A 72,089-nucleotide genomic window follows, 5' to 3' on the forward strand; every position below is an offset into this window, starting at 1 on the left:
GATTCACCAACACAGATGTCCAGAATACTGTGGAATTTTGCGATGAAAACAGACGACTTAATAGCTGGCCACCATGCTGTCCCAAAATGTCCGCTACAATCCGTGACATCACGCGCTGACGTCATCATACCGAGACGTTTTCAGCAGGATATTTTGCGCGAAATTTAAAATTGAACTTTAGTAAGCTAACCCGGCCATATTGGCATGTGTTGCAATGTTAAGATTTCATCATTGATATATAAACTATCAGACTGCGTGGTCGGTTGTAGTGGGTTTCAGTAGGCCTTTAAATACCTGGGTTCTTATGTTATGCAGGTTTATTTCATACATACGCCATACGTAACAAATCTTTGCGAGTTACGACACATCAGCATCATCGCGAGCATCTCTCTCCTGATGCGGCGTAAATTAAGAGCGGTTGTCTGACAACCCCTTCGCCCCGATGCGGAGATGACAACGCATGAATCAGGCGCCGTAAATCCCCCCCGCGGAGGTTCCGTTTAGGTGTCGCCGCAATCCACCCCGGCGGTCGACATCAGTCCTGTCTGGAAGCACATTCGGATCCTGTTGTTTGTCATGTTTTTTTCCCCCCCGTGAATGTTATTTAGATGCCTTTAATTCATGTCGTCTGAAAGTTAGCCAAGTGTTTTAGCATTTTTCACCCCCCACCCCCGCCTTCCCGCTTTCAAGGGCTGGCTTGTTAAGATTGCCACAGTCTGTCAGACATGCCTCCCTCTGCCGCTCATGATGAATGTGAAAGTGTGAAACCAATTTTCGAGCCTCTTCTTGCATCCTTACTGCCTTTATTTTTTATTTTTTATTTGAAACCCCCCGCCGTTTAGCTTCTCACCGCCGCATTCACGACACACGCCCACCACTGATGTGCCGAGCGTTCACGCCGGATCTGCGGTGCTCGAGATCGCCGGGCGATCAGAACTTGAGCCAATTAACAAAGCATACTTTATCAGGCTGCAAAACAGACCGCTAAGGGTGATGCACAACGTCGGCGAGAGTAGACATGCTAACCCTTTCTTCCGATTTTTCCGGCATATTAGTATGCACGGTACAATTATGGTGCGGCTTGATTAAGGAACACAAACAATGTACAAATATGAGCCTTTTTAAGAAACAGTACAAGCATTTGGCGTTTATGAGCTGTATGGACGAAGACGACTGCTAAATAGCACAATGTAAATGGTTAATGGTAAATGGGTTATACTTGTATAGCACTTTTCTACCTTCAAGGCACTCAAAGCGCTTTGACACTATTTCCACATTCACACATTCACACACTGATGGCGGGAGCTGCCATGCAAGGTCCAAACTACGACCCATCAGGAGCAAGGGTGAAGTGTCTTGCTCAAGGACACAACGGACGTGACGAGGTTGGTAGAAGGTGGGGATCGAACCAGGAACCCTCAGGTTGCGAGCACGGCCACTCTCCCAACCCGCGCGACGACGTCCCCGTAAATGTCTCATTTATTCCTAATTCATTATTATTTAATGAGCACCAGTGTGTCTGATATCCATCCATCCATCCATCCATTTTCTTCCGCTTATCCGAGGTCGGGTCGCGGGGGCAGCAGCCTAAGCAGAAAAGCCCAGACTTCCCTCTACCCAGGCACTTCATTCAGCTCCTCCCGGGGGATCCCGAGGTGTTCCCAGGCCAGCCGGGAGACAAAGTCTTCCCAACGTGTCCTGGGTCTTCCCCTTGGCCTCCTGCCGGTCGGACGTGCCCCAAACCTCCCTAGGGAGGCGTTCGGGTGGCATCCTGACCAGATGCCCGAACCACCTCATCTGGCTCCTCTCGATGTGGAGGAGCAGCGGCTTTACTCTGAGTTCCTCCCGGATGACAGAGCTTCTCACCCTATCTCTAAGGGAGAGCCCCGCCACCCGGCGGAGGAAACTCATTTCGGCCGCTTGTACCCGAGATCTTGTCCTTTCGTGACCATAGGTGAGGATGGGAATGTAGATCGACCGGTAAATTGAGAGCTTTGCCTTCCGGCTCAGCTCCTTCTTCACCACAACGGATTGATACAGCGTCCGCATTACTGAAGACGCCGCACCGATCCCCCTGTCGATCTCACGATCCACTCTTCCCCCACTCGTGAGCAAGACTCGTAGGTATTTGAACTCCTCCACTTAGGGCAACATCTCCTCCCCAACCCGGAGATGGCCTTCCACCCTTTCCCGGGCGAGAACCATGGACTCGGACTTGGAGGTGCTGATTCTCATCCCAGTCGCTTCACACTCAGCTGCAAACTGGTCCAGTGAGAGCTGAAGATCCTGGCCAGTTGAAGCCATCAGGACCACATTATCTGCAAAAAGCAGAGACCTAATCCTGCACCCACCAAACCGGATCCCCTCAACGCCCTGACTGCGCCTAGAAATTCTGTCCATAAAAGTTATGAACAGAATCGGTGACAAAGGGCAGCCTTGGCGGAGTCCAACCCTCACTGGAAACGAGTCCGACTTACTGCCGGCAATGCGGACCAAGCTCTAACATTGATAATACAGGGAGCAGACCGCCACAATCAGATACCCCATACTCTCTGAGCACTCTCCACAGGACTTCCCGGGGGACACGGTCGAATGCCTTCTCCAAGTCCACAAAGCACATGTAGACTGGTTGGGCAAACTCCCATGCACCCTGCAGAGAGTATAGAGCTGGTCTACCGTTCCACGAACAGGACAAATACCACACTGTTCCTCCTGGATCCGAGGTTCGACTATCCGGCGTAGCCTCCTCTCCAGTACACCTGAATAGACCTTACCGGGAAGGCTGAGGAGTGTGATCCCACGATAGTTGGAACACACCCTCCGGTTCCCCTTCTTAAAGAGAGGAACCACCACCCCGGTCTGCCAATCCAGAGGTACCGCCCCCGATCTCCACGCGATGTTGCAGAGTCTTGTCAACCAAGACAAGCCTACAGCATCCAGAGCCTTAAGGAACTCCAGGCGGATCTCATCCACCCCCGGGGCCTTGCCACCGAGGAGCTTTTTAACTACCTCGACAACCTCAGCCCCAGAAATAGGAGAGCCCACCACAGATTCCCCAGGCACTGCTTCCTCATAGGAAGATGTGTTGGTGGGATAGAGGAGGTCTTCGAAGTATTCCCTCCACCGATCCACAACAGCCGCAATAGAGGTCAACAGAACACCATCCTCACCATTCACGGTGTTGACAGTGCACTGCTTCCCCCCCCCCTGAGGCGGCGGATGGTGGACCAGAATCGCTTCGATCCCGAGTCTGATATCCTTTTTCGTAAATGTGTTTATTTTTTTGGTATGAAATAATTATAACTACCGTATTTTCCGGACTACAAGGTGCACTTAAAATCCTTTTTTTCCCCCTCAAAACTTGACAGTGCGCCTTATAAGCCGGTGCGCCTAATGTAAGGAATACGTTTGGCTGAGCATACCCACCTTGAAGCTATTTTATTTGGTACATGGTGTAATGATAAGTGTGACCAGTAGATGGCAGTCAAACATAAGAGATACATGTAGACTGCGCTATGATGAGTCTCAAGTATACAACACCAACATTTTAAATGTTCCATTGAACATTACACACGGCACTCAAAAACCTATCAAAATGTTTTAGTACGACTTTGGTAAGCTATGAAGCTGCACCGCTTGATGGATTGTCGGCACATTAGGCATACGAGTATTATTATGGTGTGTGTATATGGTAAGAGTGTCCTGGGCATGATGTTAAAGTACATCCGGCAGTGGAGGCTCTTCTATGGGGTCTTGGGGCACTACTAGGTTAACCCCTTTACTACTGTTACCCCAGGTGGCCCTTGGCAAAGGCCTAGTACCTGACTGCCCCCTAGCCAGGCATACGGCGAAGACCTCAACGGCGGAGCAGGCGGAAGACGGTAGATTTAAGAACTACCACAACGGCTGCGATGGCAGAAGAAGGCTGCAGCAGAATAAGGGTCCCCAGTTGTCTTGGACTCCATGCCACTGGACCCTGACCCGACTCTGTCAAGGATCGTGTGATGACTGTCTGTGCACCAGTCTCCACACGTAAAACAAAGTCACACACAGGCATCCTCCATAAAGGGATACACCCCTACCAGGAGGATCGTCATACTCGTTCGAGTGACCGCCGATGATGATGATAAGGTAAGAAATTTTATATGCCGTTTTGTTTCGCAATATTATGCAAAAGCAACTTTTCTTGCCTTCTGGTACCTGCTGATGTGTATTTGGGATCTGCATAAATCCTGAAAAATTGCGCACGTCTGCCTTTGTCGTCCGTGGCAGCACCATAGTCGATAATCTTCTTCTTTTTCTCTATCTTCTTGTTATGTGACATTCATCCTCCACTGTTGCCATTTCTAATATAAAGTAGTGCAAAGTTCTTACTTATATCTGTCAGTAAACTCGCCATGAAAGCGCTAAAACATACCGGTGTAGTGAGTTTACATTATTCACCCAAGGGAACTTTAGTTATTAGAAAGGACGGTCGACGATTTTTCACATTTGCGATGTGGTTGTTTCCGGATGAGGAGATGTTGCTCCGTTATTGGTTTAAGTAAAGTCTGAATGTCATTAAAACAGTTAGCTCCATCTTTTGACACTTCTTCCACGCCCGTCCTTGCGCGCTACACCGCTACAACAAAGATGACGGGGAGAAGACGCTGCCGAAGGTGAGCCACATAAATAAGACCGCCCACCAAATGGCGCATCCTGAAGCGACTGTCAGAAAGTGACTTGAAGATGATCTGTAAAACATAATCTATGCAACATTTTGACCAAAGAGCCACCATTACATGTTATGTAGATCACAAGGAAGTGTTTTACTTAGAAAAAAAATTAAAAAATATGACTCCTTTAATGCGCCCTATAATCCGGTGCGTCTAATATATGAAAAAAGACTGAAAATAAACCATTCATCGGCAGTGCGCTTTATAATCTGGTGCGCCCTATGGTCCGAATTATACGGTATGTTTGGTATTATCGTCCTGGATTCAATTATACTACAATTCAATACTACAGTGTCTGATATCAGCTATCTTGAATTAATTCATTTAGCATTATTTCAAGAGTACCACCCTGACTGATATCATTCATCCTGAGTTCTTTAATTTACTATTTAATGAATAAGACCTTGTCTGATACGATTTGTTCCTGAATTGGTTCATTTGTTATTTTTTATTGAATAACACCATGTCTGATATATTCATACTCAATGAACTACATTCGTATTTAATGAATACCACCCTGAATTCATACATTTGTTATGTTTTAATGAATATCACCGGGTCTGATAATATTCATCCTGAATTCATTAACTTTATATCGAGTGAAGACCGCAGTGCCTGATATCTTTTACCTTGGAATATTTTATTTTGTTAATGAATACCACAGTGTCTGATATCATTCTTTCCAAATTAATTATTTTTTTTCATTGTTTCATGTAGACCACCATGTCTGATCTTTCATCTTGAATTCATTCAGTCATCATTAGCTCATGAATACCACCATGTTTGATATCATTTATCCAGAAATCATTCATGTAGCACAGTCCCTGTATTATTTAATCTAGATAAATTAATTGTTTTACTTGATGAATACCACAGTGTCTGATATCAGCTATCCTGAATTCATTATATTTTCATTATTTCATGAATACCACACGATCTGATATCATTCATCATCCTGAAATAATTAATTTATCAATTCATGAATATCCCCATGTCTGACATCATTCATCATTATTTCATTATGCCACCATGTCTGATATCATTCAACTCGAATTCATTTATTTAGTATTTAATGAATACCATAGTGTCTGGTATCAGCTACCGTATTTTTTCCGTTATTTCATGATTACCACCATCTCTGATTTTTTTCATGCAGAATGCATTAATTTATTTAATGTATACCACAGTGCCTGATATCATTTATTTTGAATTAATTCACGGTCTGATATCATTTGTCATCCTGAAAAAAAATAATTTATCAATTCATAAATACCACCATGTCTGGTATCATTCATCATTATTTCATGAATGTCTGATATCATTCATCGTTAATCCAATCCTTTCCTATTCAATGGATACCACAGTGCCAATATAATTTATAGTTTATAATGGATACATTAATTTCTTATTTAGTGAATATCACAGCGTCTGATGTCATATGTCCTGAATTAATTATTTTATCATCGTTTCATGAATACCACCGTGCCGGATATCATTTATGCTGTATTCATTCATTTGGTGTGAAATGAGTACTACAGTGCCTGATATTGTTTGTCCGAGATTATTAATGTATTATTTAATGAATATCACAGTGTCTGATATCAGCTATCCTAAACTCATCATAATTTCATGAATATCACAACGCTTTATATAATTTATCTTGGATTCATTCATTTCTTATTTAATGAATACCACAGTGTCTGATATCAGCTATCCTAAACTCATTATTCATCATTATGTCATTAACATCACAACTCTTGATATCTTGGATTCATTCCTTTCTTATTTCATCAATACCACCATGTCTGATATCGTTCATCTTGAACTCATCCTTGTGTCATTATTTAATGACTGTCTGTCTGATATAATTAAATAATTATTATTTTCTGTCAATCAATCCATTGAAGTTTACTTACATACTATGTAAGTAAACTTCAAATAACAAATGTATGAATTCAGGGTGGTATTCATTAAATACAAATGCAGTTCATTGAGTATGAATATATCAGACATGGTGTTATTCAATGAAAAATAACAAATGAACCCATTTAGGAACAATCACAAGTGTCTCAAAGGGCTGCAAAAGCCACAACGACATCCTCGGCTCAGATCCCACATCAGGGCAAGAAAAAACTCAACCCAATGGGATACAATGAGAAAACCTTGGAGGGGTCCGCAGATGTGGGGACCCCCCACTTGGTGACCGGTGCAATGGATGATGAATGGATATGGTTAATAATGTGAGAGTCCAGTCCATAGTGGGGCCAGCAGGGGATTATCGTGAATGTAGACAAGTCATCAACTGATGCAAAGAGGACTGGTCCACCCTGGAAGCTAATCCGTGGCTACATGATAACCTCTCCACAGAGGAGAAAAGAGAGACGGTAGATCAACTGGTCTAAAAAGGGGGTCTATTTAAAGGCTAGAGTATACAAATGAGTTTTAATATGGGACTTAAATGCTTCTACTGAGGTAGCATCTCTAACCATTACAGGGAGGACATTCCAGAGGACTGGAGCCCAAATAGAAAACACTCTAAATCCTGCAGACTTTTTTGGGGGGCTCTAGGAATCACTAATAAGATAGGATGGAGATAGCTCGTTTAGTATTTTATACGTAAACTTTAAAGTCACATCTTAAGTGCACAGGAAGTCAGTGCAGGTGAGCCAGTATAGGTGTATATATATATATAGATATATATGTACGTATATAGGTATATACAGTATAGGTGTAATATGATCAAACTTTCTTGTTCTTGTCGAAAGTCCAGCAACTGCATTTTGTACCAACTGAAATATTTTAATGCTAGACATAGGGAGGCCGGAAAATAACACGTTACAGTAATCGAGACGTAACGAACAAATGAATAATGATCTCAGCGTCGGTGGTGGACAAAATTGGACACATTTTAGCGATATTACGGCGATGAAAGAAGGCCGTTTTAGAAACACTCTTATTGTGTGACTCAAACGAGAGAGTTGGGTCGAAGACAATACCCAGGTTCTTTACCGAGTCGCTTTGTATAATTGTTTTGTTGTCAAATGTTAAGGTGGCATTATTAAATAAGTGCAGGTGATAATCAACATTTCCATTTTCTTACCGTTATGATGCAAACAGCTGCTGGACATCCATTGTTTGATTTCATTTATGTATACCACCATGTCTGATATCATGAATGTATTATTATTTCCTGAATACTACATTGACTGATATCATTTAACCTACAAATCCTATCTATTTATTCACTGAATTCAAATCAGTTGTATGTTCTATATTCCGTGTTAAAGGGGAACATTATCACCAGACCTATGTAAGCGTCAATATATACCTTGATGTTGCAGAAAAAAGACCATATATTTTTTTAACCGATTTCCGAACTCTAAATGGGTGAATTTTGGCGAATTAAACGCCTTTCTATTATTCGCTCTCGGAGCGATGACGTCACAACATGATCCTGTAGTTGTTTTTTTCTGTTTCTTTTTCACCACAGTATCTACAAACTCTATCGAACTCTATTTCTGTGATTGTTTTTTGATTTGCGGCAGCTATTTTACACAAAGTTGCAGCAAAAGTTGCAAGGTTTTAAAGCCGAATTGTTGGTATTTTTATGACCTTTTAGCAATATTTTAAGTGTTCCTTATACAGTACAGTCAACGTAAGAAAGCGCAGGAATTGGAAACATTCGGAAAACGAATACCCTATTGTAGTGTTTTTCAACCTTTTCTGAGCAAAGGCACAATTTTTTTCATTGAAAAAATCCCGGAGCCACACAACCACTAAAAATCATTACAAAATAAAACTCAGCAGCCTATATTGGCAATTAAAAAGTCGTTCTTGCAATTGTTGGAAATGACTTTAAACCATAACCAACCATGCATCACTATAGCTCTTGTCTCAAAGTAGGTGTACTGTCATGACCCGTCACATCACCCGTGACTTATTTGGAGGTTTTTGGTGTTTTCCTGTGTCGTGTTTTAGTTCTTGTCTTGCGCTCATATTTTGGTGGCTTTTCCTGTTTTGTTGGTATTTTCCTGTAACAGTTTCAAGTCTTCCTTGAACACTATTCCCCGCACCTGCTTTTTTTTTTTCGCAATCAAGACCATTTAAATTGTGGGGACGCTATCCTTCTTTGTGTGAACATTGTTGATTGTCATGTACGGATTTACTTTGTGGACGCCGTCTGCTTCACACGCCCGTAAGTCTTTGCTGTCGTCCAGCATTCAGTTTTTGTTTACTTTGCAGCCATTTCAGTTTTAGTTTAGTTTTGCATAGCCTTCGCTAAGCTTCATTGCCTTTTCTTAGCGGCACTCTCCTTTTGTTTATTTTTGGTATAAGCGATAGATACCTTTTTACCTGCACACTGCCTCCCGCTTATTGTGATCACGACAACAAACCATGTTCCCGACATCTACAAAGCAATTAGATACCTGCTGCCACCTATGGCAGAATATTACACGGTTACTCTGCCGAACTCTAGACAACACCGACACTCAAAAACAGCACATTATTAGCGGATTTTATTCACTGGTTTGCAAAAAAAAATGTTTTTAGCCCAATTAGGTGAAATTACATAATCACACCAGACGGTATTTCACGGCACACCAGTGTGCCGCGGCACAGTGGTTGAAAAACACTGCCCTATTGATGTTTTACTCATTTTATACCACACAGATTTAAAACATATTAATCAGAGATGTCCGATAATATCGGACTGCCAATATTATCGGCCGATAAATGCTTTAAAATGTAATATCGGAAATTATCGGTATCGGTTTCAAAAAGTAAAATGTATGACTTTTTAAAACGCCGCTGTACGGAGTGGTACACGGACGTAGGGAGAAGTACAGAGCAGTTGCGTCTCCAAGTCATACTTGCCAACCCTCCCGATTTTCCCAGGAGACTCCCGAACTTCAGTGCCCCTCCCGAAAATCTCCCGGGGCAACCATTCTCCCGAATTTGTCCCGATTTCCACCTGGACAACAATATTAAGTGCCGGCCCAATCACGTAATGTATACGGCTTATCACACACACAAGTGAATGCAAAGCATACTTTGCCAACAGCCATACAGGTCACACTGAGGGTGGCCGTATACACAACTTTAACACTGTTACAAATACGCGCCACACTGTGAACCCACACCAAACAAGAATGGCAAACACATTTCGGGAGATCATCCGCACTGTAACACAACATAAACACAACAGAACAAATACCCAGAACCCCTTGCAGCACTAACACCCCCCGCTACACCCTATCCCCATAACCACGCCCATCTTAACCTCCTCATGCTCTCTCAGGGAGAGCATGTCCCAAATTCCAAGCTGCTGTTTTGAGGCATGTTAAAAAAAATAATGCACTTTGTGACTTCAATAATAAATATGGCAGTGCCATGTTGGCATTTTTTTCCATAACTTGAGTTGATTTATTTTGGAAAACCTTGTTACATCCAGTGGGGCATCACAACAAAATTAGGCATAATAATGTGTTAATTCCACGACTGTATATATCGGTATCGGTTGATATCGGTAATTAAGAGTTGGACAATATCGGAATATTGGATATCGGCAAAAAAGCCATTATCGAACATCTCTAGTATTAATATTTAATCTCCAAATTAAAAAAAAAAAAAGTCCTATGTGAACAAGTTCAACATGGTGAGTGAACATGTAATGGAGAAGAAGTAGGTTTAAATGAGATGAGCTTCTTCGGACTCCTTTTCAGACATATTTGAATTGCATACGTGTAAACATGTGATACTGCAAAGTTTAAAATAAAACAATTAGGATTATCATATCATATTTTGGCTGGGAATGATTTGTCGGGCCTTCATCTCATGGAGCTCCATTGTTCAGTCTTGCCGCGGGCAGGCGGCCTAATGAGCGGGCTAATAAACGAGGAGCACTTCCTGTTGTGACATCTGCTCGCTGTTTGTTGTCTAAAGGTTGTGAACGAGCTGGCACGGGGCAAGCGACCCGGCATCCCCCCCCCCCTGCTCCCCTACCCTCCGCAAGCTGCTTATCAGCGCGGGATGCGACTGGACCCGGCCTCCCTAAAGAGCCCCCCGGTCTGTATTGACAATTTGCTAATCAAATTACGGGCTGGCTTATGATGAGCCGAGCATCTGGTCTTTGTAATAACACTCATTATTAAGCTCTCGTGCAATTAGCGCATGGCTTGAGCACCTGCACTGCATTTGAATGATACATTATGAACATTTACAGCTTTTTTGCCTACTTAAATACGGTATCCATGCAGCTAGATGATTAGTTTTTTCAACAAAACAAACAAAATGAAACGTTACGATGGGAATGAATTATCAGTGATAGATGTGGAGAAAGGGTAAGGTTATACACATACAAGATTTGCTTCTGCCATCTAAAACAGTGGTTCTTAACCTTGTTGGAGGTACCGAACCCCACCAGTTTCATATGCGCATTCACCGAACCCTTCTTTAGTGAAAAATATATATATATATATTTTTTTCAAATCCTTTTTTAAATTTTTTTTAAATATATATATTTTTTAATATATATATATATATTTTATTTTTTTTAATTTTTTTTTTATTATTATTATTTATTTTTTTTGTCCTGTCCAGCTTCTCAGGCAAATCATATAGCTGTCTTTCAAATCCAAGACAAATGTATGTTTTTTTTTACTGGTGCAGAAAATGAACCATGCATGAACATCACCTTGTTCAAAGAACAAAACCAACACAGTGCATAAACTCAGAACAAATTACACACCTGCAAATCAGTCTGACTTCTGCTGTTGCCTTTGAGAGACCAGTTTACATATGCGTGGCTTCACCTTGGCAAGTGCCACTCATGTCATTTTCACAGGAAAGTCTGTTCCTTTTCTTCGTTTTTATGTCCAGCATCCTCGAAAAGGATTGCTCGCAAAGACTGGGGGTATCCGTAATACGCCGAAAGGGAGAAGTTTTTATTTACACGATGAGTCGGGTGTGTCTTAACCTCCGCCCAACCCCTGAGGCCAACTCACCAAACCCCTAGGGTTCGATCGAACCCAGGTTAAAAACCACTGATCTAAAACAATAATTGACTGTAATATTCTTTCCTACGTGTTTGTAGTATGCCAGTTAGCTTGTTCTTATACGTTTTATGCCTTCTCCTATTCAGACATGTAGATTTATTCAAATGTAACCGGTTGATGTTCCTTAAATCAATTTGTTAAAGGTCTACTGAAATGTGATTTTCTTATTTAAACGGGGATAGCAGGTCCATTCTATGTGTCATACTTGATCGTTTCGCGATATTGCCATATTTTTGCTGAAAGGATTTAGTAGAGAACATCGACGATAAAGTTCGCATCTTTTGGTCGCTGATAAAAAAAGCCTTGCCTGTACCGGAAGTAGCAGACGATATGCGCGTGACGTCACAGGTTGTGGAGCTCCTCACATCTGCACATTGTTTACAATCATGGCCACCAGCAGCGAGAGCGATTCGGACCGAGAAAGCGACAATTTTCCCTTTAATTTGAGCGAGGATGAAAGATTCGTGAATGAGGAAAGTGAGAGTGAAAGACTAGAGGGCAGTGGGAGCGATTCAGATAGGGAAGATGCTGTGAGAGGCGGGTGGGACCTGATATTCAGCTGAGAATGACTAAAACAGTAAAAAACACAAGACACATATATACTCTATTAGCCACAACACAACCAGGCTTATATTTAATATGCCACAAATTAATCCCGCATAACAAACACCTCCCCCCTCCCGTCCATATAACCCGCCAATACAACTCAAACACCTGCACAACACACTCAATCCCACAGCCCAAAGTATCGTTCACCTCCCCAAAGTTCATACAGCGCATATATTTCCCCAAAGTTACGTGCGTGACATGCACATAGCGGCACGCAGGTATGGGCAAGCGATCAAATGTTTGGAAGCCGCAGCTGCATGCGTACTCACGGTACCGTGTCTGCGTATCCAACTCAAAGTCCTCCTGTTAAGAGTCTCCGTTGTCCCAGTTCTCCACAGGCCAATGGTAAAGCTTGACTGTCATCTTTCGGGACTGTAAACAATGAAACACCGGCTGTGTTATCCGGCACAACAGGACACCGCTTCCCACCTACAGCTTTCTTCTTTGCTGTCTCCATTGTTCATTGCACAAATTGCAAAAGATTCACCAACACAGATGTCCAGAATACTGTGGAATTTTGCGATGAAAACAGACAACTTAATAGCTGGCCACCAAGCTGTCCCAAAATGTCCTCTACAATCCGTGACGTCATGCGTAGACGTCGTCATACAGAGACATTTTCAGCAGGATATTTTGCGCAAAATATAAAATTGCACTTTAGTAAGCTAACCCGGCCGTATTGGCATGTGTTGCAATGTTAAGATTTCATCATTGATATATAAACTATCAGACTGCGTGGTCGGTAGTAGTGGGTTTCAGTAGGCCTTTAAGCGCATCTGAAACAAATAAACCACATTGTACCGTGTCGTGGTTTTAGGATGATTACCAAAGTAACTTGCGCAATGCAACATGTCTGAAAAGGAGGAGGAAGAAACAGAGCTTATTTGGTCTTACACCTCAACAATTACTGATAGTTTGTCCACTTCCTAAATGTTGCTACGCTCTTATCAGGAGACACAATACTAGAGAATAACAATGCAGTGGTAAAAGAAGAAAACGTCCAATAGAAGTGTTCAGTTTCAGTTTCAGTTTATTTGGAACATGCATACGACACAATGTAATGTAATCACATATTTCCAGTTGTTTCATTACAGCACGTCCGAAAAAGGAGCAGGATAAAGCAGAGCTTATTCAATCCTACCCCTTTTCATACCATAGCAATTTTATCCCATTTCCTTGTTCTCTGTTTGTAACAGAACAGTGAATAAATAATGTATCATAAGTAAGTAAACCAATATTAAATACATAAATAATAATCTAAAAAAAAAAAAAAAAAGGTTCAATATGTTTATAATTGTTCTTCTTTGTTCTTTGTGAACATTTGTAGTTTGAACAGTCTCTTAAACTGAATCATTTTGGTGATTAGTTTGATTGATTTACTTAATCCATTGCACAATTTAACTCCACGTTTTAAGTGTTGTACGCGCATACACATGTTTTAAATTCGATTTTCCTCTAAGGTTATATTCCTCCTCTTCTGTTGAGAAGTATTGTTGTACATTCTTAGGTTATAGTTTGCTTTGTACATCATTTTAGATCTTTGCAAATGCACCAAATCGTTGAATTTGAATAATTTTGATACAATACATATATGGTTGTTCTCTATGTATGTTCTCTATATCCAACATTATGTAGTATTCTAACTGATCTTTTTTGTAACACGGTTAGTGAATGAAGCGCACATTTGTAGTTGTTTCCCCATATTTCTACACAATAACTCAGATATGGTAACACTAGTGAGCAGTAGAGAATATAAAGTGATTTTTGGTTCCAGAACATGTTTCTTGCTACTTTATGTTGTATATTTTTTACATGAGGTTTACAGTTCATTTTATCATCTATTATTACACCCAAAAATGTGTTTTCTTTTACCCTTTCAATGTCTACTCCGTCTATTTGTATTTGTGTTTGACCTTCTCTTCTACTGTTACCAAATAGCATTATTTTAGTTTTACTGAGATTCAACAATAGTCTGTTTTTGTCAAACCATCTTTTTAATTTGTTAATTTCTTCTGTTATTATTTCTATTAGCTTCTGTGTGTTCTCTCCTGAACAAAAGGCAGTTGTATCATCTGCAAATAATATTAACTGTAAGTCCTTTGTAACATTAAAAATGTAATTTTTAAGAGATTGAACAATTTTGGTCCCAGTATTGATCCCTGATGTACGCCACAAAATACTTTCAGCTCTGTGGAAGTGTGTTCGCCTATCTTCACGTATTGCTTCCTGTTGGTTAATTAGCTTCTTACACAGTTCGAGACCAACCCTCTGATTGTCATGTTCTGTGGTTTGGATTATGTTTTGTTGTTTTCTGGTTGTTTAAGACTCTTAGTTCATGTTTACGTTCCCTTGTTTGGTCACCATGGTTACCCATTAGTTTCACCTGTTGCACATTTGGACTCACGCACCTGTTGGGAATCATGTTATGACTATTTAAGCTTGCAGTTGCAACATTACTTCTAACACCCATGCTATCTGATGTTACTTCTGCTACTCATGCCTGTTCCATAGTTATGCTTCATGCCATGCCACGTATGTTTTTGTTCATTTAATGACAATAGTTTTGCCCAAGTGCTAGTTTTGTTTCATAGTCAAGTTTTATCTCCGCCTAGTGCGCGCGTTTTGTTTGTTCCTTTGTTAGTGTTAAAATAAATCATGTCCTTACCTTAGCGCCATGTTCGATCCAATTTCTTTGCATCTCGGGAAAACAAACCCCGTCGTGACACTGATTCCATACCGTTCTAATTTGTTTATTACGATGCTGTGATTGATTGTGTCAAATGCTTATATTAAACCCATAAATAAGCAAATGTTTTGCTATCTATTGCATTGGTAATCTCTTCCGTTATTGCGATTAATGCCATTGATGTTCAGATGTTGGCTCTGTATCCGTATTGGTTCTCTATGAGTGTTTAATTTTTGTTTATGAATGTATCTAATCTGTTGTTAAACAGTTTTTCAATAATTTTAGAAAATTGTACCAGTAGAGAAACAGGTCTGTAGTTTCTAAACTGGTGTTTGTCAGGTATAAAAGAAAGGGCATCTCTATCCTCCTTCAAAACCGCAATACAAGTACACCTTCAGGCAACATCAACCCTAAACTAACACCCTCCCCGGATTGTTATTAATAATCAAATGTAAACAATGAAATGCAGATATTTTTCTTATACCTTCTGATCTCTCTCTCTCTCTCTCTATGTCCACTACTTGATGTACATATCCTACCAAGTCAGACCTACACTGTTTCAATATCTATTTCTCTGTTCTCAATTGTTGATGACTGATGATAACAACCAAACCTAACACCCCGAATTGTAAATAATGTAAATAATTCAATGTATACACCCTGATGATTATCTTATGTGATGACTGTATTATAATGATAGTATATATGATAGTATATATCTGTATCATGAATCAATTTAAGTGGACCCCGACTTAAACAAGTTGTTAACTTATTCGGGTGTTACAATTTAGTGGTCAATTGTACGGAATATGTACTGTACTGTGCAACCTACTAATAAAAGTCTCAATCAAAACCAGTCTTATAAAATGGTACACTTTTGCTATTTTCATTTTATCTGGGAATTTGCCCGTTTGTAATGATAGGTTGATGATATATGTCAAAGGTTCTGAAATCGCTTCAATAATTTTTTTTTATGGTTTCCGTATCCATTTCTTTACAATCATTTGAGGTCTTGGTTTACATTTTCTTCATAATATTGATTATTTCCTCTTTTCCCCACCTTCGAGGAACATCGAGGAGGGATTTCTGTCTATAGTGTCATTCAAGTCATCAACTGACTCTGGATCTGGAGTCTTTTCCTCCAGATTTGATCCAATATTTACAAAGTACTTACTGAAGCTTTCAACTACTTCGTTCATATTGTCATTTTTTACATTTCCATCTGAAAAGTATTTAGGATAGTCCTTCTTAGCACCATTTTTAATAATGCAGTTTAAGATTCCCCATGTTGCTCTCTTATTGTTTTTGTTCCGGTCCAATAATTGACTGTAATATTCTTTCCTACGTGTTCGTAGTATGCCAGTTAGCTTGTTCTTATACTTTTTATACTTGTTTTCTGCCTCTCTAGATCTTTGTGTTATAAATGTTCAATATAAAAAGGACAGATTTCACTACACCTAGTGTGTGTGTGACAATCATTGGTACTTTAACTTTATAATATATTAATCTTGTTGCAACCATTTTTCAGTCCTTTTGTCATCTATGGTTAATTGTTTTTCTTTTGCTTCTTACTAAGTTGTTTCAATGGACAATGTTTGTCATAAAGCATCTCAAAAGTATTATAAAGAAAGCTGTCATACTTTGTTCTGTGCATATTCTTCGAAATCTCTTTTTGTCATCAATGTTCCTCCCCTTGTCGTTTCCGTCATAGATTATGAAAACTGGCAGATGATCACTGATGTCTGATATTAGCAGGCCACTTGTGGTATTATTATCAAAATCATTAGTAAAAATATCATCAATAAGGTTGGCACTGTGTCCTGAGATTCTGCTTGGCCCTGTGATTTTAGGATATAAACTTAGGCTATACATTGTGTCAATATGGACTTTTGTTTGTTTGGGTTCAATAGGTTGAAGTCTTTACATAAGAAAGTAATTTTTTGACTGATTTCAGTAAAAATTGCCTTCATCCGGTTCTCAAACGTATCAATGTTTGACTTAGGTGATGTATATATACAAACCCCGTTTCCATATGAGTTGGGAAATTGTGTTAGATGTAAATATAAACGGAATACATTGATTTGCAAATCCTTTTCAACCCATATTCAATTGAATGCACTACAAAGACAAGATATTTGATGTTCAAACTCTTAAACTTAATTTATTTTTTTGCAAATAATAATTAACTTAGAATTTTATGGCTGCAACACGTGCCAAAGTAGTTGGGAAAGGGCATGTTCACCACCGTGTTACATGGCCTTTCCTTTCAACAACACTCAGTAAACGTTTGGGAACTGAGGAGACACATTTTTTAAGCTTCTCAAGTGGAATTATTTCCCATTCTTGCTTGATGTACAGCTTAAGTTGTTCAACAGTCCGGGGGTCTCCGTTGTGGTATTTTAGGCTTCATAATGTGCCACACATTTTCAATGGGAGACAGGTCTGGACTACAGGCAGGCCAGTCTAGTATCCGCACTCTTTTACTATGAAGCCACGTTGATGTAACACGTGGCTTGGCATTGTCTTGCTGAAATAAGCAGGGGCGTCCATGGTAACGTTGCTTGGATGGCTCCAAAACCTGTATGTACTTTTCAGCATTAATGGCGCCTTCACAGATGTGTAAGTTACCCATGTCTTGGGCACCAATACACCCCCATGCCATCACAGATGCTGGCTTTTCAACTTTGCGTCTATAACAATCCGGATGGTTCTTTTCCTCTTTGGTCCGGAGGACACGACGTCCACAGTTTCCAAAAACAATTTGAAATGTGGACTCGTCAGACCACAGAACACTTTTACACTTTGTATCAGTCCATCTTAGATGAGCTTGGGCCCAGCGAAGCCGACGGCGTTTCTGGGTGTTGTTGATAAATGGTTTTTGCCTTGCATAGGAGAGTTTTAACATGCACTTACAGATGTAGCGACCAACTGTAGTTACTGACAGTGGGTTTCTGAAGTGTTTCTGAGCCCATGTGGTGATATCCTTTACACACTGATGTCGCTTGTTGATGCAGTACAGCCTGAGGGATCGAAGGTCACGGGCTTAGCTGCTTACGTGCAGTGATTTCTCCAGATTCTCTGAACCCTTTGATGATATTACGGACCGTAGATGGTGAAATCCCTAAATTCCTTGCAATAGCTGTTTGAGAAAGGTTTTTCTTAAACTGTTCAACAATCTGCTCACACGTTTGTTGACAAAGTGGTGACCCTCGCCCCATCCTTGTTTGTGAATGACTGAGCATTTCATGGAATCTACTTTTATACCCAATCATGGCACCCACCTGTTCCCAATTAGCCTGCACACCTGTGGGATGTTCCAAATAAGTGTTTGATGAGCATTCCTCAACTTTATCAGTATTTATTGCCACCTTTCCCAACTTCTTTGTCACGTGTTGCTGGCATCAAATTCTAAAGTTAATGATTATTTGCACAAAAAAAAAAATGTTTATCAGTTTGAACATCAAATATGTTGTCTTTGTAGCATATTCAACTGAATATGGGTTGAAAATGATTCGCAAATCATTGTATTGCGTTTATATTTACATCTAACACAATTTCCCAACTCATACGGAAACGGGGTTTGTATATATACAACTGATCAGTACGTTTTTGCTTTTTTCATTACATATTTCAATGATTGTACATTCTAACATCTTATCAATAGATAATGACTGTCATGTCTGTGTGATCATGTTTTGTTTTAGTCATGTTTGGTTTTGTTTTTGGACTTTTTGTGCACTTTTGTTTTGTTTTGTCACCATAGCAACCATTAGTTTTCACCTGTCACGTCACGCACCTGTTTCACGTTTTGAGTCACGCACCTGCTTTCACTAATTATGTCCATAGTATTTAAGTTCATTGTTTTCAGTTTGTCGTGCTGGTGACATCCCGCATTTATGCTTCTGCACACTCTCCACACCCTTATGACCCTTGCTGCTCTTTTTTCATGCCGGTTGTATGCCAAGTAAGTTTTTGTTTATTAAGCCACAGTTAGTGTTTTTTGTTGTTCATAGTTTCTGCCTTTGTGCAAGTATTTGTTTTCATAGCCAAGTCGTTTCTCCGCCACTGTGCGCGCTTTTTGTTTGTACTTTTTTTGTAGTTATAGTGTTTAAATAAATCATGTATTCACCTTCACGCCACATCTGGTCCAATTCACTTGCACCTCGGGAGAACAAACCAAGCCATGGTCCCAGTCGTGACAATGACATGCTTTTTACCACTTTGTAGTAGTGTTGTCCCGATACCAATATTTTGGTACCGGTACCAAAATATTTCGGTATTTAAAAAAATAAAGGGGACCACAAAAAATGTCGTTATTGGCTTTATTTTAACAAAAAATCGTACAGTAAATTAAAAATTTTTTTTTTTATTGCAAGTTTGTCTTGCAATAGTCTTTTATTAGTACGTAAGCAAACAAAGGCTCCTAATTTTAGTCTGCTGACATATGCAGTAACATATTGTGTCATTTATCATGCTATTATAAATTGTCGGGATTGGTTGAATTTTTGAAATCCTGGAGGTAATAAATAAGAGTAGGATACAACTTAATCCATGACTTGTAGGATAAATGATATCATTGCAAACACCATATGCTTATACTGTTTCTCAGACGAGCTCATCGCTGGCACACAAACGTCAGTCTAATTTCATCAACCTGACTGCTCCACTCCAGTCGACGGGCAGCGCCTCCGAACAAGAAACACGATGTTCCCGTCGAGCAAACAAGCTCTTAGCACGCGTGTTCTTGGAAAACAGATTATTTGTGTTCATTAGCATGATGCCGAGGCCACGGACATCACTTAAAGCGCAACGTAAACACAAATCAGAGGACAAAGGGTGCGTTGACCTCCTTCCCAGCGTGCGCTAATGCTTGTTTTTTTTCAAACTGCAAACATCTCATCCCGAGGTTGTGATGCTGCATCACTAATTACCTCCAATTGAAGTGAAGATTAAGGGTAATTACATGGCGCTCCCATGTAGCATCGGCAGCAAACAGGCGACTTGGAGATGGGATTAGCAAAGTATGGCAAGAAAGCTGCTTAGTGCCTTGCCCGACGTCAGGTCTAGCACCAGGGAAATGTGTGTGTGTGTGTGTGTGTGTGTGTGTGTGTGTGTGCTGCCTTTAGCGCTGCTGTGATTTATGTCAAATAAGTAGACCACACAGTAAACACTGGAGGTCTTTGTTTCTGTGACAATACAGCAAGGGACTGCTTTTTAGGGCTGTGAATCTTTGGGCACCACACGATTCTATTCGACTCAATTATTGGGGGTGAAGATTCGATTCAGAGTCGATTCTCGATTCAAAACTATTCGAGCTTGAAAAGTACCGTATTCTTCGGGCTATAAGGCGCACTTAAAATCCTTTCATTTTCTCAAAACTCCATCCATCCATCTTCTTCCGCTTATCCGAGGTCGGGTCGCTGGGGCAGCAGCCTAAGCAGGGAAGCCCAGACTTCCCTCTCCCCAGCCACTTCGTCCAGCTCCTCCCGGGGGATCCCGAGGCGTTCCCAGGCCAGCCGGGAGACATAGTCTTCCCAACGTGTCCTGGGTCTTCCCCGTGGCCTCCTACCGGTCGGACGTGCCCTAAACACCTCCCGAGGGAGGCGATCGGGTGGCATCCTGACCAGATGCCCGAACCACCTCATCTGGCTCCCCTCGATGTGGAGGAGCAGCGGCTTTACTTTGAGCTCCCCCCGGATGACAGAGTTTCTCACCCTATCTCTAAGGGAGAGCCCCGCCACCCGGCGGAGGAAACTAATTTCGGCCGCTTGTACCCGTGATCTTGTCCTTTCGGTCATAACCCAAAGCTCATGACCATAGGTGAGGATGGGAACGTAGATTGACCGGTAAATTGAGAGCTTTGCCTTCCGGCTCAGCTCCTTCTTCACCACAACGGATCGATACAGCGTCCGCATTACTGAAGACGCCGCACCGATCCGCCTGTCGATCTCACGATCCACTCTTCCCCCACTCGTGAACAAGACTCCGAGGTACTTGAACTCCTCCACTTGGGGCAGGGTCTCCTCCCCAACCCGAAGATGGCATTCCACCCTTTTCCGGGCGAGAACCATGGACTTGGACTTGGAGGTGCTGATTCTCATCCCAGTCGCTTCACACTCGGCTGTGAACCGATCCAGCGAGAGCTGAAGAAAACTCCACAGTGCGCAAAATGTACGGAAAAATGTTGCTTACCAACCTCGAAGCTATTTTATTTGGTACATGGTGTAATGATAAGTGTGGCCAGTAGATGGCAGTCACACATAAGAGTTGCGATATGACTCAAGTAAACAACACCAACATTTTATTTGTTCCATTGAAAATATAGAACATTACAAACGGCGCTCAAAGATCTATCAAAAATGTTTTAGTACGACTTTTGTAAGCTATGATGGATTGTACTGTGCTTCAACATACGAGTATTATTATGGTGTGTGTATAAGGTAAGACATTACCTGGCGTTTTGTTTTGCAATATTATGCAAAAGCAACTTTTCTTACCTTCTGGTACCTGCTGATCTGTATTTGGGATCTGCATAAGTCCTGAAAATTTGCGCGTGTCCGCCTTTGTAGTCCATGGCAACACCGTAGTCGATAAGCTTCTTCTTTTTCTCTATCTTCTTGTTATGGGACATTCATCCTCCTCTGTTGCCATTTCTAATATAAAGTAGTGTAAAGTTCTTACTTATATCTGTCAGTAAACTCGCCATGAAAGCTCTAAAACATACCGGTGTAGTGAGTTTATATTATTCACCCAAGGAACTTTAGTTATTAGAGAGAGTTTTTCAAGGGACTCATTTCCGGTGGATGAGGAGATGCTGCTCCGTTATTGATTGAAGTAAAGTCTGAACGTCATTAAAACAAATAGCTCCATCTTTTGACACTTCTTCCACTCCCTTCCTTGCACGCTACACCGCTACAACAAAGATGACAGGAAGAAGACGCTGCTGAAGGTGAGCCACGTAAATAAGCCCACCCACAAAACGGCGCATCCGGAAGCGACTGTCAGAAAGCGACTGTCATGAAGCGTGTTATGGTTAGTAAGGGGATGTGACGGCAACAGACACCAGAAGGCAGTATGTACAATAATTTATTATATATATATAATCAATATATATATAATAATGCAAAACAATACTAACAAATAAGCTACCCTAAGGAAATGGAGTGTGTCAAACTCAAGTGTGTGTGTGTGTGTGAGAGGCTATGTGTGTAGTTAGCTGAAGTGTGTTTTACCAAGTGTTGATGAGCGAAGGAACAAGGTAGTCCATGGGGCGAGAGAGAGGCGTCAGAGTCTAGGGGCAAGAGAGGAGTCAAGGAATGAGGGAGGCAGTCAAGATCCAGGGCAACGGAAGGAAAACACTGCAAACTAAGTTCCCGCACGGATCCCTGGGTCCACTGGTCCTTTAAGCAGCTCGCCCTCATCAATCCCAGGTGTGCGGATTGCCAATTGTCTGCTGGCTTGTAGCTGCGTGGGCGTTCTGCTCTCGGCCCGAGCAGGAGCGTGTCCGAGCGCGCTGTCAGTGGATCCTCCAAGGGAGAAGCAGACTGTACGTGCGCCGAAACAGGGCGTCCACCTTTGTAGTCTGTGCGTACACTGTAGTCGATAAGCTTCTTCTTTTTCTCTATCTTCTTGTTATGTGACATTCATCCTCCACTGTTGCCATTTCCAATATAAAGCAATGTAAAGTTCTTACTTATATCCGTCAGTAAACTCGCCATGAAAGCGCTAAAACATACCGGTGTAGTGAGTTTACATTATTCACCCAAGGAACTTTAGTTATTAGAGAGTTCCGGTTGGATGTTTTTTCACAGGACACATTTCCGGCGTTGTTATTGCACTAGTGAGCCACGGATGAGAAGATGCTGCTCTGTTATTGATTGAAGTAAAATCTGAATGTCATTAAAACAGTTAGCTCCATTTTATGACACTTCTTCCACACCCGTCCTTGCACGCTACACCGCTACAACAAAGATGACGGGGAGAAGACGCTGCCGAAGGTGAGCCACGTAAATAAGACCGCCCACAAAACGATGCATCCTGAAGCGACTGTCAGAAAGCTGCTTGAAGATGATCTGTAAAACATAATCTATGCAACATTTTGACTAAATAACTACCATTACATGTTATGTAGACCTCAAGGGAGTGTTTACAATTTAGAAAAAAAAAGTATATATATAATCCGCTGGGCCTTTTGTATGAAAATAGATCTGAATCGACCCGCTCATCGGCAGTGCGCCCTATGGTCCGGAAAATACGGTAATACTCTTTCATAACATTGGGTGCCAGTTCTATTATTAACTACATTCCTCCATAAAATAAGAAAAATAGCTCCAATTAATTTATATATTACTTAAAAAAAAAAACTGGTTTTGATTAATAAAATGTTTCCCAAACATTTAATAAAGTCAAATACAAATAAGGCAACAAGAGAAGTATCCAACACTTCTCTTTTATAAAGTAAATCTGTTCAGCAGATTTGATCATCTACATCATGGGTGTCAAACTCTGGCCCGCGGGCCAAATTTGGCCCGCCGTGTAATTTCACTTGGCCCTTGAGGCGATATCAAATTAACACTAAAGCTGGCCCGCCGATCCTCCCGGGAGTCTTCCTGCCTGCCAGCCAGCCAAACGAGTGCTGGCCCAGTCACATAACATGTGCGGCTTCTGCACGCACACACATTAGAATGCAACACATACTTCATCAACAGCGATACAGGTTACGTAACCCTGTTAGAAATATACGCCACACTGTGAATCCACACCAAACCAGAACCCTTTGCAGCACTAACTCTTCCAGGACGCTACAAGGTGTGTGTGTGTGGGAGGAGGTTTGGTGGTAGCGGGGGCGTATTTTGTAGCGTCCCGGAAGAGTTAGTGCTGCAAAGGATTCTGGGTATTTGTTCTGTTGTGTTTATGTTGTGTTACGGTGCGGATGTTCTCCCGAAATGTGTTTGTCATTCTTGTTTGGTGTGGGTTCACAGTGTGGCGTATATTTCTAACAGTGTTAAGGTTTTTTATACTGGCACCCTCAGTGTAACCTGTATCGCTGTTGATGAAGTATGCGTTGCATTCGCTCGTGTGTGCGTACAGAAGCCGCACATATCTTGTGACTGGGTCTGAACGATGTTAGAATGGATGAAAAGCGGACGTGACGATAGCTCGTAGAGTATGTTAAAGGTTAATTTGTTCAACCTTGGCCCGCGGCTTTGTTCAGTTTTAAATTTTGGCCCTCTCTGTATTTGAGTTTGACACCCCTGATCTACATCAACTATATGATTTGCCTGAGTGGCTGGACAGGACCGATTATTATTATTATTTTTTTTTTTTTATCGATTTTTGATCTTTTTAAATCGATTAAGAATCTTTACAAATAGGAATCGCAATTCATTCGAAAATTAAAAAAATGTTGACACCCCTACTGCTTTTAGTTGTCTCCTCTCTCTCCTCCTTCTAGCTCCTTTTAGCTCCTTCCCCTTTAAGTACCCTTCTTTCATGCTTTTGAACCCAATTCGGAGGATGCCAAAAAGTATTTACCACCAAGGCTGTCCCGGTTTAACGCCACCCAAAAGTGTTAATGCCGTGTGCCATCTGTGACGCCCCCCTATGGGTTGTAGCCAAAACGACATGCTCGGACACGTTTGATACAAATATGGTCAAAGGCTTATGGACATAGATGTTTTCAAACAGTCCTTCTCAAACATGCCTATGGATGTTCTCATTCATCCATGTTGTTGTGTTCTCAGGGCATTCAGTCCATCGCGACTGGACTGTGTGGTTTGTCTAAGAAGACCTTTCAACTCTCATCCAAGTAAGTTCATGCTCGTTGACTTAGATTGGTTAGATCTAGTCTTAGATTTAGATTGGTCATATCTAGTTATAGACTTAGATTGGTCTGATCTAGTTTTAGACTTAGATTGGTCTGATCTAGTCATAGACTTAAATTGTTCAGATCTACTGTTAGACTCAAATTGGTCAGATATAGTCTTCGACTCAAATTGGTCAGATCTAGTATAGTGGCTGGTGCCAATACCTCAGTAAGCTTTATCAGTTCATGCTCATAGACTTAGATTGGTCAGATCTAATCTTAGACTCAGGTTGGTCAGATCTAGTCTTAGACTTAGATTGGTCTGATCTAGTTTTAGACTTAGATTGGTCTGATCTAGTCTTAGACTTAAATTGGTCTGATCTACTCTTCGACTCAGATTGGTCAGATATAGTCTTAGACTCAAATTGGTCAGATCTAGTATAGTGGCTGGTGCCAATACCTCAGTAGGCTTTATCAGTTCATGCTCATAGACTTAGATTGGTCATATCTAATCTTAGACTCAGGTTGGTCAGATCTAGTCTTAGACTCAGGTTGGTCAGATCTAGTCATAGACTTAGATTGGTCAGATCTAGTCTTAAACCCAGATTGGTCAGATGTAGTATAGTGGCTGGTGCCAATACCTCAGTAGGCTTCATTAGTTCATGCTCATAGACTTAGATTGGTCAGATCTAATCTTAGATTTAATTGGTCAGATCTAGTCTTAGACTCAGGTTGGTCAGATTTAGTCTTAGACTCAGATTGGTCAGATCTAGTCTTAGACTTAGATTGGTCAGATCTGGTCTTAAACCCAGATTGGTCAGATCTAGTATAGTGGCTGGTGCCAATTCCTCAGTAGGCTTCATTAGTTCATGCTCATAGATTTAGATTGGTCAGATCTAGTCTTAGATTTAGATTGGTCAGATCTAGTCTTAGACTAAGGTTGGTCAGATCTAGTCTTAGACTGAGACTGATCAGATCTAGTCTTAGACTTAGATTGGTCAGATCTAGTTTTAAACCCAGATTGGTCAGATCTAGTATAGTGGCTGGTGCCAATACCTCAGTAGGCTTCATTAGTTCATGCTCATAGATTTAGATTGGTCAGATTTAGTCTTAGACTCAGAATGGTCAGTTATAGTATAGCGGCTGGTGCCAATACCTCAGTAAGCGTCATTAGTTCATGCTCATAGACTTAGATTGGTCAGATCTTGTCTTGGATTTAATTGGTCAGATCTAGTCTTAGACTCAGGTTGGTCAGATCTAGTCTTAGACTCAGATTGGTCAGATCTAGCCTTAGACTTAGATTGGTCAGATCTGGTCTTAAACCCAGATTGATCAGATCTAGTATAGTGGATGGTGCCAATACTTCAGTAGGCTTCATTAGTTCATGCTCATATACTTACATTGCTCAGATCTAGTCTTAGACTCAAAATGGTCAGATCTAGTATAGCGGCTGGTACCAATACTTCAGTAGGCTTTATCAGTTCATGCTCATAGACTTAGATTGGTCAGATCTAATCTTAGATTTAATTGGTCAGATCTAGTCTTAGACTCAGGTTGGTCAGATTTAGTCTTAGACTCAGATTGGTCAGATCTAGTATTAGACTTAGATTGGTCAGATCTGGTCTTAAACCCAGATTGGTCAGATCTAGTATAGTGGCTTGTGCCAATACCTCAGTAAGCTTCATTAGTTCATGCTCATAGATTTAGATTGGACAGATATAGTCTTAGACTCAGAATGGTCAGTTCTAGTATAGCGGCTGGTGCCAATACCTCAGTAGGCTTCATTAGTTCATGCTCATAGACTTAGATTGGTCAGATATAGTCTTGGATTTAGATTGGTCAGATCTAGTCTTGGACTCAGATTGGTCAGATCTAATCTTAGACTTAGATTGGTCAGATCTAGTCTTAGATTTAGATTGGTCAGATCTAGTCTTGGACTCATATTGGTCAGATCTAATTTTAGACTTAGATTGGTCAGATCTAGTCTTAGACTCAGAATGGTCAGTTCTAGTATAGCGGCTGGTGCCAATACCTCAGTAGGCTTCATTAGTTCATGCTCATAGACTTAGATTGTTCAGATCTAGTCTTGGATTTAGATTGGTCAGATTTAATCTTGGACTTAGATTGTTCAGATCTAGTCTTAGATTTAGATTGGTCAGATTTAATCTTGGACTTAGATTGTTCAGATCTAGTCTTAGATTTAGATTGGTCAGATCTAGTCTTAGATTTAGATTGGTCAGATCTAGTCTTGGACTCAGATTGGTCAGATCTAGTCTTAGATTTAAATTGGTCAGATCTAGTCTTGGATTTAAATTGGTCAGATCTAGTCTTGGATTTAAATTGGTCAGATCTAGTCTTGGACTCAGATTGGTCAGATCTAGTCTTAGACTTAGATTGCTCAGATCTAGTCTTAGACTCAGATTGGTCGGATCTAGTCTTAGACTCAGATTGGTCGGATCTAGTATAGCGGCTGGTGTCAATACCTCAGTAGGCTTCATCAGGTCATGCTCATAGACTTAGATTAGTCAAATCTAGTTTTAGACTTAGATTGGCCGGATTTTGTCTTAGACTTAGATTGGTCAGATCTAGTCTTAGATTTAGATTGGTCAGATCCAGTCTTACACTTAGATTGGTCAGATTTAGTCTTAGACTCAGATTGATCAGATCTAGTCTTAGATTTAGATTGGTCAGATCTAGTCTTAGATTTAAATTGATCGGATCTAGTTTTAGACATAGATTGGTCGGATCTAGTCTTAGACTTAGATTGGTCGGATCTAGTCTTAGACTTAGACTGGTCGTATCTAGTCTTAGACTCAGATTGGTCGGATCTAGTCTTAGACTCAGATTGATCAGATCTAGTCTTAGATTTAGATTGGTCAGATCTAGTCTTGGATTTAGATTGGTCGGATGTAGTCTTAGACTTACATTGGTCAGATCTAGTCTTAGACTTAGATTGGTCAGATCTAGTCTTAGACTTAGATTGGTCAGATCTAGTCTTAGACTTAGATTGGTCAGATCTAGTCTAGCGGCTGGTCTTAAAAAAAACAACCAGCAATGTCACGACGTGACTACGGCATGCCATCATTCCAGTTTAAAAAAAAAAAAAGGGCACCCTGTACTTTTCAAACACAGTATTGTACCGTTTTTGATTCATTCGTACCACAATACTATACTAGTATACCGTACAATCCTAGTTCTAACTTATATCTGTCAATAAACTCGCTATGGAAGCGCTAAAAACTAGAGGTACAACAAAGATGTCAAAGTGGAGGCACGTAAATAACACCGCCCATAAAACTCGAGACGCTCCAAAAGCGGCTTGAAGATGGTCTGTAAATAATGTAGACCACATAAAAGTGTTTTTACATGTAGAAAACTAATTCTAATATAACACCTTTACGCGCCGGATATGAAAATAGACCTGAATAGATCATTGACAGCGCGCCTTATTGTCTGGTGCGCCCTACGTCCCCAAAAAATATGGTAGTTAGCTTGATAGAGAGGTATAGTTTTCATATTTCATTTTAAATGTCTACAGTCGTGGTCAAAAGTTTACATACACTCGTAAAGAACATAATGTCATGGCTTTCCAATAAATTCTCTCTTTTTTTTTGATAGAGTGATTGGAGCACATACTTGTTGGTCACAACAAAACATTCATGAAGTGTGGTTCTTTTATGAATTTATTATGGGTCTACTGAAAATGTGAGCAAATCTGCTGGGTCAAAAGTATACATACAGCAATGTTAATATTTGCTTACATGTCCCTTGGCAAGTTTCACTGCAATAAGGCGCTTTTGGTAGCCATCCACAAGCTTCTGGTTGAATTTTTGACCACTCCTCTTGACAAAATTGGTGCAGTTCAGCTAAATGTGTTGGTTTTCTGACATGGACTTGTTTCTTCAGCATTGTCCACACGTTTAAGTCAGGACTTTGGGAAGGCCATTGTAAAACCTTCATTCTAGCCTGATTTAGCCATTCCTTTACCACTTTTGACGTGTGTTTGGGGTCATTGTCCTGTTGGAACACCCAACTGCGCCCAAGACCCAACCTCCGGGCTGATGATTTTAGGTTGTCCTGAAGAATTTGGAGGTAATCCTCCTTTTTCATTGTCCCATTTAAAGCACCAGTTCCATTCGCAGCAAAACAGGCCCAGAGCATAATACTACCACCACCATGCTTCACGGTAGGCATGGTGTTCCTGGGTTTAAAGGCCTCACCTTTTCTCCTCCAAACATATTGCTGGGTATTGTGGCCTGTTTCATCTGACATCACATGAACAAAGATAAGACATTCTGGAGGAAAGTTCTCACTACATCACAAAAAAATAAGAGTTGTCGAAATTATTGGGAACTCAAGACAGCCATGACATTATGTTCTTTGCAAGTGTATGACAGTAAATTCTTGCACAGCATGTGTTTAAAGATGTGGTATCGCCAAAGTGATCGTTGGAATGAGGGATAGAAGTGCAAAGTGCTGTGTTCAGGTGACCCTGACTGGGGGCGGCGTATATTCCCACCGTGTTTGTCCTGGCCGTGTAACACTACTCAGTGAGGAGTGGAGCATCGATTTTCTGTGTTCTGAGCTATTTCTGCACCATCAACAGGTCTCAGAGGCAAACTGATTCTGTCTCGCTTTCAACAAAAAAAACAAACCCAACAACCCCAAACCGCCGACCACTGTCTGCCGCGTGCGTGGCGAGCGGATTGCGTTTGCGTTTGCGTTTCCCGACGATGCCACGAACACGCCCGAAAAACATGACTTCGTTACCTCCCTCAGGGGGGAAAGCGCCGGGTCGTCATCACCAGACAAAGTAAGAATAAAACCAAATAAGAAACAACATCCTCCCATCCAGGGTGACGAGATGGCCGTTATCATGAGGCGAATGTAATTATTCCAAACCCCCGCTATGCTTCGAGAAATAATCTCCATTGATTCTTGCCGCAGTGTAGGTAATTAAATTCCATATTGACACTCTAGCCTCAAACAATTTACTTTTCTAATTTACTTGTTCAGTTTGATTTTGTCTTCTTTTTATTTTCACGCCTTCAGGAAAAAAAAACGCATTAGCATGGGCCGCTTTTATAGCTGCGAATTATGGCAGTTAAATGTCGGCTAATCACATTAAAAGTCACATTTCGGTCGCCACTGATTCACTTGCGAGCACAGACGGGATGAAGATGCCTCACTTTAATGGGATTTTAAGGGCGTCCCGATCTGATATTGGGTATCTAACCGAATCGTCTAAAACAGGGGTGTCAAACATACGGCCCGAGGGCCGGATCAGGCCCGCAAACAGGTTTTATCCGGCCCGCGGGATGAGTTTGCTAAGTATAAAAATGAACCTGAAATTTTTGAATGAAAGAAACAGCTGTTCTAAATGTGTCCACTAGATGTCGCAATAGCAATTATTTGTATCTTTGGAGATGATGCTACATATGTACAAAATAAACCACATGATGTTAGTACATCAGGCGAGAAAAATGATCAAAATACATAAATAACATACAGATTATTACATTTAAAAAAGCTGTTTATTTAAAAAGCATGTATAGATTTTTTTTCCACGAAACATGGTTTTATTGTAGTTATTAATATTACTATTACTATTGTTATTACTGGTGTTATTACTATTATTATTATTACAATTATTATTATTATTATTATTATTATCATCTTTGGTTGTTTTTATTATTTGTGTTTTATTCGTCTGCGATGAGGTGGCGACTTGTCCAGGGTGTACCCCGCCTTCCGCCCGATTGTAGCTGAGATAGGCTCCAGCGCCCCCCGCGACCCCAAAGGGAATAAGCGGTAGAAAATGGATGGAGGGATGTTTTATTCGTAGCATTATTATTATTGTTATTGATATATTATCTATTTGATTTATATTTGATTGATTAAAAGGCTTCATATGTTATTCTTTAAAATGGTGTTTTATGTATTTTTTCATTTATTTAGTTAGTATTGCTTTGAATGAAAACAAATTTATCTGAGACTTTTTATTTTATTACTTATTAGTATTAACTATTGTTTATTATTAATTAATACATCATTAATATTATTACCAGTGTTATTATTATTATCATTATTATCATCATCGTTTTATTATTAATAATGTTGTGATCATCATTTTTAATAATATTATTACCTTTTTATTAAAAAATACTAATCATATGTATGTATTATTCATGTACTATCTATTAGGTTTTTTTTAAATTAAATAATATCTTCCAGGATCAAACTGTTGCATCATAAAAGCTTCTTATTTATTTATTTATTGATTTTAATTGTTACGTTCCAAGTCATTTACAAAAAGTTTATTGTATTTCAGTCAAGTTTTTTACAATAGCTAAATATGCTATGCTATAGGCTACCTGGAGCTTGCAGCTACACAGCAGCCAAGCACACAATAACACACAAGCTAGACGTCCTTAATCGAACAATATTGCAGTTTAAAGCAGCGCATTTCGAAACATAAACAAGTATCAAATAAATATAGTTGTATACAACTATATTTATGTTAAAATGTATCTAGTAACAAATGTGTCTGCATCACTGAACTTACTGTGTCATGAGCTTAACTTAATGAATTGCTGTGGCCATGAGTTGTCACCAAAAACATTTAACACCCCACTTCAACTTAGAGACAGCACAAGTCAATTCCAGACTGTTAATAAGTAGGTTTGTGTTTTCATGCCAACCCTTGTTCTCTGTTTGACTCATTTCACTCAATCAAGGCTTTTCTAACATTCCACCCTACTAAACAACAAGTCTCCTGCTGATACGGTATGGGATCAATATCTGTATCTGCCAGTACTCAAGAGTCCAACATCGGTATCGTAGTTAAAAAGTTTTATCGGGATTCTCCTAGTTGGATTGGTCAGCAACCCACGGCCATGGAGCTTTTTTAAAAATGTATGGAAAGGGAAAAAAAATGGGGTGAAATCTGGTTTCTGTAAAAGGACAACCATGACACAAACCTTCCTCATTGTTAGAAATCCCACTTTTTAATGTTTGTGTTTATGCTTCACTGATGAGAGTATTTGGCGAGCGGTGTTTTGTCCTACAAATTTCAGCGGCCCTTGAACTCACCGTTGTGTGGACTGTGACTCAACAGTTTGTTTACATCTATAACTTTCTCTGACGCTGCCACAGAAATACTTCTTTTATGCCACTCCTTCTTTGTCTCATTTTGTCCACCAAACGTTTTATGCTGTGCTTGAATGCACAAAGGTGACCTTTGTGGATGTTATTGACTTGTTAGAGTGCTAATCAGGCATATTTGGTCACTGCACGACTGCAAGCTAATCAATGCTAACATGCTATTAAGGATAGCTGTATGTACATATTGCATCATTATACCTTGCGTGTAGGTATATTGGAGCTCATTTAAATTCCTTTACTTATGTCCTCTGTGTATTTAATATATATTTACATGTCTCATGACACATGTTTGTGTGCCATGTTGTTCCAGACCACAGCAAACATAACCCAGCTTGCATAGATTGTTATAAATCAATTAAAATAAGACAGCCTGCCATTTCCTTTAACTTGGACACACACATCTACACCTTTGGCCATTCTAAGACAGTCATTTCCAGGAGTTATCTCACCCTCTGAGAAATTGTACTAATGTTTCCCAATGTTGGAAAACTGTGTCGAATAAATATTACATTTCAACATTTCTGTCAACAAAGATTTGCGTCAGCCTGCGACACATAGTTATTTTGATAGTAGGCTAATAGTTGCTCATATAGACACTTACATCATGTGTTGTCTTCATTATAACACTTATATACACTATATTGCCAACAGTATCTGGCCACCCATCCAAATGATCAGAATCTGGTGTCCTAATCACTTGGCCCGGCCACAGGTGTATAAAATCAAGCACTTAGGCGTGGAGACTGTTTCTAAAAACATTTGTGAAAGAATGGGCCGCTTTCAGTGATTTCAAGCGTGAAACTGTCATAGGATGCCACCTGTGCAACAAATCCAGTCGTGAAATTTCCTCGCTCCTAAATATCCCAAAGTCAACTGTCTGCTTTATTATAAGAAAATGGAAGAGTTTGGGAACAACAGCAACTCAGCCACCAAGTGGTAGGCCACGTAAACTGACAGAGAGGGGTCTGCGGATGCCGAAGCGCATAGTGCAAACACTTTCTGCACAGTCAGCTGCTACAACCTTCCATTTAGCCCACGTACAGTACGCAGAGAGCTCCATGGAATGGGTTTCCATGGCCGAGCAGCTGCATCTAAGCCATGTATCACCAAGTCCAATGCAAAGCGTCGGATGCAGTGGTCGCCACTGGACTCTAGAGCAGTGGAGACGCGTTCTCTGGAGTGATGAATCACGCTTTTCCATCTGGCAATCTGATGGACGAGTCTGGGTTTAGAGGTAGCCAGGAGAACGGTACATTTCGGAATGCATTGTGCTGAGTGTAAAATTTGGTGGAGGAGGAATTATGGTGTGGGGTTGTTTTTCAGGAGTTGGGCTTGGCCCCTTAGTTCCAGCGAAAGGAACTTTGAATGCTCCAGGATACCAAAACATTTTGGACAATTCCATGCTCCCAACCTTGTGGGAACAGTTTGGAGCGGGCCACTTCCTCTTCCAACATGACTGTGCACCAGTGCACAGAGCAAGGTTCATAAAGACATGGGTGACAGAGTCTGGTGTGGATGAACTTGACTGGCCTGCACAGAGTCCTGACCTGAACCCGATAGAACACCTTTGGGATGAATTAGAACAGAGACTGAGAGCCAGGCCTTCTCGACCAACATCAGTTTGTGACCTCACCAATGCGCTTAAAAAATTCCTATAAACACACTCCGCAACCTTGTGGACAGCCTTCCCAGAAGAGTTGAAGCTGTAATAGCTGCAAAAGGTGGACCCACATCATATTGAACCCTATGAGTAAAGAATAATTTTTTGCGGCTCCAGACCGATAACTCTTTTGTATTTGTGGTCCAATATGGCTCTTTCAACATTTTGGGTTGCCGACCCCTGGCCTAAACAATATCATCAGTATCTGACAAACCTCTTCTCAAGCTACAATACCATAGAAGTGGATCTAGGTTAGAGTGGTCAGTGTGTTAACACAGTTGTATCATCCCTGACATGCTATCATAAAGATGATTGTTGTACAGGTTTGTACATACAAAGTTTCAATATCCACTCACCAGAAAAAAAACAACTATAATTTCTGAAAGCCCGACGTTGTTCCAAGTGAGATTGTCGCGGCGGTCGCCAAGCAACACCACCCCCAGCCATAACCATCACTTTACCCTCGCATCCCACCTACCGTGTAAACGCCACATTCCGAGAAGTGGCACCCTGCGTGCGCGTCCGCGACGCAAGGAGCTCTTCTTATAGGTCGAGTGAAGCAGTTTGAAATATGCGTTTGTGGAACACACAATTAGGTACATCAGAATACTTTTTTACGTCACTACAAATGACTTAAATGGTGGTGTGTTTTTGTCCAACCCTTGTCAGAAGCTCAAAGGCTTTTGGACGATGGACTCATAAAGATGCCGGTCAGGTTTCTATTTTTTTTCTTCTAATTTTAACATTTTAAAAAGCTTTTTATTAAAAAAATATATATATATTACATCTTTTTCCTAGTTTATTATTATGATTATTATCATTATTATTAGTATTGATAATAATAATTGTACTATTATTATTATGGCCTTGGTTGTTTTTATTATAAGCAATATTATTTATTATTATTAGTATTATTATCATGGTGTATGATCTATTTTGTTTTATTTTATTTATGTATTTAATAGAAATAATCTGTTGCAGGGACAAACTATCACCATTATAAAATATTTGTATTTTATGCTTTTAAATTGTTTTGTATTGTTTAATTTTTCAGTATTATTTAATATTATTAATATTATTCAATATACGTTTGAATAAAAAGCACATGGCTGCGACCCCAAGAGGGACAAGCGGTAGTAAATGGATGGCTGGATAGGTCTGAGACGATGAGACGCTATATTATATTACTTTTATTTGTATTAAAATTAGCATTTGTATCATTAGTATTACTATTAATATTATTAGTAGTAGTATTATTAATATTTTTATTATCATTATTAGCATCATTACCACAATTTTATGACCAATGTTGTTATCATTATTATTAGTACATTTTTGTTATAATTATTATAAAAATTGTGATCATCATTAATATGATTGTTATTATTAAATTTTTTGTATAATTTCTAATTGTATATATTTATTATTCATGTAGTGTCTGCTAGTTTTAATTCATTCTTATTTTGTGAAAATAATCCATTCCAGAGTCAAACAGTCACATCAAAAAAGCTTATTATTTATTTGTTTCAATAGTTAAGTTCCATGTATATCTGAGTGATTTAATTTATATATATGAACAATTTGAAAAAAGAAAAATTATATATATATTATAAACTATATATATATATATATATATATATATATATATATATATATATATATATATATATATATATATATATATATATATATATACACACACACACACTATAAACTATATATATATATATATATCCATCCATCCATCTTCTTCTGCTTACCTGAAGGTCGGGTCGCGGGGGCAGCAGCCTAAGCAGGGAAGCCCAGACTTCCCTCTCCCCAGCCACTTCGTCCAGCTCCTCCCGGGGGACACCGAGGCGTTCCCAGGCCAGCCGGGAGACATAGTCTTCCCAACGTGTCCTGGGTCTTCCCCGTGGCCTCCTACCGGTCGGACGTGCCCTAAACACCTCCCTAGGGAGGCGTTCGGGTGGCATCCTGACCAGATGCCCGAACCACCTCATCTGGCTCCTCTCGATGTGGAGGAGCAGCGGTTTTACTTTGAGCTCCTAGGGTGAGAAGCTCTGCCATCCGGGGATGGCAGAGCTTCTCACCCTATCTCTAAGGGAGAGCCCCGCTACCCGGCGGAGGAAACTCATTTCGGCCGCTTGTACCCGTGATCTTGTCCTTTCGGTCATAACCCAAAGCTCATGACCATAGGTGAGGATGGGAACGTAGATCGACCGGTAAATTGAGAGCTTTGCCTTCCGGCTCAGCTCCTTCTTCACCACAACGGACCGATACAGCGTCCGCATTACTGAAGACGCCGCACCGATCCGCCTGTCGATCTCACGATCCACTCTTCCCTCACTCGTGAACAAGACTCCGAGGTACTTGAACTCCTCCACTTGGGGCAAGATCTCCTCCCCAACCCGGAGATGGCACTCCACCCTTTTCCGGGCGAGAACCATGGACTCGGACTTGGAGGTGCTGATTCTCATCCCAGTCGCTTCACACTCAGCTGCGAACCGATCGAGTGAGAGCTGAAGATCCTGGCCAGATGAAGCTATCAGGACCACATCATCTGCAAAAAGCAGAGACCTAATCCTGAAGCCACCAAACCAGATCCCCTCAACGCCTTGACTGCACCTAGAAATTCTGTCCATAAAAGTTATGAACAGAATCGGTGACAAAGGGCAGCCTTGGTGGAGTCCAACCCTCACTGGAAACGTGTCCGACTTACTACCGGCAATGCGGACCAAGCTCTGGCACTGATCGTACAGGGAGCGGACTGCCACAATCAGACAGTCCGATACCCCATACTCTCTGAGCACTCCCCACAGGACTTCCCGAGGGACACGGTCGAATGCCTTCTCCAAGTCCACAAAACACATGTAGACTGGTTGGGCAAACTCCCATGCACCCTCAAGGACCCTGCCGAGAGTATAGAGCTGGTCCACAGTTCCACGACCAGGACGAAAACCACACTGTTCCTCCTGAATCCGAGGTTCGACTATCCGGCGTAGCCTCCTCTCCAGTACACCTGAATAGACCTTACCGGGAAGGCTGAGGAGTGTGATCCCACGATAGTTAGAACACACCCTCCGGTTCCCCTTCTTAAAGAGAGGAACCACCGCCCCGGTCTGCCAATCCAGTGGTACCGCCCCCGAAGTCCACGGGATGCTGCAGAGTCTTGTCAACCAAGACAGCCCCACAGCATCCAGAGCCTTAAGGAACTCCGGGCGGATCTCATCTACCCCCGGGGCCTTGCCACCGAGGAGGGGCGGTATATATATATATATATATATATATATATATATATATATATATATATATATATACCGTCGATAGTGTGTGTGTATACTGTATTTTCCGGACTATAGGGCGCACTGGATCATAAGGCGCGCTGCTGATGAATGGTCTATTATTGTTGATCTTTTTCCATATATAAGGATTATAAGGTGCATTAAAGGAGTCATATTTATTTATTTTATTTTTTTCTAAATGTAAAATACTTCCTTGTGGTCTACATAACATGTAATGGTGGTTCTTTGGTCAAAATGTTGCATAGATTATGTTTTACAGATCATCTTCAAGTCGCTTTCTGACAGTCGCTTCTGGATGCGCCGTTTTGAGGGCGGGCTTATTTACGTGGCTCACCTGCGACAGCGTCTTCTCCCCGTCATCTTTGTTGTTGCGGTGTATCGTGCAAGGACGGGAGTAGAAAAAGTGTCAAAAGATGGAGCTATTTGTTTTATTGACGTTCAGACTTTACTTCAATCAATAACAGAGCAGCATCTCCTCATCCACCGGAAATGAGTCCCGTGAAAAACTCTCTCTAATAACTAAAGTTCCTTGGGTGAATAATATAAACTCACTACACCGGTATGTTTTAGCGCTTTCATGGCGAGTTTACTGACAGATATAAGTAAGAACTTTACGCTACTTTATATTAGAAATGGCAACAGAGGAGGATGAATGTCCCATAACAAGAAGATAGAGAAAAAGAAGAAGCTTATAGACTACGGTGTTGCAATGGACTACAAAGGCGGACGCGCGCACATTTTCAGGATTTATGCAGATCCCAAATACAGATCAGCAGGTACCAGAAGGTAAGAAAAGTTGCTTTTGGATAATATTGCAAAACAAAACGCCAAATAATATGTCTTACCTTATACACACACCATAATAAGGGCGGTGCGGCTTTATAGCTTACCAAAGTCGTACTAAAATATTTTGATAGATTTTTGAGCGCTGTGTGTAATGTTCTATATTTTAAATGGAACATATAAAATCTTGGTGTTGTTCACTTGAGTGATATTGCCATCATAGTGCAGCCTACACGTTTCTTTTATGTTTGACTGCCATCTACTGGTCGCACTTATCATTACAACATGTACCAAATAAAATTGATTCGAGGTCGGTAAGCAAAACTATAATTATTCCTTACATTAGACGCACCCGGCGCACTGTCGAGTTTTGAGGAAAATAAAAATATTGTAAGTGCGCCTTATAGTCAAATACTAGATGGATGGACTGCACACTGTATCGGCGTGTTCATTAAGATACTTCCATTGCGGTGCACATTATCATGGCACACAGCCTGCAGGCGGACATATTTCTCTGAAGGGTTTTTTGCATATTGAATCAAACCCAGCGTAACCAAGCCGGCTACAACTTAATGGAAAACGTTGCTCCTCCTCCTGGGCAAAACGTCTTCATTTTAGCACATCACAGCGTCTGTTGAGGAAATAAGCAGGCCAGCGATGCTCATTTGAACAGAAACGCAGAAGCACTGGGCGGTGGTGTTTGTTGGTGTGCGTGTTGCCATGGCGATAATGCCGCAGCAGGATAGTGGAGGCCTTCTTGGGACAAACAGACTTTGTTCTACTTTGTCAAACTCTTGTTATCTAACGCGGCTGCCTTTCAGTGGCACGGAGAGAAACGAGCGAGACACGCACGGTCCACCCTGGGATTCTCTTTAATGTTGTTACATGCAAGGCCACTTTGCTGCAACTGCAACACTCTCTCCACGACAACATAAACATCCCAAATTCTCATTCTTGGCATGTATTATAGTCGGTTTATGAGAACATAAATATTTATTGAATTGTAGCCAATTGAGGTGAATTCTGATTAAGGGAAAGTCATGTAGAATTATGGTAAAAGAGACAGGTGGTGTTAATGTTGATATTTATTTATTTGGAAATGCATGCAGTTACTGTTTATACTTTACATATCACCACTTTGTCAACAAATACGTGAGCAAATTGTTTAAGAACAACATTTCTCAACCAGCTTTTGCAAGGAATTTAGGGATTTCACCATCTACGGTCGGTAATATCATCAAACAGTTCGGAGAATCCGGAGAAATCACTGCACGTAAGCGGTGATATTACGGACCTTCGATCCCTCAGGCGGTACGGCGTCAAAAAGCGACATCAGTGTGTAAAGGATATCACCACATGGGCTCAGGAACACTTCGGAAAACCACTGTCAGTAACTACAGTTGGTCGCTACGTCTGTAAGAGCAAGTTACAACTCTACTATGCAAAAAGCGAAAGCGATTTATCAACAACACCCAGCAACGCCGCCGGCTTCGCTGGACCCGAGCTTATCTAAGATGGACTGATGCAAAGTGGAAAAGTGTTATGTGGTCCACATTTCAAATTGTTTTTGGAAACTGTGGACGTCGTGTCCTCCGGACCATAGAGAAAAAGAACCATTCGGACTGTTATAGGCACAAAGTTGAAAAGCCAGCATCTGTGATGGTATGGGGGTGTATTAGTGCCCAAGACATGGGTAACTTACACATCTGTGAAGACACCATTAATGCTGAAAGGTACATACAGGTTTTGGAGCAACATATGTTGCCATCCAAGCAACGTTACCATGGACGCCCCTGATTATTTCAGCAAGACAATGCCAAGCCACATGTTACAACAGCGTGGCTTCATAGTTGTCATGTCTGTGTAATCATGTTTTGTTTTAGTCATGTCATGTTTTGTTTTGTTTAGTTATTGGACTCTTTAGTTTCTGGCTTTTCACTCCCTTGTCTTGTTTCCATAGTTACCCATTAGTTTCACCTGTTCCACGTTTGGACTCATTGTGCACTCTTGTTTGTCACCATAGCAACCCATTAATTTTCACCTGCCCTCACGACTCACGCACCTGTCTTTAATCATGTCACTATTATTTAAGCTTCCAGTTGCCAGGCTGTCTGTCTGGCGACATCATACCCCTGTCACACTCTGTTTACCTCTGCGTACTTCATGCCCTGTCCAAGTAAGTTTTTTCGATTCATGCCACAGTTATCGACTTTTGTTCATGTCCTTAGTTTTTTGCCCACGTGCAAGTATTGGTTTCATTTGTCAAGTTTGTACTTCCGCCTTGTGCGCACCTTTAGTTTGTTCTTTTTTCTATAGTAAAATTAAATATGTCTTCACCTTCACGCCATGTCTGGTCCAAAGGTTAATTTGCACCACGGGAGAACAAACCACGCCATAGTCCTAGTCTTGACAATAGTAAAAGAGTGTGGGTACTAGACTGGCCTGCCTGTAGTCCGGACCTGTCCCCCATTGAAAATGTGTGGTGCATTATGAAACCTAAAATACCAAAACGGAGACCCCCGGACTGTTGAACAACTTAAGCTGTACATCAAGCAAGAATGGGAAATAATTCCACCTGAAAAGCCTCAAAAATGTGTCTCTTCAGTTCTCAAATGTCAACTGAGTGTTGTTAAAAGGAAAGGCCATGTAACACAGTGGTAATGATGCCCGTGCCAACTTTTTTGCAATGTGTCGCGGCCATTAAATTCTAAATTAATCATTATTTAAAAAAAAAAAAAAAAGTTTCTCAGTTCGAACATTAAATATATTGTCTTTGCAGTCTATTCAATTGAATATAAGTTGAAAAGGATTTGCAAATCATTGTATTCTGTTTTTATTCACGAATTACACAACGTGCCAACTTCACTGGTTTTGGGTTTTGTAGTTGTATTATAGTTATTTATATTTAACAAAATAATCTGTTCAAAAGTCAATGTCATCATTGTAAGACTTTTTAACTCAATAAATGAATTTGTAATTACATTTTTGATAGTATTTCATATTGATATTAATACAACAAATATGTATTTTAGTTTGATCTAAAAAAAACAACAACTGTACAAGCTTTTTGTACATTATTTGCTACCAAAAAAAAATTTAATAAATAAATATATATATATATATATATATATATATATATATATATATATATATATATATATATATATATATATATATATATATATATATATATATGTAAGATGGATTGTGTCACATTTATCAAAAAGTTTCAATATGTTATCAGCCCCAGGGTCAAACTCGTAAGTCCTTTAAACCAACGTATTGATTTTTAAAAGATTTTCATTTTGTTTATATTTTTATTTATTACAACTATCAACAGAAAATGTTTTACATTTTCAGTTGTATTATTTATATAATTAACTAAAACATTTTTATTTAGCAGGAACGACCTGCTGAAGAGTCAAACTGTTTTCATTACAAGACATTTAAATCGACAAAGGATTTTTCAAATTACATTTCAATTTTTCGAAATGTTTATCACAAGTAAGGTTAGTTAATTTTATTTTGCAGGCGCAGTGCATATCAATAAACATTCCTGTCAATACGCCCGAGTCAGCCAAACTGCTCATTTTCACTCGTTGTTCCTAGACAAATGATACAATGATAACATTTTTATACAAACAATTGCAAACACATTCCTAAAATTACTATCAAGATTAAAAAAAAATAATAATATTTGTCAATCAAACAAACTTCAGATTTCTCTTTTTTTTTTTTTTACTTTTTAAAAACTTTTTTTAGCTCAGTAATTTATGTATTTATTTATTAATGGTTTATTTTAAACAAAATAGGTAATTTGTATTTTTGTTATACATGTTATGATGTTAATATTTTCTTTTTTGTTTTTCTCTAGTGTCTCATACATATCATACAATATTTTTTTTTATTTCATTTATTTGTATTAAACATAAATAAGCCATTCCTGAGTCGAGCTGTCGCCGTTAAAGCGACCTTTATTAACTCTGCACTTCATGTGCTTACAGTTTAGACATACGTAATAAATGTCCTTAATTAAACAATATTGTCGTCTAAAACAGCACATTTGTAAATATAAACAAGTATCAAATAATTAAAGTTGCATAATATTTAGGGATGTCCGATAATGGCTTTTTGCCGATATCTGATATTGTCCAACTCTTTAATTACCGATACCGATATCAACCGATACGATATATACAGTCGTGGAATTAACACATTATTATGCCTAATTTGGACAACCAGGTATGGTGAAGATAAGGTACTTTTAAAAAAAAATTATAAAATAAGATAAATCAATTAAAAACATTTTCTTGAATAAAAAAGAAAGTAAAACAATATAAAAACAGTTACCGTACATAGAAACTAGTAATTAATGAAAATGAGTCAAAGTAACTGTTAAAGGTTAGTAATAATAGTGGACCAGCAGCACGCACAATCATGTGTGCTTACGGACTGTATCCCTTGCAGACTGTATTGATATATATTGATATATAATGTAGGAACCAGAATATTAATAACAGAAAGATACAACCCTTTTGTGTGAATGAGTGTAAATGGGGGAGGTTTTTTTTGGGGTTGGCGCACTAATTGTGAGTGTATCTTGTGTTTTTTATGTTGATTTAATAAAAAATTAAAAAAAATTAAAATAAACGATACCGATAATAAAAAAAACCATACCGATAATTTCCGATATTACATTTTAACGCATTTATCGGCCGATATTATCGGACATCTCTAATAATATTACACATAAAGTCTCTAAATGGGAAGCATATTTGAAAGTATCCAGTAACAAACGTGTCCGCATCATCAAATTTACTGCGTCGTGAGCTTAATTTATTAATTTAGGTGTCGCCAAAAAACAATTACCACTCCATTTCAACTTAAAGACAGTATAAATACATGCCAGACAGTTAATAGATAGGTGTTTTTCATACCCACCACTGTTCTCTCTTCTGTGAGTAATTTCACTTGATCAAATACTTTCTAACAATCGACACTGCAAAATAATAGTTTATAGACATACCGTATTTTTCAGACTATAAATTGCTCCGGAGTATAAGTCGCACCGGCCGAAAATGCATAATAATAAAATAATAAAATGCATGATTTAAAGATGCATACTAATCACTTATAGACTCATTTATAATTATGTACTTGAGTATTTTCACGCCACCAAGCTGTGGCGTGGCCCTTTGTTCACCTTCAAGCAGCGACAACAACGTTGAAGCATTTGTATATTTTTTATTTTTTCAATCCAGCTGTCAATCATGAGTTCGTTACAGTTTGCTTCGCACCTCTCATGAGGAAAACGGCAGGTATTTAGAACCTAGTTAACGCTGACAGCTTGGCGGGGGAGTTAAACCTGCAAACTCCACGATTAAATTAGCTTTCATATAACGCTGATGAATTCTTCAGCGCGCGAAACATCTGGCCAAAGCAGCTCCTAATGAAGTATTTATTCATTAATGATCATTATTTTCATTCCTGTTGACGGTGCACTAATCCTTTTTACAGTGTACACTTAATCCAGGTGTAATTATTGGGATTATGATGCGCTCGTATTAGTTTGAAGGTTCCCAAATAAGGGGTGGGGAAGCAAAATGGTATTTTATTTTGGTCCCCGACAAAAAAAATCATGACACAAAATCATGACAAAAAAGTTCTGAGATTCATGGTTTTGTTTTTACACCAGACTTTATACTTGATTAAATACTTCAACATGCTATAAATTTCTTAACAACCGCTTTTTAAGATAATTTGATTATCTAACTCAAATGTAGTGACATTTTTTTTTTTTTTACTTGAAATAGGCAAAATAATGTATTTTATTTCAAATCTCAGATTTAATTATTAAACATATTGATGTAATATAGTAAGAGAACATAGTCAAAAATATGTATTTTGTTACCTCGGTTATATATATTTAATCTCACTCAAATGTCAGTTTTTGCAGAAATATCTTTACTCTTCAAATGACATTTCAATTCTTCTAAATATTTATCGTAAGTCCATCCATCCATCCATCTTCTTCCGCTTATCCGAGGTCGGGTCGCGGGGGCAGCAGCCTAAGCAGGGAAGCCCAGACTTCCCTCTCCCCAGCCACTTCGTCCAGCTCTTCCCGGGGGATCCCGAGGCGTTCCCATGCCAGCCGGGAGACATAGTCTTCCCGACGTGTCCTGGGTCTTCCCCGTGGCCTCCTACCGGTCGGACGTGCTCTAAACACCTCCCTAGGGAGGCGATCGGGTGGCATCCTGACCAGATGCCCGAACCACCTCATCTGGCTCCTCTCGATGTGGTGGAGCAGAGGTTTTACTTTGGGCTCCCCTCGGATGACAGAGCTTCTCACCCTATCTCTAAGGGAGAGCCCCGGCGGAGGAAACTAATTTCGGCCGCTTGTACCCGTGATCTTGTTCGGTCATGACCCAAAGCTCATGACCATAGGTGAGGATGGGAACGTAGATCGACCGGTAAATTGAGAGCTTTGCCTTCCGGCTCAGCTCTTTCTTCACCACAACAGATCGATACAGCGTCCGCATTACTGAAGACGCCGCACCGATCCGCCTGTCGATCTCACGATCCACTCTTCCCTCACTCGTGAACAAGACTCCGAGGTACTTGAACTCCTCCACTTGGGGCAGGGTCTCCTCCGCAACCCGGAGATGGCACTCCACCCTTTTCCGGGCGAGAACCATGGACTCGGACTTGGAGGTGCTGATCGTAAGTAAAGTTAGTTATTTTGTTTACAGGGACAGCCAGACCACAGAAAAACACTTTTCCACTTTGCATCAGTTCATCTTAGATGAGCTCGGGCCCAGCGAAGCCGGCGGCCTTTCTGGGTGTTGTTGATAAATGGCTTTCGCTTTGCATAGTAGAGTTTTAACCTGCACTTACAGATGTAGCGACAAACTATAGTTACTGACAGTGTTTTTCTGAAGTGTTCCTGAGCCCATGTGGTGATGTCGCTTTTCGCTTACATGCAGTGATTTCTCCAGATTCTCTGAACCTGTTGATGACATTACAGAGTGTAGATGGTGAAATCCTCAAATTCCTTTGCAATAGCTGGTTGAGAAATGTTGTTCTTAAACAATTTGCTCACGTATTTGTTCACAAAGCGCTGACCCTCGCCCCATTCTTGTTTGTGAATGACTGAGCATTTCATGGAACCCACCTGTTCCCAATTAGCCTGTTCACCTGTGGGATTTTCCAAATTAGTATTTGATGAGCAGGGTCCTTGAGGGTGCATGGGAGTTTGCCCAACCAGTCTACATGTGCTTTGTGGACTTGGAGACCGTGTCCCTCGGGAAGTCCTGTGGGGAGTGCTCAGAGAGTATGGGGTATCGGACTGTCTTATTGTGGCGGTCCGCTCCCTGTACGATCAGTGCCAGAGCTTGGTCCGCATTGCCGACAGTAAGTCGGACCCGTTTCCGGTGAGGGTTGGACTCCGCCAAGGCTGCCCTTTGTCACCGATTCTGTTCATAACATTTATGGACAGAATTTCTAGGCGCAGTCAAGGCTTTGAGGGGATCCGGTTTGGTGGCTGCAGGATTAGGTCTCTGCTTTTTGCAGATGATGTGGTCCTGATGGCTTCATCTGGCCAAAATCTTCAGCTCTCACTGGATCGGTTCGCAGCCGAGTGTGAAGCGACTGGGATGAGAATCAGCACCTCCAAGTCCGAGTCCATGGTTCTCGCCCGGAAAAGGGTGGAGTGCCATCTCCGGGTTGGGGAGGAGATCTTGCCCCAAGTGGAGGAGTTCAAGTACCTCGGAGTCTTGTTCACGAGTGAGGGAAGAGTGGATCGTGAGATCGACAGGCGGATCGGTGCGGCGTCTTCAGTAATGCGGACGCTGTATCGATCCGTTGTGGTGAAGAAGGAGCTGAGCCGGAAGGCAAAGCTCTCGATTTACCGGTCGATCTACGTTCCCATCCTCACCTATGGTCATGAGCTTTGGGTTATGACCGAAAGGACAAGATCACGGGTACAAGCGGCCGAAATGAGTTTCCTCCGCCGGGTGGCGTGGCTCTCCCTTAGAGATAGGGTGAGAAGCTCTGCCATCCGGGGGGAGCTCAAAGTAAAGCCGCTGCTCCTCCACATGGAGAGGAGCCAGATGAGGTGGTTCGGGCTTCTGGTCAGGATGCCACCCGAACGCCTCCCTAGGGAGGTGTTTAGGGCACGACCAACCGGTAGGAGGCCACGGGGAAAACCCAGGACACGTTGGGAAGACTATGTCTCCTGGCTGGCCTGGGAACGCCTCGGGATCCCCCGGGAAAGAGCTGGACGAAGTGGCTGGGCAGAGGGAAGTCTGGGCTTCCCTGCTTTTTTGAAACATGTTGCAGGCATCAAATTCCAAATGAGCTAATATTTGCGAAAAAATAACCAGTTTGCGCATTAAGTATCTTGTCTTTGCAGTCTATTCAATTGAATATAGGTTGAAAAGGATTTGCAAATCATTGTATTCTGTTTTTGTTTACGGTTTACACAACGTGCCAACTTCACTGGTTTTGAGTTTTGTAGAAACCCTGGTAGTTCTTTGCTTTTGTAGATTTTTGCAGCAGGGAAAGTGAAGCAGCCATGACACTTTTGTGTTTGTGAGGGCACCCGGCGCCATTCCTCCGCACCAAACTCCTCCACACATGCCTCCATGCACCTTGCTTTGTGCAGCCGGGACACGAGAACTGTTGGGAGTGTCCGCATTGTCTCGCTACGACGAATCATGTCTCGGATCGATCCACTTATCGATCACGAGGTCTCCTCATACCTTGAATGGATTTCGGGACGGTATCAAACGCAGCGCCGCGCCGTATCGTCAATAATGCAGCCTTTCTTCTCTCGCTCGTCGTATAATCAATGCGAGCGCCTCAATTATTGAGAGCGTTGCTTCTTCTCGGAGGGGAAAAAATAATAATATTTGTTCGCACTTAAACACACACTTCAGCACGCTCATTATCACCCAGACACACGCACGCTTGCTGTTATGGAAGCGGTGGATCTGGCGTCTAGGTGTTGGCGAGATCTCCCGGAGGATGAGCAGACACTCAAGACGTCTGTTTGGCATCAGAGCCTCTCGGCGCCGACCACGCCAGTTGGCAAAGAAAGACTTTAAAGGCGTCCGGGAAGCTGTCAGCGGCTTCGGGCTTCTGCAAACGTATTCGCGTTTGTTTCTTCTCCTTGGCTTTTGCTCGCTCAAAGCAAGCAAAGCAAGCCGCCAGGACGAGGGGGGGAGAATCTTCTCCTCATCCTGGAAAAAACCTCCTTTGGGTTTGTTTTTTTTTTAACAATAGATGTCGCTAGAAGGAGGGAAGAGGCAGGATTTTTATTTTTTTTGTATGTCTTTTAAGATCAATGAAAGGCTGTTATCGAGCCCCGGTGGTCATTTGCATAGCAGATGCTAAACACAGCATGGCTGGCAGGATCCAACTGTTCTGCCTCTCCAAAACACTCATGGATCGATTCCGCCATCGGACTAAATCCCGAGAGTTCGATTCGTTTGCATCTTTCATTGGGCATTTTTGTCCAAAACAAACCCGGTATGCCATTTTTTTGGGGGAAAAAATGCAAAAAAAAAACTGCTTGAATGATTTTCAAATTGGTAAGCTTGTACTATTTAGTAGGGGTGCCAAAAAAAAAAAAAAGATTTTCGAATTGACCGCAATTCATATTTGTAACGATTCTTAATCGATTAAAAACTAAATACAAAATAAAAAATAGATTAGAAAAAAGGTAACTTTTTTTTTTTTAAAGGGGAACATTATCACCAGACCTATGTAAGCGTCAATATATACCTTGATGTTGCAGAAAAAAGACCATATATTTTTTGAACCGATTTCCGAACTCTAAATGGGTGAATTTTGGCGAATTAAACGCCTTTCAATTATTCGCTCTCAGAGCGATGACGTCACATCGGGAAGCAATCTGCCATTTTCTCAAACACCGAGTCAAATCAGCTCTGTTATTTTCCGTTTTTTCGACTGTTTTCCGTACCTTTGAGACATCATGCCTCGTCGGTGTGTTGTCGGAGGGTGTAACTGTCATGACTAGAACTATGGCGTGGTTTGTTCTCCCGAGGTGCAAGTGATTTGGACCAGACATGGCGTGAAGGTGAATACATTTTAATTCTAACTAAAAAAAAAATACAAAAAGGTATAAACAAAAGGCGCTCACAGTGGAGGTAAAACAACTTGGCTATGAAAACAAATACTTGCACAAAGGCATAAACTATGAACAACAAAAAACACTAACTGTGGCATTAATAAACAAAAACTTACTTGGCTTGGACTAACGTAGCAACATGAAAGATGGACATGAAAACAGGTGTCAGGAATGTGCAGAGCATAAATGTGGGATGTCGCCAGACAGACAAACTGAAAACAATGAACTTAAATACTACAGACATGATTAGTGAAAACAGGTGCGTGACTCAAAACGTGAAACAGGTGCGTGACGTGACAGGTGAAAACTAATGGTTGCTATGGTGACAAAAACAAAAGTGCACAAAAAGTCCAAAAACAAAACCGAACATGACTAAAACAAAAGATGATCACACAGACATGACAGTAACAACACGAACAGGGACGGATTCAAGTTGCACCAGTGGCCCAAAGGTGCGAAAGTGGCAAGAAATTGGACGTTTGTTCCGCACACTTTACCGACGGAAGCTATGCTACGACAGAGATGGCAAGAATGTGTGGATATCCTGCGACACTCAAAGCAGATGCATTTCCAACGATAAAGTCAAAGAAATCTGCCGCCAGACCCCCAGGAAAAGAGAGCGGATGAGGGTATGTCTACAGAATATATTAATTGATGAAAACTGGGCTGTCTGCACTCTCAAAAGTGCATGTTGTTGCCAAATGTATTTCATATGCTGTAAACCTAGTTCATAGTTGTTAGTTTCCTTTAATGCCAAACAAACACATACCAATCGTTGGTTAGAAGGCGATCCCCGAATTCATCCTCGCTTTCTCCCGTGTCGCTGGCTGTCGAGTCGTTTTCGTCGGTTTCGCTTGCATACGGTTCAAACCGATATGGCTCAATAGCTTCAGTTTCTTCTTCAATTTCGTTTTCGCTACCTGCCTCCACACTACAACCATCCGTTTCAATACATGCCTAATCTGTTGAATCGCTTAAGCCGCTGAACTCCGAGTCTGAATCCGAGCTAATGTCGCTATAAACTTGCTGTTCTATCCGCCATGTTTGTTTGTATTGGCATCACTATGTGACGTCACAGGAAAATGGACGGGTGTATATAACGATGGTTAAAATCAGGCACTCTGAAGCTTTTTTTAGGGATATTGCGTGATGGGTAAAATTTTGAAAAAAACTTCGAAAAATAAAATAAGCCACTGGGAACTGATTTTTAATGGTTTTAACCTTTCTGCAATTGTGATAATGTTCCCCTTTAACACATATACATATAGACTAGAGCTGTGAATCTTTGGGTGTCCCACGATTCGATTCAATATCGATTCTTGGGGTCACGATTCGATTCAAAATCGATTTTTTTTTTTCAATTGAACACGATTCTCGATTCAAAAACCATTTTTTTCCCGATTCAAACGGATTCTCTATTCATTCAATACATAGGATTTCAGCAGGATCTACCCCAGTCTGCTGACATGCAAGCAGAGTAGTAGATTTTTGTAAAAAGCTTTTATAATTGTAAAGGACAATGTGTTATCAACTGATTGCACTAATGTAAATTTGTTTGAACTATTCAATAAACCAAAAATATGACTTATTTTATCTTTGTGAAAATATTGGACACAGTGTGTTGTCAAGCTTATGAGATGCGATGCAAGTGTAAACCACTGTGACACTATTGTTCATTTTTTTTTTTTTTTATAAATGTCTAATGATAATGTCAATGAGGGATTTTTAATCACTGCTATGTTGAAATTGTAACTAATATTGATACTGTTGTTGATAATATTCATTTTTGCTTCACTACTTTTGTTTTGTTTGTGTCTCCTCTCAATTGCTCTGTTTATTGCAGTTCTGAGTGTTGCTGGGTCGGGTTTGGTTTTGGAATTAGATTGCATTGATATGGTATTGCTGTGTATGGTTTTGTTGGATTGATTAATTAAAAATAAATAAATAAATAAATAAATAAAAATAATAAAATCGATTTTTTTAAAAATGAGAATCGATTCTGAATCGCACAACGTGAGAATTGTGATTCGATTTCGAATCGATTTTTCCCCACACCCCTAATATAGACATACATATACCGTATTTTTCGGAGTATAAGTCGCACTGGAGTATAAGTCGCATTTTTGGGGGAAATTTATTTGATAAAACCCAACACCAAAAGTAGACATTTGAAAGGCAATTTAAAATTAATAAAGAATAGTGAACAACAGGCTGAATAAGTGTACGTTATATGAGGCATAAATAACCAACTGAGAACGTGCCTGGTATGTTAACGTAACATATTATGGTAAGAGTCATTCAAATAACTATAACATATAGAACATGCTATACATTTACCAAACAATCTGTCACTCCTAATCGCTAAATCCCATGAAATCTTATACGTCTAGTCTCTTACGTGAATCAGCTACATAATATTATTTGATATTTTACGGTAATGTGTTAATAATTTCACACATAAGTCGCACCCCCGGCCAAACTATGAAAAAAAACTGCGACTTATAGTCCGAAAAATACCGTACATACATACATATATACCCATACATATATATGTATATATATATATATACAGTTGTGGTCAAAAAATTGTGTTTCATCTGACAGTACATGGACAAAGATAAGACCTTCTGGAGGACAGTTTTGTGGTCAGATGTAATAAAAATTGAGCTGTTTGGCCACAATACCCAGCAATATGTCCTCACAATACGAAGGTCCTGAGTTTGATCTTGCGCTCAGGATGTTTCTGTGTTGAGTTTGCATGTTCTCCCCGTGAATACGTGGGTTTTCTCCGGGTACTCCGGCTTCCTCCCACCTCGAAAGACATGCACCTGGGGATAGGTTGATTGGCGACACCAAATGGTCCCTAGTGTGTGAATGTTGTCTGTCTATCTGTGTTGGCCCTGCGATGAACTTTATGCTACTTTGTATTAAAAATGGTAACAGTAAAGGATGCAAACACACCATCAACAGCTTATCTATATTTTCTTAGTTAAATGTCCACCATTATTATTTTAATGTTCTTGGCTGAAGTTATCGACTCATCTGTTTCAGTGTGGTGCAGACTGCAGTGCCAACTACACACTCGGTTTAGTTTTTTTATGATTTTGTTCTTTACTTCAATCTTTTCGGCACGGTCCTTCACACTCACGATCTTTCTTGTCATGGTTCCTGTAACCTTAAATTATAACAATTAGTCAAGAAATAGCTTATTCTTGAAAGACTCATTAGCTGTGGCTCTCCAGAGGTAACACTGTATAGCAGGTGTGTCAATTTGAAGCCTGCAGCTATTTTTAACGGCCTGAGGCCCGTTTTAAAAATAAATATCACAATTTTTTTTTTTTTTTTTAAATGTTTATTAAAGAGCAAACCGGTGTAATACAGCAAAACATGTTGCAATATTGAAACACTCAGCGACCACTGAGACAGTTTTTTTTTTTTTACTTTAAAGCTCAGAGAAAATATAATAAAAATGTATAACCAACAGATTGATCTAAAGATGAGCTGGATATTTAAGCGTTGAAAGTAAAATTAATATACATTGACATGACTAATTTATAAGTGGGTCCTTTTGGATGCCTAAGACCTTTTAGTCAATTTTTTTTTTTAGATTTTAGCCTTATTTTATAATTTTTTTGTAAACTGTCATTGTATAAAAAATAAAAAATAAAAACCAATGTTGTTATGAATTATTGACATATTAAAGGCTGTAATTACTGTACATCAAGTATTGCCATTTAAAAAAATATTTTGTGGAAAATATTGCATATTTTGTGATTTTGCCGTAAAAAAAGGTCTTTATTTGGAGTAAAAAGACATAAAACATAAAAAAAAAAAATTGGCACAGTTTATAGTTGATTGAAATATATTTAGGTGTTGAAAGTAAAAACAAATATTAATACAGGACTTGTTTTTTTTTTTATTTAAATGACTTAACATTCACCAAAATTAAGAGGGAGCCGTAATGATTTTGAAAATGAAAAATATCAAAATGTATACTCTACACCCCTGCTGTGTAGTATAAATGTGTAATATATACAATCAAAAATAGAATTGTATCAAAACATGTATAATACATAGTTAAAATCATTAAATAAATGAAAACAATTAATAAAACGGTAATATATAGTAGAGAAGGGTTCATATGGATCATTACTGGGTGGTTAATTATTTTGCAATGCAGTCTGCTAAGAAATGATGGAAAGTGCCACTCAACATAGCAAGTGGCGTGGCGGTCAAAGTTAGAATTGCCACACGATTTTATTATAATCGACACTCTACTGCCGTCTGGCGGCTAAAGTGGATAGCTCACCTTCACCAAGTCGTCACGTTTCGTGTGTCAGGTAACCCTCGACGAATACAGCCATATGAATCTCCATCCTACTGTAGTTTAGCGTGAGTGAAAGTTTCCATTTTGTAAAATAAATGCTTGTTTAGTGCACACATTGATTGTGTTGACCAGCCTGCTGTGTTTTATCGTATTCTATTTGTAGAATAAAACCACAAGCTCATTGCGAGTTAAGGACTGGCTGACGTGCCTGTGATCATTTCCTGCATACCACAATAGTATCTAAAAACATGATGAATAAAAAATAATACACCATATTTTCCGGACTATAAGGCGCACCTAAAATCCTTTTTTTCCCCTCAAAACTCGACAGTGCGCCTTATAACCTGGTGCGCCTAATGTGAGGAATACGTTTGGGTGAGCTTACCCACCTCGAAGCAATTTAATTTGGTACATGGTGTAATGATAAGTGTGACCAGTAGATGGCAGTCAAACATACGAGATAAGGATAGGCTGCACCGTTTGATGTGCTTCAACATACAAGTATTATCATGGTGTGTGTATAAGGTAAGACATATTATCTGGCGTTTTGTTTCGCAATATTATGCAAAAGCAACTTTTCTTACCTTCTGGTACCTGCTGATCTGTATTTGGGATCTGCATGAGTCCAGAAAAATTGCGCGCGTCCACCTTTGTAGTCCGTGTCGATAAGCTTCTTATTTTTCTCTATCTTCTTGTTATGTGACATTCATCCTCCGCTGTTGCCATTTTTAATATAAAGTAGTGTAAAGTTTTTACTTATATCTGTCAGTAAACTCGCCATGAAAGCGCTAAAACATACCGGTGTAGTGAGTTTACTTTAATCACCCAAGAAACTTTAGTTATTAGAGAGTTCCGGTCGGACGGTTTTTCACGCGACTCTTTTAATGCGCCCTATAATCCGGTGCGCAGTATGTGTCATGTCTGTGTGATCATGTTTTGTTTTAGTCATGTTCGGTTTTGTTTTTGGACTTTTTGTGCACTTTTGTTTTGTTTTGTCACCATAGCAACCATTAGTTTTCACCTGTCACGTCACGCACCTGTTTCACGTTTTGAGTCACGCACCTGCTTTCACTAATCATGTCTACAGTATTTAAGTTCATTGTTTTCAGTTTGTCGTTCGGACGACATCCCACATTTATGCTCTGCACATTCCTGACACTTTTTTCATGTCCATCGTTCATGCTGCTCCTTTTGTCCATGCCAAGTAAGTTTTGTTTATTAATACCACCGTTAGTGTTTTTGTTTAATTGTTCATAGTTTCTGCCTTTGTGCAAGTATTTGTTTTCATAGCCAAGTTGTTTCTCCGCCACTGTGCACGCTTTTCGTTTTATTAATAAATAAATCATGTACTTACATTCCCGTCTCGCCCTAGCCAACTTTCCGTTGCATCCCGGAAAAGCAAACACCCAGGATCAAGTCATGACAGTATGTTCATATTGTTGTTACTCAGCCAGCGTTAAACAAAACAGATGTTTACCTTATCCCAATAAACATCTCTTCAGTATTTTAACATAAAAGTGTTTGATTGTGAGGCATTAAAAGCCACAAAATGCAACGGGTCCATCAGACCCACAAACGCTGGCTGAGTAACAACAATATGAACGTTGCACGGAAAATTTCGCTGCCAGTTTCTGCACCCCACAAATTCTTCTTTTGTGTTTCTGCACCTGTGGTTCCCACACAAGGTTGCAACATTGTTTGTCAACACTGTCTGCTCTCATTTTCTCGCACATTTGACCCTCTGATGTTCTGTGTACCTACTAGAGATGCGCGGTTTGCGGACACAACCACGGAGTCCGGAGTCTTTCTGGGGCAAACCAGGCTTGCTGATGAGAGACGGCCTTCACCCTAACCAGGAAGGCGCCATCATCCTGCCTAAAAACATAGACTACTGTTTAAGTCACATTTGACTAACTACACTAGAGCAAGCCCGGTCACAGGCAATTACAGAGCCTGCTAGTCCGGGTGAGGAGTCAGTTAAGCTAGAACTAGCCAGCACCAAGCTGGAAAATCCCTGTACGCATAGCAATTCTCTTAGAATAATACACAACTCACAAAATGTGTTTTCTGTTGTGAATGTGTCAGAGGTAGATATGCATTCTACTGAGGTGGCAAATTATGATGCGTTCAGTCTATCGCAGCATCAAGCAAACAATCTGAAAATTCCCGTCGTATCAATTCCTAGATATGGTCGAAATTATTTAAAGTGCACTTCGGGCGGGTGACATGACGAAAAAAATAGATTTTGAATAGATCGGGCGGGTGGCGGTTGAACCAATTCGGAAATATATATACATAGTTAAATGTTGTTACCCACATACGAAAAACGAGCAGCACTCTTTGAAACAGGCAATTATTCATCAGGCACTGCAGCACACCACAACACAACACAACAGAAAAAAAAAGAAAAAGATGGCAACGCCGGCAGCAAACGTGGTACACGACAAACTAAAAAAGGGAATACTGAAGACCAGGGGAAAAAAGACCAGCTATTTGCCTTGGCCAAAAAGTTGCAGGTAATTTATTATTATTATTTATTTAATTTATTTTTGTTTAAATAGGGATGACATACATATGTTATTGTATAATTTAAGTTTGTGCGCGTGATTGACAGCCTAAGGCTTATGAGGCACATTTTTTATTTATTTTTTTATTTCAACTTAAAAACGTATGAGCCTATGTCTATGCCTACAACATAGGCTATGTGTTTATCTTTATTTTCCTGCCTGTCGTTGACAATAGAGAATGTCTGATATTTTGTCATGGCTGCAGATCAATCAATAAAGGTTCATCTTTGTCGCAAAATTGTTCACTGCTTCACTGTGCACCCTGCCCTCGTGCCTATTTGAGCATTATAACGTTAACAGGTTAATATTCATTGAAATAAATTCAGAACATTTTTTTTTACCTAACGAAAATATAGGCCTAGTCTTTCTAAAACATGTTTTTAACTTCTTAAAAGCATCGTTCTGCTTGCTGCAACTGCGCACACAAAGTGTGAGGAACGCACTCCTGATCTGAGGGCATTGGCAACAATAGTCAACACTTTCTTAATGGAAATGACAATTATACTATAATAATGATAAATAACATTATCACACATTCATATTTCTTAGCCACTAATGCGTGGCCAAGAGATATTAATGCGTGGCACGCATTGAATGTCTCTGCTGCATTGGATCAGTCTCCTTTCTTTAACAGGCAAAAGCTTTCTAACCTCACTAATGCCTTGCATCGTCTATATTAGATATATAACAACGGGCGGGTGGCGGGCGGGTGTGGATTTGATAAAATGTTAGTTCGGGTGGATGACAACTTTTGTGATGCGGTTGCGGATGAAATAATTGCCTATCCGCGCATCTCTAGTACCTACACTCTGTCCTCCTCCTGTCTAGGGCTGCTGTGTGTGTGTGTGTGTGTGAACATCAATTTCCACACTTCTAGGGCTAATATAATAATATATTATAATATATTAATATATTATATATATTATAATATATTATAATTATAATATATTATAACAATAACATAATAACATCTTATATGTAATAGAAAAATGTAGGTGGGGATGTATGGTGTGTGGTCATTAAATATGTATTCTGATATATGTTCTTCACAGAAAATGAGCCAAAAGTCAGTGAGTCTCAGTTTGAAAAATTAATTAATTGTATCATTTTTCTTTTAATAAAAAATAAAAACGGGTCCCACACAAGGGATGTGAAAAAATATCAAAAATAGACCATTCATCGGCAGTGCGCCTTATAAGCCGGTGCGCCCTATGGTACGGTAATGGTATTACACAACATCTTTGTGGAAAAGAACTGTTTTTTAGAAGTACGGCTGACATTTCTGAGCAGAGAACTCCTCACACACGTACGGCGCCCCCTGGGGCGGTTAACTGATTTCTAATCACCCGGAATGACTACAATCCCGCCAGGGGCTTCCAATTTGTTAATCGCCCGTGTTTGACGGTGACGTGCAAATCGACAGCTCGTGAGGACGTCTTCCTCGTTGCAAAAATGAAATCCCGCACGGATCAGATGCACTTTTGTTCTCTGTCGCAAATTCATCACAATGCAATTTTCTGCGGGTGTTTAAAGAAGATTGCTTGCAATTTTTATTTACTTCACTGTTGTTGTTTTTTTTGGTATTTCTTAAAAAGGCTAGCAGGGAGTCTATTATTCCCCGCTTATTGTTGCATCAATGACTGTTAATGAATGCGCACGCATTAACTATGAATACAAATTCCGACAACAAAGATGCAGCAGTCAGTATTTAACCGGTGTTTGCGAGGACTTTGATGTCGGGATAAAAAATAATAGCAATTATTAGGGGAATAGTTGAATGTGGATCAGTAGATGTGTTAGAGCTTTGTACTTTTCCGTCACAGTTATCAGCAACAGCTGGTCGGAATCGTATGCTAATAAGCTGCACTAATGAAATGCAATAAAGCAGTCCCACCTCAATAAAGACTTAGCCACCACCCGCCTTAAATGTCAGCAGTGAGCAAAACAAACGCAGCAGCGCCTTCGAGACTGACTCACCGAGCGAGTGTGCACAGACAAGAAGACTTACGTAAGAAATTCAAAAAGGCAGATATCGGCATTGTGTTATTCTGGCGGCAAAAATCCCCCATTGTTTTGCTGTCAATTAAAAGTTTAAAAAACAAAATGCATTAATCAGCTTGGTACTGCTCCACCCCAATCCTGCAGGGGGGCGCTAATGAGCATTGCAAGGATCAATATCACTGATCACTATCACCTTATCTTAGTGCTTCTCAAATACAAAACCCCAAAACCAGCGAAGTTGGCACGTTGTGTAATTCGTGAAAAAAAGCAGAATACAATGATTTGCAAATACGCATACTTGCCAACCCTCCCGAATTTTCCGGGAGACTCCCAAAATTCAGCGCCTCTCCCGAAAATCTCCCGATTTTCAGCCGGAGCTGGAGGCCACGCCCCCTCCAGCTCCATGCGGACCTGAGTGAGGACCGCCTTTTTTCACAACGGAAGGACAACAGGGTGACAAGAACTAAATCATCCATACTAGAGACAAATTGTATTATTATGTTTATCTTACCTAAAAATAAATATATTTATTAATTAAAAAAAATTTTTTTTTAAACTAAATACATTTTTACTATATTTTGCTAAAAACATCAAAATTAATTGTATTTTTTCTGACTCCTTATTACATCCAGCCATATAATTAAAATAAGCATATTTGAAATAATTCATTTGAAATTATCATAATAATTCATTTGAAATGACCATATTTAATTATCAAAATAATTGCTTGTTTATCAACAACTTTAGCATTTTATTCATTACATTTTGAAGCTCTCAGAAGCCAAGTTATGTTATATTCCTTAAGATTTATTTATGCAAGTTTGAAGTATCAATTATCTAAACACAGTTTTGTTTGCATATTTTCAGGATATATATTTATTTTATTATATATATATATATATATATATATATATATATATATATATATATATATATATATGTATAAATATAGCCCTGCGATGAGGTGGCGACTTGTCCAGGGTGTACCCCGCCTTCCGCCCGATTGTAGCTGAGATAGGCTCCAGCGCCCCCCGCGACCCCAAAGGGAATAAGCGGTAGAAAATGGATGGATGGATGGATGTATAAATATATATATATGTATGAAATACTTGACTTGGTGAATTCTAGCTGTCAATATACTCCTCCCCTCTTAACCCCCCCCCCCCCCCCCCCCCTCCCACCACCTCCCGAAATCGGAGGTCTCAAGGTTGGCAAGTATGCAAATCCGGTTCAACTTATATTTAATTGAATAGACTGCAAAGACAAAATATTTAATGTTCGAACTGAGAAACATATATATATATTTTTTTTTTGCAAAATAATCATTATTTTGGAATTTAATGGCAGCAACACATTGCAAAAAAAATGGAACAGGGGCATTTTTACCACTGTGTTACATGGCCTTTCCTTTTAACAACACTCTGTAAACGTTTGGGAACTGAGGAGACCGATTTTTGAAATGTGGACTCGTCAGACCACAGAACACTTTTCCACTTAGCATCAGTCCATCTTTGATAAGCTCAGGCCCAGCGAAGCTGGCGGCGTTGCTGGGTGTTGTTGATAAATGGCTTTCGCTTTGCGTAGTAGAGTTTTACACTGCACTTACAGGAGCTGAGCCAGAAGGCAAAGCTCTTAGTCTACCGAGCTATCTACATTCCTACTCTCACCTATGGTCATGAAGTGTGGGTCATGACCGAAAGAATAAGATCGCGGATACAAGCGGCCGAAATGAGTTTCCTCAGAAGGGTGGCGGGCATCTCCCTTAGAGATAGGGTGAGAAGTTCAGTCACCCGAGAGAGACTCGGAGTAGAGCAGCGAGACTCGGAGTAGAGCCGCTGCTCCTTCGCTTGGAAAGGAGCCAGCTTAGGTGGTTCGGGCATCTCGTGCGGATGCCTCACGAGCGTCTCCCTAGGGAGGTCCTCGTTGCACGTCCCACTGGGAGGAGACCCCGCGGCAGGCCAAGGACCAGATGGGGGGATTACATCTCCTCTCTGGCCTGGGAACGCTTCGGGATTCCCCAGGAGGAAGTTGCTAATGTTGCTCTGGAGAGGGAAGTCTGGGGGTCTCTGCTGGAGCTGTTGTCCCCGCGACCCGATTCCGGATAAGCGGTTGAAGATGGATGGATGGACTTACAGTTGTAGCGACAAACTGTAGTTACTGACAGTGGTTTTCTAAAGTGTTCCTGAGCCCATGTGGTGATATCCTTTACACACTGATTTTTGATGCAGTACCGCCTGAGGGACCGAAGGTAACGGGCATGCCGTTTACGTGCAGTGATTTCTCTAGATTCTCTGAACCTTTTGATGACATTACGGACCGTAGATGGTGAAATCTCTAAATTCCTTGCAATAGCTCGTTGAGAAATGTTCAAATCAAATCAAATCAAATCAACTTTATTTATAAAGCACATTCAAAATTTACCACAGGGGTAGCCAAAGTGCTATACAATGAACAGGTTAAAAGATAAAACGAGTACCGAGCAAACACAACACAACACAAACAGAACACGATAAAAAATAAATAATTAAAATAGAATAAATAAAAACATAAAAACATAAAAACAGGTTCACAGCAGGTGTATTATGGGGCGCCATTGCAGGATGGATATCACTCAGTGTTAAAAGCCATGGAATAAAAGTATGTTTTTAAGAGAGATTTAAAAACAGGAAGAGAGGAGGCTTCTCTAACACTCAGGGGTAGGTCGTTCCAGAGCTTGGGAGCAGCAACGGCGAAAGCTCTGTCACCTCTAAACTTCAGCCTTGTGTCAGGGACCGTCAACAGCAGCTGATCGGCTGATCTTAAGGATCGGGTGGGGCAGTAAGGCTGAAGGAGGTCGGAGAGATAGGTTGGCGCGAGGTTGTTTAGACATTTAAAAACAAATAAAAGGAGTTTAAAATGTATTCGGTAACGCACAGGGAGCCAGTGAAGGGACGCTAAAATAGGGGTGATGTGCTCACGTCTGCGGGTCTGTGTTAGCAGACGAGCAGCAGAGTTCTGCACGAGCTGCAGGCGGGCGAGGGAGGCCTGGCTAATGCCTACATACAGGGCATTACAGTAATCAAGACGAGTCGAGATGAAGGCGTGGATTAATTTCTCAAGATCATGACTTGATAGAAGCGGTTTCACTTTCGCTATTTGGCGTAATTGATAAAAGCTTTTTTGAACGACGCTGCTGATTTGTTTTTCGAATTTAAAATCTGAGTCTAACTTTATCCCCAGGTTTGTGACACAGTCGCTGAGATACGGGGTCAGAGTGCCGAGGTCAACGTTGGGGGAGGGAGAGCGACTTGGACCGAACAACATAACTTCTGTTTTGTCTTCATTTAGGCTCAGGAAGTTAGCTGAAAGCCAGACTTTGATGTCGTGCAGGCAGTCAGTAAGATTTTGAACCGTGTTATTTTGTGCCAAATTATTTTGTGAAATGTTGTTCTTAAACTGTTCAAAAATTTGCTCACGCATTTGTTCACAAAGTGGTGACCCTCGCCCCATCCTTGTTTGTGAATGACTGAGCATTTCATGGAAGCTTTTTTTTTTAACACAATCGTGGCACCCACCTGTTCCCAATTTGCCTGTTCACCTGTGGGATGCTCCGAATAAGTGTTTGATGAGCATTCCTCAACTTTCTCAGTCTTTTTTTGCCACTTGTGCCAGCTTTTTTTAAACATGTTGCAGGCATCAAATTCCAAATGAGCTAATATTTGCAAAAAATAACAAAGTTTTCCAGTTTGAACGTTAAATATCTTGTCTTTGCAGTCTTTTCAATTGAATATAGGTTGAAAAGGATTGGCAAATCATTGTATTCTGTTTTTATTCACGATTTACACAACGTGCCAACTTCACTGGTTTTGGGGTTTGTACTTTCTGATACACCCCACAGGAAGAAACAATCATCCCCCCCCCCTCCCCCCCCCCACACACACACTCTCTCTCCGTCGTGACTAGTATAATAAGTATGCGATGCTCAAGTCACGTAATCCAAGCGACTACATAAAAAAGATCGGATTTTACAAAAAAAATCGGAACTGGGCCACATAACCTGCAGTTTGAACATAGCTTTTAGGGTTGCTGGAAAAACTGATATTCATTCTGATTCGTATATATTTTGATTCTAAAAAATAAATAAATATATACATATATATATATATATATATATATATATATATATATATATATATATATATATATATATATATATATATATATATATATATATATATATATATATATATATATATATATGTCTTAATAAGGTTATCCAAAAAATAGTGCTCGATACCGTAGTAGAGCGCAATATATGTATGTGTGGGGAAAAAAATCACAAGACTATTTCATCTCTACAGGCCTGTTTCATGAGGGGGGTACCCTCAATCTCCTGACGATTGAGGGTACCCCCCTCATGAAACAGGCCTGTAGAGATGAAATAGTCTTGTGATTTTTTTCCCCACACATACATATATATATATATATATATATTTCATTTTTATTTAATGGTTTTTAATTTTATGAATGATATATACTTTTTAAAATGTTTTTTAAGTTTTTTTTTATTTAATAAAATCTACAAACCACCGAATATTATTATTATTATTATTATTATTATTATTATTATTATTATTATTATTATTTTTGATACTGTTGATTTTATAAATTTTTGGTTTTCCTTTTTTTTAGTATTCTTTTTAATATTGTAATGTTTTTATGTATTGTATTTAGAGATGTCCGATAATATCGGCCTGCCAATATTATCGGCCGATAAATGCGTTAAAATGTAATATCGGAAAATATCGGTATCATTTTTTTAATTATCGGTATCGTGTTTTTTTTATTATTATTATTATTTTTTATTAAATCAACATAAAAAACACAAGATACACTTACAATTAGTGCACCAACCCCCAAAACCTCCCTCCCCCATTTATACTCATTCACACAAAAGGGTTGTTTCTTTCTGTTATTAATATTCTGGTTCCTACATTATATATCAATATATATCAATACAGTCTGCAAGGGATACAGTCCGTAAGCACACATGATTGTGCGTGCTGCTGGTCCACTAATAGTACTAACCTTAAACAGTTAATTTTACTAATTTTCATTAATTACTAGTTTCTATGTAACTGTTTTTATATTATTTTACTTTCTTTTTTATTCAAGAAAATGTTTTTAATTTATTTATCTTATTTTTTTTTTTTTTTTTTTTTTAAGTACCTTATCTTCACCATACCTGGTTGTCCAAATTAGGCATAATAATGTGTTAATTCCACGACTGTATATATCGGTTGATATGGGTATCAGTAATTAAAGAGTTGGACAATATTGGAATATCAAATATCGGCAAAAAGCCATTATCGGACATCCCTAATTGTATTCGTGTGTCTTTACAGTTGCATTGTAAATGTTTAAGTAATGGGTTCTCAATATTTTTTCACCAAGTACCACCTCAGAAAACACTTTGCTCTCCATGTACCACCATAATGAACAACATTAAAATACAGTACCACAGTAGGCCTAAATATTCATTAAAAACTAGGCAGAGGTTTTATTTAACAAGTATATTTATTTTTTACACACAGTTTGAACTGTAACACTGTGTTTGAATATTAATTTAAGTGATTCTTTGGCGTACCACTAGATGGAACCTGCGTACCACTAGTGGTATGCCTGCCACAGTTTGAGAATCCCTTGTATACGTATTGTAAAGCTAATAATAAAACAACCAATATATTTTGAGGATTGTGTCAAATTGAAAATCGATTCCGTCTCGAATTGTCACCCAAAGAACTGGAATCAAATCAAGCGTGAGGTGCCCAAAGATTCCCACCTCAACTCTGGTAGAACTCCACCTAGTGGTACGCCAAATAATTCACTTGATTAAAGTACAGTGTTTTATGTTCCTATTTTCAAACAAAGTGTTACTGTTCAAACCAGGGGTGTCAAACGTAAAGGCCGGATCAGGCCCGCCATCAGGTTTTATCCGGCTCGCGGGATGAGTTTGCTAAGTATAAAAATGAGCTGAACTTTTTGAATGAAAGAAACTGCTGTTCTAAATGTGTCCACTAGATGTCGCAATAGCAATTTGTTGCAGATTATGCTACATATGTAAAAAAAAATAAACCACATGTTAGTGCACCAGTTGAGGAAAATGAGCAAACTACATAAATAACATCCTGTAATTTGATTTTGATATTCTTTTTAACTTGATGGATTGAAAATGAACACCAATGAGTTGACTGATGAAGATTATCACATCATGTATTCAGAAAGTATAAATAAATACAAATATTATTAACCGCAACATGTAAGTGTAAAAAAAAAAAAAAAAACATTATTATTTGTACATTTTCAGAATGTGCTTGTTCTATTTTTAAACAAAGAAATCAATCTGAAGTTGTCTTTATTTTTAAGTTATCATGCCGTGATTTTACCAGACCGGCCCACTTGGGAGTAGATTTTTCTCCATGTGGCCCCCGATCTAAAATGAGTTTGACACCCCTGGTTTAAACGATGTGTAATGTTACAGTGGCCAAAATATTGCATGAAACCTCTGCCTTATTTTGCATGACTACTTAGGCCTACTACGCTACTGTTTTTTAATGTCGGTCATTATGGTGATAATTGGAGAGCCACGTTTTTTCTTCGGTGGGACTTGGTTAAAAAAGTTGGATAAGCACTGATCTAGAGGTCGTGGCTTCTTGTACAGTACCCGACGGTGTTTCCGTAGCATGTTTTGTCCTCCAGTGATAACGCCACTTGTGAGAGACATAGTTAATTAAGGGATGACTGACACCACCTTATATTTAGGACACGATGATTTGCTTGTCAGATTTCAGGGACATAGCGACAATTACCTCCCTGCTTGGCACTCAGCATCAAGGGTTGGAATTGGGGGTTAAATCACCAAAAATGATTCCCGGGCGGGGCACCGCTGCTGCTCACTGCTCCCCTCACCTACCAGGGGGTGAACAAGGGGATGGGTCAAATGCAGAGGACACATTTCGCCACACCTAGTGTGTGTGACAATCATTGGTACTTTAACTTTAACTTTAATGTGTCATCAACATGCATTATCATGATCTTAAAATAATATTTAAATGTATTATTTAACGCATTTATATTACCCAGTCTGGCCTAAATGTAAACCACATGATCATGGAGTGAAGGTTCACCCGGATGGTCAAGAGTCAAATAAGTACTTTACACTTGGCGTGTTCCCCGCACAGGAACCACGCTTCCTCGTCCCCAACAAGCACGCCATCACCTCGCCTGCCACTTCCACTCATCCTCGCCCCCTTCCTCGCCGTCGCCGCGGCGCCCGCCGACACCTGAGTGAGACGTCGGCAATCGGCGGATCCTTCGGCGAAAACCTTGGGCGTCCGCTGATGTCGCCGGCGCTGACAATGATGGATGCAGCCGTCAAGGACACTGACACGCCCGGGCTCTATTACATTATATTCAAACTTTTTTTTTTTTTTGTCTCTCTCTCTCTCTCTGTTCTCTTCGGGGCTAATGTTTACGACGAGATGAGACACATGTCGGCGGGACGGCCCGCGTCTCCGAGACCCGAAGTGACAGCGGCGGTTTGTGGCTCGCCACTGCAGGGAGACGATTTATCAAGTAATTGTGGAGTGGTGGCTGCAGATTGCGCAGCTGCTGCCGTTTGCTGATATCAGCGTTCAATTTCACTACGTTGACCAAATACAGTCGTGGTCAAAAGTTTACATACACTTGTAAAGAACACAATGTTATGTGTTTGGAGGAGAAAAGGTGAGGCCTTTAATCCCAGGAACACCATACCTACCGTCAAGCATGGTGGTGGTAGTATTATGCTCTGGGCCTGTTTTGCTGCCAATGAAACTGGTGTTTCACAGAGAGTAAATGGGACAGTGAAAAAGGGAGGATAACCTCCAAATTCTTCAGGACAACCTAAAATCATCAGCCCGGAGGTTGGGTCTTGGGCGCAGTTAGGTGTTCCAACAGGACAGTGACCACAAACACACGTCAAAAGTGGTAAAGGAATGGCTAAATCAGGCTAGAATTAAGGTTTTAGAATGGCCTTCCCAAAGTCCTGACTTAAACGTGTGGACAATGAAACAAGACCATGTCAGAAAACCAACAAATTTACTTGAACTGCACCAATTTTGTCAATAGGAGTGGTCAAAAATTCAACCAGATGTTATGATCCGTGGTACAGATCATGTTTTTGTTATGTTCTGTTAGTTTTGGACTCCCGTAGTTCCTGTTTTGTGCACTCCTGGGTTTATTTAGGTTACCATGGGGATTAATTATAATAATATATAATAAGATCATCAGGACTCCTCTTCCTCCTATCCAGGAGATCGCAAAAAGCCGCTGCCTGACCAGGGCTCAGAAAATCTGCAAAGACTCCTTCCACCCCCACCAAGGACTGTTTTCACTGCTGGACTCTAAAAAGAGGTTCCGCAGCCTCTGAAGCAGAACCTCCAGGTTCTGTAACAGCTTCTTCCCTCAAGCCGTAAGACTCTTGAACGCACCATAATTAAATCATCCCTTCAACTCCCCCCAAAATGGATTAACTCGCTGGAATAAAAAAAGACAATATAACATACATCCATAAACGTGGACGCATGTGAAAAAGTGCAATATATTTATCTGTACAGTAATCTATTTATTTGTATATATATTTATTTATTTTATATATATATTTATATATTATTTATTTATTTATGTATGCACCTTATTGCTTTTTTATCCTGCACTACCATGAGCTTATGTAACGAAATGTCGTTCTTATCTGTGCTGTAAAGTTCAAATTTGAATGACAATAAAATGGAAGTCTAAGTCTAAGTCTAATTGGGTGCACCTGCCTCTGGTTAGTGGTCCCACGCTCAGCTGCTGTCAACCACTAATCAGAGAGCTATTTATTCACCTTGCTCGCCACGCTCAGTCCGGCGTCATTGTTTGCTGCAAGCAACAGGCACGTAAGTTCATGTCTTGTTTCTATGTTCTTGAGTCCTGTACTAAGTTTGTACCTTAGCTTCACGTGCAACCTTGGGTTTGCTTCCTGTTTTTTTGGTATGTGTTAGTGATGGGATGATGAGGCGTCATGAAGCGTTTCGACACATTGCAAAACTGTATTGATACTGTGTCACTAAATACTGACATCTGCTGGACATTAAAAATCCCTACAGGCAACCTATGGACCGACTCAACTGACACTGATTTTCAGGGGCGCCGCTAGGGATTTTGGGCCCCATGAAAATAATCTTTACAGGGCCCCCAACACAGTGTCATTATTTTTTCTGTATTATAATTTCATCATCATTAGGGGCCTCTCTGGGCCCCCCTCCATCATGGGCCCCTAGAATCCGTCTCCTTTACCCCCCCTTTTCGGCGCCCCTGCTGATTTTATGCCCTAGTACAGGGATCACCAACCTTTTGAAACCAAAAACTACTTCTTGGGTACTGATTAATGCGAAGGGCTACCAGTTTGATACACACTTAAATAAATAAATATATTGTCATTTGTAAGTTATACGTAAGTGTGATTTAAACAAGAATAGCTAAATAAATACATTTATATATAAAAAAAAAATGGGTATTTCTCTGTCATTCCGTCGTACATTTTTTTTTTCTTTTACGGAAGGTTTTTTGTAGAGAATAAATGATGAAAAAAACACTTAATTGAACGGTTTAAAAGAGGAGAAAACAAGAAAAAATTTAAAATAAAATTTTTAAACATAGTTTATCTTCAATTTTGGCTCTTTAAAATTCAAAATTCAACCGACAAAAAGAAGAGAAAAACTAGCTAATTTGAATCTTTTTGAAAAAATAAAAAAATAATTTATGGAACATCATTAGTAATTTTTCCTGATTAAGATAAATTTTAGAATTTTGATGACATGTTTTAAATTGGTTAAAATCCAATCTGCACTTTGTTAGAATATATAACAAATTGGACCAAGCTATATTTCTAACAAAGACACATCAGTATTTCTTCTAGATTTTCCAGAACAAAAATTTTTAAAGAAATTCAAAATACTTTGAAATAGGATTTAAATTTGATTCTACAGATTTTCTAGATTTGTCAGAATATTTTTTTTTAATTTTAATCATAGTAAGTTTTAAGAAATATTTCAAATATTCTTCGTCGAAAAAACAAAAGCTAAAATATTTATTATTCTTTACAATTAATAAAGACATGCACCTGGGGATAAGTTGATTGGCAACACTAAATTGGCCCTAGTGTGTGGATGTGAGTGTGAATGTTGTCTGTCTATATGTGTTGGCCCTGCGATGAGGTGGCGACTTGTCCAGGGTGTACCCCGCCTTCCGCCCGATTGTAGCTGAGATAGGCTCCAGCGCCCCCCGCGACCCCAAAGGGAATAAGCGGTAGGAAATGGATGGATGGACAATTTAAAAAAAAATAAAAATACTTGAACATTGATTTAAATTGTCAGGAAAGAAGAGGAAGAAATTTAAAAGGTAAAAAGGTATATTTGTTTAAAAATCCTAAAATCATTTTTAAGGTTGTATTTTTTTCTCTAAAATTATATTTCTAAAAGTAATAAGAAGCAAAGTAAAAAATAAATGAATTTATTTAAACAAGTGAAGACCCATCCATCCATTTTCTACCGCTTATTCCAAGTGAAGACCAAGTCTTTAAAATATTTTCTTGGATTTTCAAATTCTATTTGAGTTTTGTCTCTTTTAGAATTAAAAATGTCGAGCAAAGCGAGACCAGCTTGCTAGTAAATAAATACAATTTAAAAAATAGAGGCAGCTCACTGGTAAGTGCTGCTCTTTGAGCTATTTTTAGAACAGGCAAGCGGGCTACTCATCTGGTCCTTACGGGCTACCTGGTGCCCGCGGGCACCGCGTTGGTGACCCCTGCCCTAGTATATAAAATAATATAAACCAAGTCATTGTATTTCATTTAGGATTATTTCAAATCTTCATTTAAATAAAAATATATGTTTATCTTTTTTAGATACAGTCAATAAATAATGTGAACATGTATCATAACATGGAAATCTAAGAGAACGTGTTGTGGATGATTGTGGACTGGGAATTTTTTTTATTTTATTTTTTTTACACATTTTTATAAAAAAAAAAAAAAAAAAAAAAAAAAAAGTTTTTCCGACGTATTACATTTTAGACGATTTCTCTTCTTAGTTATTATTTCTCCGGCTGTAGAAAAGACCCGCTCACAGGGCACAGAGGAGGTGTCAGTGCGACACAGTTCGCGTATCGGTCACGTGACCAAAACATCTCATGATCGGTCACGTGACTTTCTAAAAGCGGTACGCGCACCGACACAGGGTTTCGCTCTATGAGCTCGACGCATGCGCCGATGCATCGGTGTTGCCGGACCCATCACTAGCATGTGTTATGATTTGCGAAGAATAAATCATATCCTACCTTCACGCTGTCGTCCGGAGTTGTCCCTCTGCATCCCGGGAGAACAACCCCCGCAGTAAGCTGCGACCCAAACCGTGACACCAGAAGCTTGTGGATGGCTACCAAAAGCTCCTTTGAAACTTGCCAAAGGAGCTTTTGTATGTATACATACAGCAAATATTAACATTGCTGTATGTATACTTTTGACCCAGCAGATTTAGGCACATTTTCAGTAGACCCATAATAAATTCATAAAAGAACCAAACTTCATGAATGTTTTTTTGTGACCAACAAGTATGTGCTCCAATCACTCTATCACAAAAAAATAAGAGTTGTAGAAATTATTTGAAACTCAAGACAGCCATGACTTTATATTCTTTACAAGTATGTCAACTTTTGACCACGACTGTACGTCCTTCCGGTTTATCGCGTTTGTCCAGCTTTCAACTCGTATTTAATTGAGATATTTAACTCCCTGAGGAGTGAATATGATTGCTCTTGTCGAATTGTGGTATGTTAGCGCATGACAATAAAGAATGGACTACCCATCAGGCCAAGAGACCTCTGGCTAGTGTGGCTCACATCAGATCAGATCAGATCAGATCAGATAGGTCTTTATTGTCATCGCAACAAGTACAACGAAACTTTGTTTTCAGCACAAACCCGTTCAAGATTAGACAAACAAACAGTGTACCGGGTTACAGAACAGGAACGCTGATGGGTCGCCACAAGACGCCCCGTAAAAGATGGGAAAAAGGTAAAACGCTGGGAAAAAGGATGAGTAAAAAAAATACAATCTAGACTGGGCTCTTAAGGGGCTCTTGTGCCGTATCTGCAGTGGAACTGCTGGGACGCGACTTCCACAATCACTTATTATTCTGTTGTTTGGATGCTTTACATTAGTTTTGGATGATACCACAAATTTGGGTATCAATTCGATACCAAGTAGTTACAGGATCATACATTGGTCATATTCAAAGTCCTTATGTGTCTAGGGCAGGGGTCGGCAACCCGCGGCTCCGGAGCCACATGCGGCTCTTTGATCACTCTGATGCGGCTCAATTGCATACCTGCCGACCCCCCTGGATTTCAGTGCCTCTCAGAAAACTCCCGGAATTAACATCCTCCGATTTTCACCCTTACAATAATAATAAGGGCGTGCCATGATGGTACAGCATTTAGCGCCCTCTACAATCTGTATAAGCAGCGTGCCAGCCCAGCCTCTCGTTATATGCGTCTTCTGCTTGCACACGTAAGTGACAGCAAGGCATACTTGGTCAACAGTCAAACAGGTTACACTGACGGTGGCCATATAAAACAACTTTAACACTCTTACTAATAATGCGCCACACTTTGAACCAAAACCAAACAAGAATGACAAACACATTTCGGGAGAACATCCGCACCGTAACACAACATAAACACAACAGAACAAACACCCAGAATCCCATGCAGCCCTGACTCTTCCGGGCTACATTATACACCCCTGCTAGCACCAAGCCCCCACCCCAACACTGCTCCCCTCCCCCTCTGTGCGTCAGTTCAGGTGGGCGGGGCTTGGTAGCGGGGGTGTTTAATGTAGCCCGGAAGAGTTAGGGCTGCATGGGATTCTGGGTATTTGTTCTGTTGTGTTTATGTTGTGTTACGGTGCAGATGTTCTCCCGAAATGGGTTTGTCATTCTTGTTTGGTGTGGGTTCACATTGTGGCGCATTATTAGTAAGAGTGTTAAAGTTTTTTATACCGCCACCGTCAGTGTAACCTGTGTGGTTGTTGACCAAGTATGCCTTGCTGTCACTTACGTGAGCAAGCAGAAGCCTCATACAACGTGTGGCTGAGCCGGCATGCTGGTTGTAGTGGGAGCTAAATGCTGGACCATCACGGCGCGTTCCAGAGAATAGTTGCCCTGAAATTCGTAGTCTGCCGGAAAAATCGGAAGGGTTGACAAGTATGACGCTGTCAAGCGCCATTCATATAAAACCCGCGGGCCGCACTAACACTCAATTTTCATATTAAGGTGTGGGCCGCGTGTCTGAGACCCCTGGTTTATACATAGCACAAAGCAAAAAAAAAAAGTGTATGCAGTGTTATTTCATTTTAAATTTCAAAAGATTTTTGTGGCTCCCATTGTTTTCTTTAATTTGTGAAACTGCTCAAAATGGCTCTTTGACTGGTAAAGGTTGCCGACCCCTGGTCTAGGGACATGTTTCCTGAGTTTATAAACATAATACACATTTAAAAAAAAACGAAAGATGTTGTGATGCCAAAAAATATCGATGTCCTCACAGCAGCATCGACTAGATACGCTGCTGTACTTGGTATCATTACAGTGGATGTTAGATGTAGATCCACCAATGGCGTTTGTTTACATTGTGATGCCGGTGAGCTACGGTGTGTAGTGAAGCATGTTTAGCTATTCCTCGTCCTGCAGGGATGATACTTGTCAGAAACTTACAAACCCCGTTCCCATATGAGTTGGGAAATTGTGTTAGATGTAAATATAAACGGAATACAATGATTTGCAAATCATTTTCAACCCATATTCAGTTGAATATGCTACAAAGACAACATATTCAATGTTCAAACTGATAATTTTTTTTTTTTTTGCAAATAATCATTAACTTTAGAATTTGATGCCAGCAACATGTGACAAAGAAGTTGGGAAAGGTGGCAAAAAATACTGATAAAGTTGAGGAATGCTCATCAAACACTTATTTGGAACATCCCACAGGTGAACAGGCAAATTGGGAACAGGTGGGTGCCATGATTGGGTATAAAAGTAGATTCCATGAAATGCTCAGTCATTCACAAACAAGGATGGGGCGAGGGTCACCACTTTGTCAACAAATGCGTGAGCAAATTGTTGAACAGTTTAAGAAAAACCTTTCCCAACCAGCTATTGCAAGGAATTTAGGGATTTCACCATCTACGGTCCGTAATATCATGAAAGGGTTCAGAGAATCTGGCGAAATCACTGCACGTAAGCAGCTATGCCCATGACCTTCGATCCCTCAGGCTGTACTGCATCAACAAGCGACATCAGTGTGTAAAGGATATCACCACATGGGCTCAGGAACACTTCAGAAACCCACTGTCAGTAACTACAGTTGGTCGCTACATCTGTAAGTGCAAGTTAAAACTCTCCTATGCAAGGCGAAAACCGTTTATCAACGACACCCAGAAACGCCGTCTGCTTTGCTGGGCCTGAGCTCATCTAAGATGGACTGATACAAAGTGGAAAAGTGTTCTGTGGTCTGACGAGTCCACATTTCAAATTGTTTTTGGAAACTGTGGACGTCGCGTCCTCCGGACCAAAGAGGAAAAGAACCATCCGGATTGTTATAGGCGCAAAGTTGAAAAGCCAGCATCTGTGATGGTATGGGGTGCATTAGTGCCCAAGGCATGGGTAACTTACACATCTGTGAAGACGCCATTAATGCTGAAAGGTACATACAGGTTTTGGAGCAACATATGTTGCCATCCAAGCAACGTTACCATGGACGCCCCTGCTTATTTCAGCAAGACAATGCCAAGCCACGTGTTACATCAACGTGGCTTCATAGTAAAAGAGTGCGGGTACTAGACTGGCCTGCCTGTAGTCCAGACCTGTCTCCCATTGAAAATGTTTGGCGCATTATGAAGCCTAAAATACCACAACGGAGACCCCCGGACTGTTGTACAACTTAAGCTGTACATCAAGCAAGAATGGGAAAGAATTCCACCTGAGAAGCTTTAAAAATGTGTCTCCTCAGTTCCCAAACGTTTACTGAGTGTTGTTAAAAGGAAAGGCCATGTAACACAGTGGTGAACATGCCCTTTCCCAACTACTTTGGCATGTGTTGCAGCCATGAAATTCTAAGTTAATTATTATTTGCAAAAAAAAAAAAAAAG

The sequence above is a fragment of the Nerophis lumbriciformis genome, linkage group LG07 (assembly GCF_033978685.3).
Source record: "Nerophis lumbriciformis linkage group LG07, RoL_Nlum_v2.1, whole genome shotgun sequence".
NCBI classification, from domain to species: domain Eukaryota; kingdom Metazoa; phylum Chordata; class Actinopteri; order Syngnathiformes; family Syngnathidae; genus Nerophis; species Nerophis lumbriciformis.